This window comes from Pongo abelii, chromosome X, assembly GCF_028885655.2.
Source record: "Pongo abelii isolate AG06213 chromosome X, NHGRI_mPonAbe1-v2.0_pri, whole genome shotgun sequence".
Taxonomy (NCBI): Eukaryota; Metazoa; Chordata; class Mammalia; order Primates; family Hominidae; genus Pongo; species Pongo abelii.
Window position 1 is genome coordinate 86668834 of NC_072008.2, and position 72089 is coordinate 86740922.

Here is a 72089-nt window from a genome sequence, read left to right on the forward strand (position 1 = left end):
TCCCAGGATTTTTACAATTTTAGGTTTTACATTTAAGTCTTCAATCCATCTTGCATTGATTGTTGTATGTGGTGTAAGGTAGGGGTCTAGTTTCAATCTTCTGCCTATGGCTAGCCAATTATCCCAGCACCATTTATTGAATGGGGAGTCGTTTGCTCTTACAATTTTTCACACTTAGAATAAATATTAAAAGTATCCTATGAAAAGTCAATAAAAGGCTTAACCTGAGCAGGCAAGCTGTTTTCTGACTTCATCTTTAGCATTCATTAGACACAATGCAAAAACTTTTGGATGATCCCCCCCAAAATCACATACTTAATACCCTTAAAACATATAAGACAAGGAATGTACCTAATTATAATGGATTTGATCCAAAATGGTGCAAGACTTGTTAAAGAAGCATAATGGAAGAGAAATAAAACTATGCGCTGTTTTTCTACGAGTAAAGCAGTGTTGTCTTCCTTTAGGAAGAAGTGACTAGCGCAGAAGAGAAAGAAAAGGACGTTGGAGTCTCATGTGTGGAAAGAACAACTAATTATAGGAATAGTTCCTCAGTTGGAAAGGACAGAAAAACAGTTCTGAGGAACAGGTACAGAAGCCAGAAAGAAGGCTTCTCTGAGAGAATTTTACAAAGTAATCAAGAAAATAATGATAAAGTTCTGAATAATTATTTTAGATTTCCTGCTCTCTATTTAAACTTAGACTGGCTTGGACCAGTTAGCTTTTTAAGGTTTCTTTTTCAGCTCTATTATTATCAGGGAAGGCAGAAGAGAAAAAAGAACATCAGATGTGAGGTCAGATTAATCAGGCTCACATTATAGATTGCCTATTATCAGAGCTTTTGGGAGTCACTGCCTTATCTGTAAAATCAGGTTACTACTTTTGCTACTTATACCTCAAAGGAATATTGTGAAAATTATATATGCATATATATTGATAAATATATACTCTGCATATAAAAAATATATAATATATATAATATATATACTCTGCATATATATATATATATATATGTATATATAAAATGTGTTTGGATGTGCTTTGTAAACCAACAGTAGTCTGTACAAATGTTAAAATATTATTCATGCAGTGTTTTTTAACTTTCTTTCCCTCCTGCAATTTCCAAAGGTTCTTAAGTTTCTTGTAACTCATTCTAGAGATTGAAGTAAATATAACAATAGTAATGATAGTAACAATAATGTAACATCTATTGAGTGCTTATTATGTGTCAAGCAACATTTGTAGGTGATTTACCAGAAATAACTAATTTAGTCCATATGATGGAAAATTATATTTGAGGTTACAATTTTCTTTGTACACCAGAAAACAGATTCTAGGTTGTTGTCTTAGTCTTCTGGGGCTGCTATAATAAAATAACATAGATGGAAGGCTTAAACAACAGACACGTATTTTCTCACAGTTGTGGGGGCGAGAAGTCCAAGATCAAGGTGGGAGATTCCGTTCATAGTAAGCCCTCTTCCTAGCTTTCAGACTACCACCTTCTCATTGTATCTTCATGTGGTGGAGAGAGCTCTGGTCACCTTCTCTTCTTATAAGGACACTAATCACATCATGAGGACCCTACCCACCTGACCTCATCTAACTCTAATTACCTCCCAAAAGTTCTGCTTCTGAATATATCATATTATTGGGTATAATTATAACATATAAATTTGGGGGAGATACACTCAGTCCTTAACAGTTGGAAATGAAGATGTTAGATTATGCTGTAGTACTGACTAACTTCCAGAGATGTTGTTACTGAAGATACCCCCAAATGTGCTAATCTTCATCAAGCATCCTATTTTCTCATGAGAGTCTCCTATCTTCCAGAGTGTTTAGGCAAACACTCCTACCATAATAGTTCTTTGACTTCTAGTCCATTGATACCTCTGACTTTTTCCTTTATGGTAGCCTCCTTCTATTTTCACTTTCCTTCCCGTCTATTTCAGATTTCATGAACTATATATTTCAATAACTATCTTGACAAACAGGCACTACTTGTGAAAATGTGGTCTGTTGTATTCACTTTCTCCTAAATTCCTTTATAACCCACAGCTTTTGTGTAAGCCAGGGAAAGATAATGGTGCTTGATCTGTGTTTAATGTGTGTCTTAGCCTCTACACTATGCCTGTCTTGTTTCCTGTTACAACTTCCAGGCCTAGAATGGTGTCTGTTACATATTTATCAAAGGAATAAATAAATTAATCATACCAGAATTAGGACCAGCTTCTAGGCATTCGAGATAGATTTTGGATCATTAAAAAAATATTCTAACGATTAGAACAGTCCAAAATAGAATGGGCTGCATTGTGAATTCTGAATTTCTATGTCACTGAAGATATTCAGGGAGGGCGTAGGTACAGTTCAGGAGAGTGCATGAGACCAGGTGTTTTATGAAGTCTTATCCAATCCTGGATTCTGTTATCTGGAAATAAAACTTGCATAAGGGACTGGAAGTTCATTCATGAAAGAAGAAAATATGAGTAGTTTTTGATTACACATTTAAATTTGATAGTAAAGTTTTAAAATTTGTTCTACTATATTAATAGAATTTACGCAGGAATTCTGACTTTCATAAGCCATTTATTCAAGTGTTCCAAAAGTCATTATTTTTCTATAACCAAACTTCATTTCAACCTTGAGTTTTGAGTCCACCTAGTGGCTGAAATTTGCTATTAATCAATTCTGGGTAAGCTCAAGTAACTTTAAGTTTTCTCAGTTATTTTAGGGCTCAAATTCAGTCTAACGAGAGCTTGTCCTCACCTCATCCTCTTTCCCCAGTGTGGCATAAACATTTCCAGCTGCTCAAATAGTATCATGGCATATGCAAGGAGGCACTTAGTCATTAATGTCTGTCCATACTGGCATCCGCTAAAGCGTGGAAATCCATCTCTCTTTAGCTAATGTTTCCCCTATGTTAGAACCTGCTGAGATGGCTTCAATTACATATTTTATTTGCCCAAACTACACTTAACCTAATCCCCCACCCTCTGCAGTATTTACTTCTCAAAATCAAAATCAAAACCCGTCAGGATTTCTCTCTTTTTCCCATCCCTCCCTCTCCCATCCCCTCTCTTGTTGTACTTCATCATTTTTTTGGTAGTGTGAGAAAATATAACTACCCCTTTATCATGCTGTGCCATGTGAAGTTCCCTCCATCCCTGTTAACATGTTGATGCAGGGAAGCAACTGTCTTCCAGGATTCTAAGTCTAAAGAAGGATGCATGCACCCTCATTTTTCAGATATTCTGTTCTCAGAGCCCTTTCTAAGAAACCATAGCTGGAATAAGACTGTATTATTGTCTGTGATGCTTCACCTCCCTAGTCTAGTCTATGAACCACATAGGTGGAAATATGCTTCTTATGCCAGCTTCTATTATTCTCAACATTTTTTATTGAGACAGGGTCTCACTCTGTTGCCCAGGCTGGAGTGCAGTGGCACGGGGTGATCACGGCTCACTGCAGCCTCAACCTCCCTGGCACAGGTGATTCTCTCACCTCAGCCTCCCGCGTAGCTGGGACTACAGGCATGTATCACCACATTGGGTTAATTAAAAAAAAAATTTTTTGTAGACAGGGGTTTTCACCATGTTGCCCAGGCTGGTCTGTAACTCTTGGGCTCAAGGGATCCTCCCTCCTCTGCCCCTCAAAGTGCTGGGATTATAGGCATGAGCCACTGGGCACAGCCAAGACTATTATTTATAGTATAATTTTGGCTACTGATGCCCAGAGTATTTTTTAATAACATTTATAATTCACGTACCATGAATTACATGTTTCACTTTAAAATGTACAATGTTTGTTTGTACATTTTTGTTTCATTTGTTTTTAGTATGGTCACAAAGTTGTGCAATCATCACCACTATCTAATTTCAGAACATTTTTGTTACCCCAAAAATAAACTCCATGCTCATTAACAGTCAGTTCCTATTACTCTCTCCTCCAAGTTCTTGGCAACTACTAATCTACTTTCTGTTTCTGTGAATTTGTCTTTCCTGGACACTTCATATAAATTGAATCATGAAATAAATGGCCATTTGTGACTGGCTTTTTTCATGTAGTATAATGCTTTCAAGTTTCATCCATATTGTAGCATGTTATAAGTACTTCATTCTTTCTATGGCTGAAAAATACTTCGTTGTGTGAATATACAATATTTTGTTTACCCTTGTATCGGTTGATGAGCATTTTGATTTTTAACAGTTTTTTTGTTATTATAAATAGTGTAGTTATGAACATCTGTGTAAAAGTTTTTGTGTAGGTATATATTTTCATTTATCTTGGTTATATATATAAAAGTGGAAATGCTGGGTTCTATGGTAACTGCTATCTTTAACTTTTTGAGGAAATGCCAAATTGGCATTTGTGTTTAATGTGTGTTTTCCCAGATTTCCACCATATTTCGTTCCAATCAACAATGTTTGAGCATTCTAATTTTTCTACTTTATCATCATTTGTTATTGTCCATTTTTTAATCATAGCCATTCTAGTCAGTCTGAAGTGGTATCTCATGGTATTTTGATTTGCATTTCCCTGATGTCTAATGATGTGGAGCATTTTTTCATGTGTTTGTTAGCCTTCTGTATATCTTTCCTAGAAAAATATCTAAAATTTTTTTTCTTACTTATAAATTGATTTTTTTTGCCTTTTTGGGGTTGAGTACTAATAGTTCTTCACATATTCTGGATACTATACCTTTATCAGTTATATAATTTCTAAATATTTTCTCCCATTCTATGGATTATATTTTCACTGTCTTGATCATGTTCTTTTACACACAAAATTATTTAATTTTGAAGTTCAATGTATATATTTTTTCTTTGGTTACTTGTGCTTTGTCATGTCTAACAAGGCTTTGCCAAATCCGATATAACAAAGTTTGCACTTATGTTTTCTTCTGAGTGTTTTATCATTTTAGTGCCTATATTTAGGTCTATGATTCATTTTGAGTAAATTTTTGTTTATGGTATGAAGTAGGAGTCCAACTTCCTTATTTTGCATGAGAATATCTAGTTGTTAGGGTACTATTTGCTGAAAAGACTATTCTTTCCCCATTAAATTGTCCTGGCACCCTTGTCGAAAATCAATGTACCCTAAATATGAAGGCTTTATTCTTATATTCTTAATTCCATTTCATTGAGCTATATGTTTCTCTTTATGCCAGTACCATACAGTCTTGATTGCTTTAGTTTAGTAGCAACCTTTTAAAATCATAAAGTATAAGTCTTTTAACTTTTTCTTCTTTTCCAAGATTGTTTTGTCTTTTTTCAGTGTTGATTAATAAATTTTTATTAGAACACAGCCATGTCTATTTCTTTACATATTGTCTATGGCTGCCTTCATGCTCCAAAGACAGAGTTGGGTAGTTGAAATGGAGACCATGTAACTTACAAAACTAAAGGTACTTACTCTCTAGTCCATTACAAACATAATTTGCTGGCTTCTGTTCTACAAATATATTTCTTCCAAGGCTATAGATTATATAGTTTCTAAGTGTTACAAACTTATTATATTACAGTTCTGTAAGTTAGAGATCTGACACAAGTCTCACTGGGCCAAAATCAAGGTGGTAGCTGGACTGCGTTCCTTCTGGAGGCTCTAAGAGATAATTTATTTTGTCTTTTCAAGCTTCTAGAGCTGCCACATTCCTTGTCTCATGGCGCCATCCTCCATTTTCTTTTTTTCTTTTTAATTTTTTAAAATGTACCATCATTACCATTTTAAATATACAGTTCAGTGGCAATAAATACATTTATGTCCTTTTTTGTTCCCTCCTATTCCACTCCCCTCTCCTCTTCTGGCCTCTGGTAATCAATCGTCCACTTGCTACCTCCATGAGATAAACTTTTTTAGTTCCTATATATGAGTGGGAACATGCAATATTTATCTTTCTGTGCTTGCCTTACTTCACATAACATAATGGCCTCCAGTTCCATCAACGTTGCTGCAAATGACAGGATTTTATTCTTTTTTTTACGACTGAATAATATTGCATTGTTTATGTATCACGTTTTCTTTATCCATTCATCCACTGATGGGCACTTAGGTTAATTCCATATTTTGGGTATTGTGAATATTGCTGTTTTGACTATTCTGAGTCCTGTGCACTTCCATATAAATTTAAGGATCATCTGGTCAATTTCTACCAAAAAAATGCTATCCAGGATTTTGATATGGATTGCTTTTCAATTTGGGAGTATTGGCATGTTAAAAACATTAAGCTTTCTAATCCATGAGTGAGCTATTGTGTTTTTCTTTATTTAGGTCTTTTAAAATTTCTTCCAACAATGTTTTGTTATTTTCAGAAAATAAGTCTTGAAATTCTTCCATTAAATTAATTCTTATTCTTTTATTTTTTATAATATTATAAATAGAATCTCTTTGTTAATTTTACTTCCAGATTATTCACTGCTAATGTAGAGAAACACAATTTTTTTTTCAATATTGGTCTTGTATTCTGCAATCTTGTTGAAATTCAATCTTGTTCAAATTGTTTGATTGTTTTAATTATTATTTGGTGGATTCCTTAGGATTTTCTACTTACAACAAACTGTCATCTACAAATAGAGGTAGTTTTACTTCTTATTTACATGCTGTATTACTTTATTTTTTTTTTCTTAGTCAAATTGTCCTGGCTCAAATATACCTGTTTGTTGGCATATGGTATATTGCATTTCCTTATCATCTTTTCTATTTTTATAGGTTCAGTAACAATGTTCCCCTTTTATTCCTAATGTTAGTAGTTTGCATCTTTCCTTTTTTTCTCTGTCCATGTTGATAAAGTTTGGCCATATTTCTTGATTTTTTCAATGAACAAACATTTGAGTTTGTTGATTTTTCTCTGTTGTTTTTATTCTCTATTTCATTTATTTATATACTAATATTTATTACTTCCTCCTTCTCTTGGTTTGTGTTTAGATTGTTTTTCTATTTTTAATTCTTAAGGTGAAAGGTTAAGGTATTTGTTTGAGATCTTTATTGTTTTTGGAATATTAAAATGAAGCCTTTCCTTTAAGCTTTAGATTTCACTGTATCTTAGTGTTTTGGTGTGTTGTGTTTTCATTTATATCAATCTACAGATATTTTCAAACTCATTTTGGGGCTCCTTCTTTAATCCATTGGCTATTTAGGAGTGTGCCATTTAATTTCTACATATTTGTGAATTTAAAAATATTCTCCTGATATTTATTTCTAGTTTTTTGACCCCAACCCTCCTCTCACCCTCCACCCTCCAGTAGGTCCTGATGTGTATTGTTCCCTTTTTTGTGTCCATGTGTACTCAATGTTTAGCTCTCACTTACAAGTGAGAATATACAGTATTTGGTTTTCCGTTCCTGCGTTAATTCTCTTAGGATAATAGCCTCCAGCTCTATCCATGTTGCTGCAATAAACACAATATCATTGCTTTTTATAGCTATGTAGTATTCCATGGTGTATATATACCACATTTTCTTCATCCAGTTTACCATTCATAGGCATCTAGGTTGATTTAATGTCTCTGTTACTATGAATAGTGTTGCAATAACCATATGTGTGCATGTGTGTCTTTTTTTTTTTTTTTTTGAGACGGAGTCACTCTGTCGCTCAGGCTGCAGTACAGTGGCGTGATCTCGGCTCACTGCAAGCTCTGCCTCCCGGGTTCACGCCATTCTCCTGCCTCAGCCTCCCCGAGTAGCTGGGACTACAGGCGCCCGCCATCATGCCCAGCTAATTTTCTGTATTTTTAGTAGAGACGGAGTTTCACCGTGTTAGCCAGGATGGTCTCAATCTCCTGACCTTGTGATCCGCCCGCCTCAGCCTCCCAAAGTGCTGGGATTACAGGCGTGAGCCACCGCGCCTGGCCACATGTTTGTCTTTATGGTAGAATAATTTATGCCCTTTTGGGTATATACCCAATAATGGAATTTCTGGGTCAAATGGTAGTTCTGTTTTAAATTCTTGGAGAAATTTCCAACCTGCTTTCCACAGTGGCTGAACTAATTTACATTTCCTCCAGAAGTGTGCAAGCATTCTCTTTTCTCTGCAACCTCACCAGCATACGTTATTTTTTGACTTTTTGATAATAGCCATTGTGATTGGCATAGGATGGTATCTCGTTGCAGTTTTGATATGCATTTCTCTAATGATTACTGATGTTGAACATTTTTTCATATGCTTCTTGGCCGCATGTATGTCTTCTTTTGAAGTGTCTGTTATGTTCTTAGTACACTTTTTAGTGGAGTGGCATTTTTTGTTGTTGTTAATTTGTTTAAGTTCCTTATGGATTCTGGATATTAGAACTTTCTCAGATGCATAGTTTGCAAAATTTTTCCCCATTTGGTAGGTTGTCTGTTTATTCTGTTGATGGTTTCTTTTGCTGTTTAGTTTAATTAGGTCTCTGTTTTTATTGCGATTGCCTTTGCCATCTTCATCATGATATCTTTGTCAGGCCCTATGTCTAGAATGGTGTTTCCTAGGTTTTTGTCAAGGGTTTTTATACTTTTAGGTTTTACATTTAAATCTTTAATCCATCTTGAGTTGATTTTTGTATATGGAGTAAGGAACCTAGTTTCAATCTTCTGCTGCCAGTTATTTCAGCACCATTTATTGAATTAAAGTCTTTTCCTCATTGCTTGTTTTTGTTGACTTTGTCAAAGACCAGATGGTTGTAGGTGTGCTGTTTTATTTCTGGGGTTTCTCTTCTGTTCCATTGGTATATGTGTCTGTTTTTTTTTTTTTTTTTTTCACCACTACTATGTTGTTTTGGTTATTGTAGACTTTTAGTATAGTTTGAAGTCTTATAATGTGATGCCTCAACATTTGTTCTTTTTGTATGGGATTGTTTTGACTATTTAGGCTCTTTTTTAGTTTCATATTAAAGTAGTTTTTTTCTAATTCTGTGAAGAGTTTCATTGGTAGTTTGAGAGGGATAGCATTGAATGTGTAAATTGCTTTGGACAGTATGACAATTTTAGTAATATTGATACTTCTTATCCATGATCATGGAATGTTTTTATTTGTGTCATCTCTGATTTCTTTCAACAGTGCTTTGGGATTCTCATTTTAAAGATCTTTCTCCTCCCTGATTAGCTGTATTCTTAGGTATTTTATTCTTTTTTTGATGCCTACTGTGAATGAAATTGTGTTCTTGATTTGACACTCAGCTTGCATGTTCTTGTATAAAAATTGTAGTCAATTTTGTACATTGATTTTTATCCTGAAACTTTGCTGCAATTGTTTATCACATCAAGGAGCATTTGGGCAGAGGCTAAGAGGTTTTCTAGGTACAGAATCATATCATCTGAAATCCATAGATATTTTGACTTCCTTTCTTCCTATTTGGATGCCTTTTATTTCTATCTCTTGCCTTATTGCTCTGAATAAGACTTCCAGTACCTTGTTGAATAGCAGTGCTGAGAGAGGGCATCCTTTTCCGTTCCAGTTTTCCAGGGGAACGTTTTCAGCTTTTGCCTGTTTAGTATGATACTGCTCCGAGATTGTCATAGACGGCTCCTATTATTTTGATGTATGTACCTTCAGTGCCTGGTTTGTTGAGGGTTTTTTTTTTTTTTAACATGAAGGGATATTTAATTTTATTGAAGGCTTTTCTTCATCTTTTGAGATAATTTTTTTTAGTTCTGTCTATGTCATGGATTATATTTATTGATTTTTGTGCATTGAATTGACCTTGCATCTCAGGGATGAAACTTACTTGATCAAGGTGGATTAGCTTTGTGACGTGCTGTTGGATTTGGTTTGCTAGTATTTTGTTGAGGATTTTTGCAACTGTGTTCATCCAGGATATTGCCATGAAGTTGTGTGTGTGTGTGTGCGTGTGTGTGTGTGTGTGTGTGTGTGTGTGTGTGTCTGCCAGATTTTGGTATCAGAATGATGCTGGCCTCATAGAATGAGTTAGGAGTCCCTCCTCAATTTTTTGGAAGAGTACCAATAAGAATGGTACCAACTCTTGTTTATACATTTGGTAGAATCTGGCTGTGAATCTCTCTGGTCTTGGGCTTTTTTTTTCTGATTGTAGGCTTTTTATTACTGTTTTGATTTTGGAACTCATTTTTGATCTGTTTGTGTGTCCAATTTCTTTCTAGTTCAATCTTGGGAGGTTGTATGTTTACAGAAATTCATCCATTTCTTTCAAGTTTTCTAGTTTGTGTGCACACAGGTATTTGGAAGTCTCTTAGGGTTTATTTATTTGTATTTCTGTGGGATCAGTGGTAATATTCCCTTTGCCATTTCTGACTGTGTTTATTTGGGTTTTCTCTCTCTTTATTAGTCTAGCCAATGGTCTATTAATTCTATTTATTCTTGCAAATAACCAACTTCTAGTTTTCTTGACCTTTTGTATGTTTTTATGTCTCAGTTTCATGCAGTTCAGCTCTGATTTTAGTTATTTTTTGTCTTCTGCTCTCTGAGGTTGTTTTGCTCTTGTTTTTCTAGTTCTTCTGCTTGTATTGCTAGATTGTTAATTTGAGATCTTTCTACTTTATTGATATAGGCATATAGCACTGTAAAGTTTCCTCTTTACTCTGCTTTAGCTGTTTCCCAGGAGTTTTAGTCATGAAATCTTTGCCCATGCCTTTGTCCTGAATGGTATTGCCTAGGTTTTCTTCTAGGATTTTTGTGGTTTTAGGTCTTATGTTTAAATCTTTAATCCATCTTTAGTTAATTTTTGTATAAGGGGTAAGGAAGGGGTCCAGTTTCAGTTTTCTGCATATGGCTAGCCAGTTTTCCCAACACCATTTATTAAATAAAGAATCCTTTCTCCATTGCTTGTTTTTATCAGGTTTGTCAAAGATCAGATGGTTGTAGATGTGTGGTGTTATTTCTGAGCCCTCTGTTCTGTTCCATTGGTCTATATATCTGTTTTGGTACGAGTACCATGCTGTTTTGGTTACTGTAGCTTTGTAGTATAGTTTGAAGTCAGGTAGCATGATGCCTCCAGCTTTGTTCTTTTTGCCTAAGATAGTCTTGGGTATACGGGCTCTTTTGTGGTTCCATATGAAATTTAAAGTAGTGTTTTCTAATTCTGTGAAGAAAGTTAATGGTAGCTTCATGGGAATAACATTGAATCTATATATTAATTTTCCCGCTATTGCCATGTTCATGATATTGATTCTTCCTATCCACAAGCATGGAATGCTTTTCCATTTGTTTGTGTCTTATTTCCTTGAGCAGTGGTTTGTAGTCCTCCTTGAATAGGTCCTTCACATCCCTTGTAAGTTGTATTCCTAGGTATTTTATTCTCTTTGTAGTAATCGTGAATGGGAGTTCACTCATGATTTGGCTCTCTGATTGTCTGTTATTGGTGTATAGGGATGCTTGTGATTTTTGCACATTGATTTTGTACCCTGAGACTTTGCTGAAATTGCTTATCAGCTTAAGGAGATTTTGGGCTGAGATGATGGGGTTTTCTAAATATACAATCATGTCATCTGCAAACAGGGACAATTTGACTTCCTCTCTTCCTATTTAACATGCTTTATTTCCTTCTCTTGCCTGATTGCCCTGGCCAAAACTTCCAATGCTATGTTGAATAGGAGTGGTGAGAGAGGGCATCCTTGTCTTGTGCTGGTTTTCAAAGGGAATGCTTCTACCTTTTGCCCATTCAGTGTGATATTGGATGTGAGTTTGTCATAAATAGCTATTATTTTGAGATATGTTCCATCAATCCCTAGTTTATTGAGTGTTTTTAGCATGAAGCGGTGTTGAATTTTATTGAAGGCCTTTTCTGCATCTATTGAGATGATCCTGTGGTTTTTGTCATTGGTTCTGTTTATGCGATGGATTACGTTTATTGATTTGCATGTGTTGAACCAGCCTTGCATCCCAGGGATGAAGCCGACTTGATCGTGGTGGATAAGCTTTTTAACATGCCTCTGGATTCGGTTTGCCAGTATTTTATAGAGGATTTTCGCATCGATGTTCATCAGGGATATTGGCCTGAAATTTTCTTGTTTTGTTGTGTCTCTGCCAGGTTTTGGTATCAGGATAATGCTGGCCTCATAAAACGAGTTAGGGAGGAATCCCTCTTTTTCTATTGTACCAGCTCCTCTTTGTATCTCTGGTAGAATTTGGCTGTGAATCCATTTGGTCCTGATCTTTTTTTGGTTGGTTGGCTATTAATTATTGCCTCAATTTCAGAACTTGTTATTGGTCTATTTAGGGATTCGACTCCTTCCTGGTTTAGTCTTAAGAGGGTGTATGTGTCCAGGAATTTATCCATTTCTTCTATATTTTCTTATTTGTGTAAAGGTGTTTATAGTATTCTCTGATGGTAGTTTGTATTTCTGTGGGATCAGTGGTGATATATCGTTTATCATTTTCTTATTGTGTCTATTCAATTCTTCTCTCTTTTGTTCTTTATTAGTCTGGCTAGCGGTCTATATATTTTGTTTATCTAAGTATTTCATTTTTGGGTACTAGTATAAATGTTATTTTAAAATTCAGATTCCACTTGTTCTTTCCTAGTATATAAGAAAGCATTTTTTTTTCATAAATTTACCTTGTATTTTGTATCCTTGCTAAAGTTACTTTTTAGTTTTAGGAGTTTTGTTGTTGTTTTTGTAAGTTCCTTTATATTTTTTACAGAGACAATTACGTCATATAAGAACAAAGACTTCCAAATCTCTCTACTGTTTATTTCCTTTTAAAAAATCTTGTTGCATTAGCTTGTATTTCCAGTATAATGTTGAAAAGGAGTAGTGAGAGGGTACATCCTTGCTTTGTTCCTGATATTATTAGAAAAGTTTCTAGTTTGTTATCAATGAACTATGATGTTATTTGCAGGATATTTGTAGATATTCTTTATCGATTTGAAGCTCCCCCTTATTTCTAGTTTGCTGAGGGTTTTATTAAATAATGACTGGGTTTTGGATTTTGTCAAATCTTTTTTATACATTTATTGGTATAATCGTGATTTTTTTCTCTAATCTGTTGATGTGACAAATTACATTGTTTTTCAAATATTGAACTAGCCTTGCAAACCAGAAAAAAAATCTCAGTTGGTTGTGGTGTATAAGTATTTTTATATGCTCTTAGCTATTATTTGCTAATATTTTATTGAGAATTGGTATTAGGTATTTTGCAAGACATGCTGGTCTGCAGTTTTTGTTTTGTTTTTGTTTTTGTAACGTCTTTGTCCAGTTTTAGTATTGGTAATCCTGGCCTCATTGAACAAATTAAGAAAAATCCTCTCTCCTTCTATCTTCTGGAAAAGATTATAGAAAATTGATATAAGTTCTTCCTTAAATGTTTGGTGGAGTTCGCTAGTGAACCCATCTGTGTCTGAAGCATTCTATTTCATAAGGTTATTAACTATTGATTCAATTTCTTTAATAGTTCTAAATCTATTCATACAATCTATTCTTGTGCCAGTTTTGATGGATTGTGACTCTTGAAAAATTTGTTCATTACATATAGCTTATCAGTTTTGCAGAAATAGTTTCTAATATTTCATTATTATCCTTTTAATGTCCATGTGATCCATAGTGATGACCTCTCTTGCATTTATAATATGAGTTATTTGTGTCTTTTCTCTTTTTTCCTTACGTCAGCTATAGACTTGTCGATTTTTTGGATCTTTTGAAAGACTCGGCTTTTGGTTTTTTTGATTTCACTATTGATTTTCTGTTTTTAATTTCATTGATTTCTACTCTTTTATTTTGTTTTCTGTTGCTTACGTTGGATTTAATTTTCTTTTTTTTTTTTGTTTCCTACAGTGGAAACTTAGAAGACTGATTTTAGATACTTCTTTTTTTTTATAATACATGCATTTAATGCAATAAATTTCCCTCGTAGTGCTGCTTTCATTACATCTCACAAATTTTGATACGTTCTATTTTCATATCCGTTTAATAGAAAATATTTTTACATTTCTCTTGAGATTTCTTCCTTGATCCATGTGCTATTTAAAATTCTATTGTTTAGCTAGGCATTGTGGTGCATGCCTGTAATCCCAGCTGCTACTGGAGAGGTTGAGGCAGCATGACCACATGAGCCCAGGAGGTCAAGGCTGGAGTGAGCTATGATTGTGCCAATGCTCTCTAACCTGGGTGACAGAGCAAGATCCCATCTCTCTAAAAAAAATAGCATGTTTTTAATCTCTAAGTATTTTGGGAGTATGGGTTTATAAACATTGCATTATGATTTAAGAGATGAATTTTATCTATTTTAATAATATAGCTCTTGTCATAAATATCTCTGATTCAATCCTGATCTCTTTTTGGGAAACATTTGAGTAAATTTTGACTTCTGTTTGGCCCACCTCTATGCATGTGTAGAAGTACGCTCATATGCCTGAAGAAATAGCATATATAAGGAGAGCCTAGGCCCTGTGTTGAGCCAGGAGGGGTGTATGATGGTATGAATTTGCAAATACAGTTATGGGCTTGCAATAAATATCACATCACTTAGTTAAAACAATCAAATTAAAGTTGATTCTGAGGCTCCTTCCTAACAAAACAATTTTAGTCACTGGGTGTTGCATGTGTATGTACACACGTACGTGTGTGTGTGTGTGTGCGAGAGAGAGAGAGAGAGAGAGAAAGAGAGAGAGCGTATACGAGGACCTTTTCCCTCCTTTAGAATCTCACAAATATCGTAGGTTGTATATGGTTCCTGGAAATCTTGTCCTTTGTTCATCATAAATGCTATTGAAGTGTTCATTGTCTGAATCGATATGGTACCTTGAAGACCTGCTGTATTTCCATCCAAATTTAGCATGAGTGTTTGCCAAGTTTGGAAGCTGTTGTGGCTAAGATTCAGCTTCCCTAGGTGTTTTCACTCGATTATATCCTTACTCCTACCAGATCATGCCATTTTTCCAAGGCACTCAGAGAAAACAGGGCATAGGTCCAAAACAGGGCATAGGTCCTCTGCTACTTGTGGAAATCCAATTGATAATCTCCTTTCTGGTTTTGGGACATTCCATTCTCATTCGCTGCCCTTGCTTCTGTCTCCTCAAAATCATACATCCTATTATTTGTTTCCAAGCCAAATCACCTCAGGTTTCTGGAAAAAAAAAAAAAACTAAGAAAGTTTAATTGTCTGAAAGCAACTTCTTTTTTCAGTACTGAATTTCATCCCTCCCCGATACAAGAAGGAACAAGGAAAGGAAAAAATGCAGTCAGAACAAAATACATATGTTTTATTCTGGATTGCCTTGAAAGCTAAGCCTTATTCAAAAGCTTTGCATGCACATAGTTTGTTTGCAAAGTTGTCTCAGATAGTGGTAGTGAAGAACCAGGGAGATTGAAACATGACAGAAGAAAAATTCATTATCATTATGCAGGATCATGTTTGCTGCTGCTATGGATAACTGATGTTCAGTCTGGATGGACTCTTGTGAGGAGACATATAAAATGCACCTCAGAATGGTTTGCCTAAAGGATATTGTCTGGCCATTGACCTCTGATCTGTATTTAGTTGCGGATTGGGCTATTGGGTGTTAAACCTTAGTCATTTTCCTACTGAGCATGTGTGAATGCAGAGTGAGATTCCATAGTCATTCCATGATGTGGTGTCAGAGAAGCCCTGAAACAGAAACTGAGTAATATGTAGGACAACTGGATATGAGGTGCTGTCAGCATGAAGTGAGACTGAAACTCACATAGTGCTATTAGGCACTGTATGACTCGAATCAGATATGAGGGCAAGACAATGTGAGGAAGTGCTCAAGATGACTTTTATAGAGTCTGCCCTTTGCACCACTCACAATCTCTTATTTCCTCCATTACATTTTTAATGAAGTAGCTAACTGCCTTCTCTACCAAATACGATACATGAAGGCAATTAATGGAACATGCTATTGTCCCTGCTGTTGCAACTGGTCTAAAGTCTATATTGATATTCATTGTCTCACTCTTCTACCTGCAGTTTATTTTTCCCTCACTCTCAGCCATCACTGTAGTTATTACAGGTTGCTTGTCTGGTGGGATGACCAAAAATTTCAGCCTAAAGGGCTTTGGGCCCTTGGTTGACTTGCTTTTGCCAGGCTGTGATATCTGTATTTGTTCATTTATCATTATCATGAGGCATGAATGTACAAAGAAATACCCCAGTACCCTTGGGTTCTAAAAATTTCTCTCTACCTCAATCATGTAACAGTAAACCTAGCTCCACAAGGTGATTTGGGTCAGTTTTCCCCAGTAATATTAACTGTTTTTTTTCTGCTTTCTGGTGCCTTTCTTAAAAAATCCAAAAGAACTAGGTGGCGGAGTGTTGTAGCTTCATGTTCAATGGCATCCTTCCACTCTCCTTTTGTAGAAGCATTCTTCTCCATTGAAAGCAAAGTCTCAAATCTGGCAGCGTCTAAGGGTTTAGGGATGAATAACCAAAGTCTACAAGTGTTGGAGAGAGGTGGCAATCCCATTGTTGCCTGGAACAGTTTATTTCAGCTACTGCGGACACAGAATCATATCAACTATTGGTTTAATGAATACACTACATACTGGAGCATCATGGTCCAACCTTTTAGAGTGAGTTCCCAAATACAACCTACACTGGGTCTCTGCTAAGCCATTCAACTAAGCTGGCTGATTTCAGATTATATGATACGTGGTAGAACTAGTAACCCTGGATGTAAGAGGGCTAATTTAATTCACCTGCAACAAAGTGGCTGGATGGTACTATACATATCAAGGGCTCAGTGTCAGTCTCTGTTGCTAGCAGATTGGGCATTCAGCATAGAGGTAGCTATATCAACCTTTGTGAGGGGAAACTCATGCCTAGCTTTTATTTCTGCTACCATAGACACTTTATTCAATGTACCATTAAAAAAGCACTGGGGTAGCTTAGGTGAGAGGCTGGCTGATATCCATAGGATAAATTATCCTATTCTCTTAGATGTTGAGGAGCTCCTTAACATTAATGTTTGTCACAAACTTCATCCTTCACCCATTCCATAGGTTATCCCTGTACCACTACTCTAGACCCCCTTGTCTCCAATTTCAGTCTTGCTATTTCTAGATTTCAAACCATCTAGTGAATACATTTAACACCACCCAGACATCTACGGCTATCCATACTTCTGGCCATTTCTTGTTCTAGGCTGTATCCGTTAGCTGTTTCTACAAAATAAATCACCTCGAAACCCAGTTGCTTAAAGCAGTAAACTTGTATTTTCATTAATAACCCAAAAAAAATGTCAGCTAGTTAGTTCTGTTTTCCTGGATCAGTGTTGGTTTATTTCAACCAAGCTTGTTCAGGCACCTGCAGTCAACTGGTGGAACAGCTGGGAGATGGCTGGTCTAGGAGGGCCTTACTTATGTGTCTGGTAGTTTGTTGCCTGTTGCCTAGGGCAGTTGGGGCCACATGGCAATTATCATCCAGAAGACTATCTCAGACTTCTTCACATGGTGATATCAGGGTTCTGAAAGACAGAAGAGAAGCTTATTGAGTACTAGGCCCAGAATTGGTACTTATGCTGAGTTGAATGAGTCAAACAAATCGCCACGCCCACCCATTGTCAAGGAGTGGGGAAATAGACACTATTTTTTAATGGGAGGAGTTGAAAAGTCAGAAACAACAGGGTAAATAATTTCAGTTATTATTGCAATTAATTAACTATACACTAAGTTTATAACCAGATGTACTAGTTAAAACAACCTCCCTACTTTTGTCCTTTAGAGACATCCATGTATAAGTCATGCAGAGGCAGTAGCAGGCTACTTTTGGTTTACAATACGTATTGAGTATTGAGCTTACCAAACTGTGAACCAGGCCCTGGAATAGTTCCCCTATTTTCTGACAGCTGCTCATGGAGAACCCCATATAAGGAAGACACTTCAGTGCAACAGAGGACGGTGACATACAGTTTGGGCTATCTGCTTGCACAACTTACTTGAGACCTTGAAAACAGTCTATTTTATAATGGATTGCTGTTGACTTGGTAGATCTGATAATAACCAGCTCATGATCTAGTGGCATAGTCACTTGATGTCCCTTAGTTATGTGCTCAGTTTCTATTAGGGTCTGCTTTTCCAACAAGCAGTGCTCTGCTACAGAAAGTAAGACCTTGCTTTCTGAGATCTGTGCTATGACTGTTCAATTGAGATTAACTAGAGAATCCACATAACATCCTCATCCACTACAGATGCCTCTAAAACCATCAAATCTACTAGGTCATATAGACTGGGCAACAGGACAGCTTTCACCTGATTCTTTTAAAGAGCCTTTTGTGATGTAAGGCATAAAATTAAGTCCCAATATTATATACTTCTTTGATATCTGAAACCAGAAGGACATCAAAAGGCCTAACTGCAAAATTTTTTTCCCTATTCTGTCACTGCAGATAACATCTAGAAAGACCACCCTCCTTAACAAAGGGACTAGGCACAGTTCTTGCTTATCCCAGAGTAGCAGGTTTCAGTTCTCTGTCAAATTATTCAAACAAATCAATGCCAACCCCTCATAGAACCAGGAGCCACCTCACCTTCTTTACACTACGAAGCCTGACTTCCACAGCCCCTCTTGTTCACTCTGTTCCCAAGTGCAATCCCAACATTGCCCTGAGTCATGTGTAGTGTTCTTTTCCTTTGGGCTATGAGTACATGTGACTAATAAATTTCCATTGATCTCATCTGTCTAGTGTTGTGTATCTGGTCATGCCCAAAGCCCTAGGGTCTTCCCTAAAAAATGGGCTAATAGGAGGCAATTAGACCACCCTCTCTTACTGCTCAGAACCCCAATCAAAACAATGCTTTTTGAAACTTATGATAAATGAGAAGAACAGTTTTTCCAACTGTGGCATATTATAAACTACAGCATTCAATGAGGACTACCAGTTGCTGTATTGATTTCTTATTGGGTCTTCGACAAAGCAAATAACATAAAATGGGGAAAGGACACCCTATTCAACAAATGGTGCTGGGATAATTGGCAAGCCACATGTAGAAGAATGAAACTGGATTCTCATCTCTCACATCATAAAAAAATCAGCTCAAGATGGATCAAAGACAAATCTAAGACCTGAAACTGTAAAGATTCTAGAGGATAACATTGGAAAAACCCTTCTAAACATTGGCTTCGGGAAAGACTTCATGACCAAGAACCCAAAAGCAAATGCAGCAAAAACAAAGATAAATAGATAGGACTTAATTAAACTAAAAAGCTTCTGCACCGCAAACGAAATAATCAGCAAAGTTGGCAGACTACCCACATATTGGGAAAAAATCATCATAACCTATATATTCAACAAAGAACTAATATCCAGAATCTACAAAGAACACAAATCAGCAAGAAAAAACAAACAAACAATCCCATCAGAGCTTTTTAAATGATATATTTTAAGCAGCTTCTTTCTTTTGAGCACCCTGGGCTTTCAAATGACTTGACAATATGACGTTTGTTGCCATGTCTGTGTTGAATCCTGAAAGAATAAAACATAGGGAAAACAATATTGTCAAATCTAGTTGCTTCCCCTGAAAATCTTGAGAAGCTTAACTTTCTTATAAGCGTAGCATCTTTTATTTTGGATTATGATTATGAGTATCCTTTGGGGCTATAATCTAATAACTTTGTTTCTTTTGACTACAGAAGGTAGCGAAAAGATATCTTCCCTCATTTTTGGACTAGATCGGGTGCATTCAGGGTGGTATGGCCATAGACCTCCCCTCATTTTCTATGGATATAAGTTAAAAGATCCATTAAATGGCTTAGTTTTTATTCAGACCATCTTTACCTTAAGCTTTAGGTGTATTTCAGTTATTTAAAAGTTGTGTTAATATCCTTTCTAAAAACATACATCTATATAAATTTTATATTTATGTGTTAAAATCTGTCTTACATAAAGTATAATTATTTTGAATGTAGTTGAAGAGAAAGAACACAAACATCATTTTAAGTATTTGAAAGAACTTTTCTAAGACATTTTATTCATTGGAGAATTAATTAGATTGAAAACACTAGATAAAAAATTGAGCATTGACATTTAGGTCACCTAAATGACCAAAGCAGATAGACTCTAATGAAGATATTTGAACATATAATTAAAATGGATAAAATAATTTAGCCAACAGTCAATTCATAGACTGAAGAAATTAAATAAATTTGTAAAATTAAAATTTTATCTTTTTGTGATGGAAATAGAAAACCTCCTCCAAAACTTTTTGAACTTGTTATTTTATCTGTTAAATGTCGATAATAATACCTATTTCAAAGTATGATTGTGAGCAATAAAATGAAATAATGTATTAACTGAATGCAATTTAAATATGAAAAGTAATTTGTAGTCACTCTGTAGTTATGTATTGATTGAATCACCATGTTAAGCATGACACAAAAGTATATTGTAGCTGTATTGCTTCGGGAAAAATTTCTCTTCCATTTTGTTCTGTTGTCCAATAACTTGAAAGATGAGGGAGGAAACATTTGTATTCCTTCAAGCATGGATCACTTTTTTAGAAATGATCTGTGTAGGCATCATTTTCTACTTGAAGGATTATTGGCTGTCAGAATGGTCAGTGTCATCAGTGATTTTGTGGTGTCTGTGGAGGCAGGGAAGGTAAGGAAGCAACCTCACTGTGTGAAAAAGAATTAAAACTCTATTAGGAGAACTGTGAGACTGAACAGTGTTTTCAGCCTAAAACCATAAAGCCTTCAGTCTTAATGATGGCTGCTTTTAACAGTGATATATTGCATTCACCATAAAACTCATTTTGTTCCTTTTCAATAATGCATTGTTTCTGAAGTCAGTAAGTGCACATTTACAGATATTTCATCAATAAACTGTATTATATTAAATTGTCTTCTACTTCAGACATTTTTTGGTTTAAAAAATCCACCCATCAGCATCATTAAATGCTAAATATAAAATTTATGTATAAAACACTAAATAAATTTTTATTATAATAAAAATTACATTATATCTTCCCATTATAAGTTAATAGCTCTATGTGATTTTTGAGATTAATATCCAAAGCTGGACTTTTATTTAAAAACTTGAAAATATGTTTATTATTATTATTACATTTTGTTATCTTTTTTAAAGCTTGACGTATATGAATTTGCTTCTCCACATTTCAAATTGATCTGTATTTCATTCAGAAAGAGCACACATGAACATAAATATGGGAACAACAGACACTGTAGACTATTAGAGTGGGGAGGGAGGAAGCAGAGTGTGGGTTGAAAAACTACCTTTTGGGTACTATGCTCACTATCTGGGTGCATAAACCCATGTAAGAAACCTGCATGTCAACCCCTTGTATCTAAAACAAAAGTTGAAAATTTTAAAAAAGAGAACACTGATATTTTGCTATTGTTGCCTACCAGAATGATAGGAGAACGATATTTGTTAATTAATTTTGGCTGCTATAACACTATATGTCTGTGAAGCATAGAGATCTTTCACTTTTGGAAGGAGTTTATCTTCTATCCCATTGACACACAGATGGCTTTATTTGGCAACTGTGACCTCTGTTATCTGTAGCTTCCAGGTAAGTACCTTCTATTTACTTTGTTGCCTAGTTACATACTTTAAATACTAAACTTAAATTTCAAGTGAATTCCTACTTAAAATAAATAAAATCATAAATTATAGCTATAGTCCATATTTTGTTTTCATAGTCGATACTACTAGTTTGAAAATATTCATTAAAATATCAAACAGAATTATAGAATATCATAAAATATTATTTTCTTTGTACTTCTTATGAAATTTATTGAAGAGTAGTTGAAGTGATACTTGTACTATTTAGTCAGTAATATAAGAGCAAACAATCAAATAGGGAATCACAAAGCTGCTCCTGCTCATCAACTCCACTTTTTAAGTCAGATTTTCCAAGACCAGAATAAAATATTTTCTGCTGGATGGGTTTTTAGCAAAGCTTCTGTGACCCATTCTACTTGCTCAATTATGAAATTGTAATACCCAGAATGTCCTCAGGAAAGAACAACTGCTTTTTGCTGGGAATCATGTGAGAAGCAAGATCTGTAGCAAGAGTTGCACACAGTGGGGGCTCTACTGTCACTTTTTGAATGAATGCACAAATAACTGCTGGAATGACTAGGAGAATTTTAGATAAGACATCATGAGGTCACTTCTATAAAAGAAAGTACTTGCATTAAGCATGCTTTTATGACTCACACATAGCCTGCCCTATAGACAAGTGAATCCCTGAAGTGAGTAGATAACTTTTTTAAGTATCTTATATTTAAGAAGATAAAGTGAACTTCCCAAAGATGTGTACTGATTCAATGACAGACATGACTTTTTATCTTAAAATTTAATTGCTAATAAACTCTTTTTCTCATACGGCAATCAGTACTTGAAACTTTAATTAAAACTCAAAGTTTAGTCTTAAGGATTTTGAGAAATGTTATTGAATTCATCAAGAAACAAACATAAAACATTAACATGGCACAAAAAGCCTAATTCAATGAAGAGAAAAAGGACTTAGAAATAAGCTATGACTTTTTAAATCTTATTTGGATGTTAGGTTTTCTTTCATGCATGAACTACAGAGTTCATGCATTGCTATGACTTCTGCACAAATGGACTATAATAGCCTAATAAAAAGTGCTATGATAGGGTGAGTTGCTTCATAGTGATCCAGGCCAATGGTATTCAGATTGTGATCCATGGACCTGAGCTGTTTCATGAACCTGTGCTGGTCCATGAACTGTTGGCTAGCATAGATATTGAAAACTTTTATAGTGCTTAATAATGTTAAATATAATACATAGGACCTTGTATTTTATAGATTTTATTTTTTTCTAGTAATTTGTTCTTATTGTACTTAACAGAAACTGGTCTCTCATTACGGATAGTTTGAGAAGCATTGATTTAGGCCAAAGTCAACCTTAGAAAGTGGCTCGCTGGGTAAGAGGTGGTAGATTATACTGCAGATTTTAAGATATTGGGTTTTGTGAGTGTGAATTTCGGCTCTGATTGTTGCTAGGTGCATAATCTTAGGTAAATTATGTAATCTCTCTTTCCGATCTGTAAAATGGGCATGATAAATAATGCTTAACTGTTGCAATTGCCATGAGGATTAAACAAATTATTGTATGTAAAGTGATAGGAATAGTTCCTGCTATAAAGGATGTGCTCAATGAATACTAGCTATTATTTTTTGGGGAGAAACATCTATATGAGAAACTATGATACAGGGTAGATGTGATAAGAGTCATGCTATAGTTGCAAATAAATTTCTATGAGTGACGCAGGCTTCACAAAAAAGGAAACACTGGAGTTGATCTTTGAAGAATAAATACGATTCGAGTAAATGGAGAATGGTTGGAGGAAGCTACTTTGAGTAGTAATACTTAATATTGTACAAATAATTTGTTTTGTTATAATTTTCTAGAGGAACTGAGTAGATAATGAGTAATTTTTTGGAAAAAATTTTACTATATAAATGGCACTCAGAAAGATTTGCAATTTTATAATTCTCATTTTTCTTGAGGTAGGTGGTAGGCTCTTTACTTTTTCTAGAGATTTATTGCTGAAAAGGCACAGAAAAGAAGTTTGATTAAATTTTTTTTTTTATTGTTTTGACCTTCTTGGATTGCTAGATGGGGATTACAAAAGTCTTCAACAGTGAACCTATTAGACTAACCACATTTCTCCTTAAGGTTAAAACCAATTATTCAAGTGTAATCAAAAGGCAAAACTTTAATTGGCATCTTGCATTTCCAAACTGACTTTGGATTTTTGTAATATAAAAAGACAAAATGATACAACTGGGGAAGATGCAGTTGGTAGATGACTTAAAACACATGATTTTGAAATTCTGCTCCATGTTAGTCTTTTATTCAATAAAACCAAAGGAAAAACTTATACCTCTAGAACTGCAGGATCTCCAGCTCCCAGGATGTATCGCTCAGCCTAGTACTACTTACTAGCTATGTTTTGGGTTAAACAGATTTTGTGTGATGGTCCAGGAATGCAACCACCATTCATAACATTAAGATCTCTAAATTCTAAATAATAGTCTGTTGGAATTCCTCTAAGTAATAAAGGTATAATGTGTAGACTTCTCATATCTAATTCCTTAGAAATGTGAAGTACAACTAAGGACCAGATATGGTTTCGTGTTACAAATAAATAATCATTCATTAGTAGTTGTGTTTGTATTTTATTGATTTCTATTTTTATGCGTGTATGTATCTGTTTATGTATTGTAATCAAGCAACAACTGGATAAAGTGGATAAGGTCTGGAAATGTTGGAGTAAGAAGGTTACAGAATGTATTCCAATAAATGAAATAAGCATTGCAGAACAAATATGTTCATATTTTTGTGTTTGAGAAAATAGTTCATTATTCATTACAATTAAATGATTTGAAGTGTGATTAAGCTTAGGGCTTTTTCCTAAGTTTTTAATTTTAATTATTATGGGTACATAATGGTTGTACATATGTATAGGGTACATGTGATACTTTGATACAAGCATACAATGTGTAATTGTCAAATCAGGGTAATTGGGGTATCTATCACCTCAATCATTTATGATTTCTTTGTGTTAGGAACGTTTCAATTTTACTCTTCTGGTTATTTCAAAATATACAATAAATTATTGCTAACTACACCCACCCTCTAGAGTTTTTTTTTTCCAACTGAGGTAGAGATGAGGGAAGGTAGTATTAGGGTAGTGGTTAAAACCATCAGATTTAAAATTAAACAGATCTGGCTTTAAGTCCTAGCTCTATTACTTACTAGCAGTGTGGCCTTGAGAATATCAAATGAGATATAAAGGACTTAGCACAGTACCTGGCCAATTATGAGAGGTCAATAGTCTATTGTTATTTTGTTCACCCTTAAGACTATGTAAGCCTTGTAATCTACTAAATGCAATGAACAGAAATCATTCATTTCTGCCTTCCAGATTTTCTCTTTATTCCAGACTTCCATGGAGCTAGAGCCTATAGTGTTGCCAGCTGTGTATGTCTTACCAACTTTGAAAAAATAATTCATTTTTTTCTTATAGGTTATTCATGCTCATTGCAAACCATTCATAAAATTGGGAAAAATAAAACACATAATTTATAAATAAACACACAAAGAAAAAACCATGAGCAATATTTTGGTGAATATCTTTCCCGGTTTTTTCTTTCTATATATTGTTATAACATTTAAAAAACAGGGTAAGAAATCCATTATAAAGGAGAAAGGAAAGGCTTAGCTTCAATTCCAGAGCAGCCTGGTTCTGTTCCTTTTATGGCAATAAGGCAAAGCTTGTATTCAGGTAGAGCACCACATAACAGTGGTGTTTGACCAGTGTAAAATGGCTTGTTTATGCACAGGTCTATAAAGGCCATCCCTCTCCGAGCCTGGAAACTTTCTTTTCTCCAAACACTGAAAAACTTTGGGCTTAATTATAACTTGTCCTTTTAGGCAAACCTTATGCTTGACTAGTACATTGTTTTTTAACTTCGGTTGATTGAATTCCTCATGAATAATCTAAGAATTACAACCCAATGCAACCACTGACTTTTTGCGGCATTGGGCTTAAATGTTTTGTGATGAACTCTTTCCCCCACTCTCCCTCAGGTTATGATATGATATCAATCTGCCTAAAATTAGGTTTCAATAGTACAAAATAATATATATTTTAATATTGATCCAAAAAATTTTCATCCACAGTTTAAAATTTCACTAGTGTAAAGGCATGAAAATCTCTGTTCTTCAATATTCTCAAAAATGTGAAATGATTTAAATGTAAAGCATTTATTGCTTTAACTTGTGACTATACAGTTTGATTACCTACTGATAATAACCTGGTGTTTATTCTGTCTGTTCTTTTTATTTTTTAATTTTTAATTTTGTGGACATATGGTGTATGTATTTATGGGGTACATGCAATGTTTTGATACAGGCATAAAATGTGAAATGATCACATGGAGAATAGGGTATCCATCCCCACAAGTATTTATCCTTTGTGCTACAAACAATCCAATTACACTTTTTTGGTTATTTTAAAATGTACAATTAAGTTATTACAGTTGTGTTATCAAATAGTAGATCTTACGCATTATTTCTAACTATTTTGTATACCCATTAACCCTTCCCACATTCCCTCGATCCCCCCATTACCCTTCCCAGCCTCTGGTAACCACCTTTCTACTCTCTATGGCCAAGAGTTCAATTGTTTTGATTTTAAGATCCCACAAAAAAGTGAAAAAAAGTGAGAACATGTGATATTTGTCTTTCTTTGCCTGGCTTATTTCACTTAACATAATAATCTCCATTTTCACCCATGTTGTAGCAAATGACTGAATTTCATTCTTTTTTATGACCAAATAGTACTCCACTGTGTATATGCACCACATTTTCTTTACCCATTAATCTGTTGATGGACATTTAGGTTGCTTCTGAATCTCAGCTATTGTGAATAGTGCTGCCATAAACATGGTGGTGCAGATGTCTCCTTGATGCACTGATTTACTTTCTTTTATGCATATACCCAGTACTGGGCTTGATGGATCTTATGGCAGTCCTATTTTTAGTTCTTTGAGAAACCTACTAGTGTTCCCATTTCTCCACATCCTCACCATCATGCATTACTTTGTTGTTTTGTTAAAAATGATTTTAACTGGGATGAGATGGTATCTCCTTGTGGTTTTGATTTTCATTTCTCTGATGATTACTGATACTAAGCATATTTTCCATATGCCTGTTTGACATTTTTATGTCTTATTTTGAGAAATGTCTATTCAGATCTTTTGATCATTTTTAATAGGATTATTTGTGTATTTTTTGCTATTGAGTTGTTTGAGTTCCTTATACATCCTGGTTATCAACCCCTTGTCAGTTGAATAGTTTCCAAATATTTTCTCCTATTCTTTAGGTTGTCTCTTCACCCTGTTAATTGTTTTCTTTGCTGTGCAGAAGCTTTTTAGCTTGACATGATCCAATTTATACATTTTTGGTTTGGTCACCTGTGCTTTTGAGGTCATATTGAAGAAATCTTTGCCAAGACCAATGTTAGGAAGCATTTCTCCAATTTTTGTAAAGTAGTTTCATAGTCTCAGATCTTAGATTTAAATATTTAATCCGTTTAAATTTGATTTTTGTATATGGCAATAGGAGTATAGTTTCATTCTGCTGCATAAGGATATCTAGATTTCCCAGCACCTTTATTAAACAGAGTGTCTTTTTCCCAGTGTATATTCTTGGCATCTTTGTGGAAAATAAGTTGACTGTAAATGCATGGATTTTTTTCTGTTTCATTGGTCTATGTGTCTGGTTTTATGCCAGTACCATGCTGTTTTGGTTACTATAGCTCTGTAGTATAATTTGAAGTCAGGTAATGTGATGCCCTGGTTTTGTTTTTTGCTCAGGATTTCTCTGGCTATTGTGGGTCTTTGTGTGGTTTTATGTAAATTTTAAAATTGCATTTTCTCTTCCTGTGAAGAATGTTATTAATTTTTTATAGGTATTACTTTGAGTCTGTAGATTGCTTTGGCTAGTATGTACAGTTTAACAATATTGATTCTTCCAATTCATGTTTGCTGTTTACATATAGAAATGCTATTGATTTTCCTTTATTTTAGCTATACTAGAATGAGGCTAAAGAGAAACATTGTTTGCACAGGAAAATGTTGAATTATGTTTTAAATTCAATATAAATTAATATTTTGTTTTGTAATATATTTTTTGCATTTCTTCATTGTAAAGGAATAATTCATTTATATGTTTTGATAAATTTTAACACTATTCATAACTCATAATTATGCATAATGCCATAAATACATTTTCTCCATTTTAGTGTAGTTAAAAAAACAAAGAATACTTGGTTTTGATTGGTTGTTATTATGCAGAGGAGGGGCCTTTATACGTGTAGCTGATTCAATTGGTATCTCAAAGACTCTTTGCTAAGACACGCCCTGATTCTCTCACCTTATGTTTATGTCTGGCTTCTGCCATTAGGAACCTATTTCTTGCTGAATTCTAGATAGTCCCACTGGTTGGAAGTGTCTAGGGCCACAGTGAATTCTAGTCAATTGTTTTTTCGTCTTTCCAGAAATAAAACTTTAATTTAAATAACAAACAAGTATTTATGAGTTGCTACTAAACACTTAGCATTGTTCTCATTGTTATAGGACGTATAAAAACATTTTAAAATAAGGTCCTTGCTTTCAGAGGTCTTATAATCTACTTATTGAGGAAAAGATATACATATATGAAATAATAAGTTGACAACAAAGGAGGATAGGAAGTGCTTCAGTGTATGTAACGACTAAGAGCATTTACCCGCAGTAATTACTTGATCTAGGTCAGAGTTCCTGTGGAGAAAGGAAGGTTTGATAACTGAAAGAATAGCAGGAAGCGTGTAGGTAGACAAAGAAAAGGAGACTGGCTTTATAGCTCCCTCAACATTGAAGACCTAGAGGCTGTAGCATTTTCTGCCTGCTTCTTCCTTTTGCTTTCCACAATAATTTGTTTTAAGCTTCAATGTCATTAGATACTGCAGAGCTTCTGATTCAAATTAACTACTTTAAGTGATTAGGACAACTTGTAAGCAGGTACTCATTAAATCTTCCAGAAATTTGCCATAAAGCACTTAATTTTTAAAAATCTTCTGTATATGTGGAGATTTTTTTTTTATCTACATCCACCTTCCAGGACTGTCAGCTCCTGCAAGACAGTGACAATGACTTCTGTATGTCTCTATTTTACTCAGTAACTAGCATAAAATAGACAACAAATATTTATTGAAGACATATTTTATTTATTTATTAATTCATTTATCATTAGTATTAATTGTCTTATGTGTGCCTTTTAGAGAAAAGTTAGACTGGTAAAATAGTTTGGGGGCTGGTGGGAATATTATTATTTGATAGCTTGATTAAAAATGCCTAGTAGCCCAAATTAAAGTACGAGGTGCTATCCTAAAAAAATACAGAGGTACCACTCTTTTTTCATTATGAGAGCTTGGTTATACTTCAACACATTATATAGTAATGGGTGAAAGCAAAAAAAATGATCTTTTGATGGTTGATAATGGTCTAAATAGAAAGTTCTTCTCGCTTTCTTTAACATCTTTGTTATAATATCTTTTTTAAAACTTTCACTTTTATTATTTGGTTCTTAAGTGGCTTTCCTTAAAAAAATCACGTTTATCTACTATAAAAATAGTTCTGTTAAAACAAAGCTTTGGAATTTCACAGTGAAAACACAAAGGAATACAAATGAAAAAGGTCAACCAAAGGTGAGGGTCTGATGAATAAAAATACTCTGTTGTATATGACAAGCGTAGGGCACCATCTGATAGTGGAGGGAAAAGTAACGAAAAAGGTAGGAACAGCAGGCCTCATAAAGCATATGAGAATTATTACCAAATTAGAACACAGAAAGTGCCAAATTATAAGAAGCAACGTTTAACGTGGGCAGGCTTCATTTGTTTTGTGTGGAGAGCTACAGGAACCATGTCTGATTATCACTGGGGACTGATACAGACCTTTCTGACAAGTATTCTAAATAATAGATTCTAGTTCTAGCCATTACCAAGAAAGGTGAATAGTTATAACTTAATTTCAAAGCAATTTACTATTGCACCATATAGGGTTTGTTGTATAAAGGGAAATCATAAGATATACAGACTGCATAAAATAGAACATGTGTCTATATTTCATCATAGATTTTGTTGTGTTTTAGATATTTGTTTTTTCTTATAAAGTACAAACCTAGGGGGCTTAAGCAACTCTTGTTGTTAGAAGGATATTAACAATTTATTTTTAATATGGAAAATAAACATATCTATACAGAATAATTTTTGTCTATTTTAATGAAGTGGCATTGTGTAATGGAAAGGCCATGAGCTCTGGAATCAGTCAGAGCTCAGTTCAAATCTCTGTTCTGCAACATACTAGTTGATTAATTTTGGCCCGGTTAGCATTTGCACTTCATTTATTATTGTGAGGTTATAGTGAGGATTAAATAGAATAATATAAAAGTAATTTTAATACAGTAAACATTCAAATATCAGCAATTTCAAATGTTTTATTAGGAACATGCTATATTTAATAGTTAATAAATAAAAACACATTTTAATCTTGCTTTATCCCTAAATTTTACTTGAATATCTTTTCTTTACCTGACCTTGCCACTTTGACTAGCTGTTATTTCCCTAGCTAAAAGAAATGAATTAACCATATCTCTGGTTTTGCACAATTGATATTTCATCTTCACCTCTTTTAAACCTTTTTAAGGTGACATTTCTGCAAAAGAATTAGAGAATACTTGAGCTGTGGGAGACTTAAAACCACATATACTTCATTTATCTTTTGTCTGGCAATTGTTATGAGACAGAAAATGTGCATGTCTGTACTTAAAAAAATAGAAAAATTACAATTGAATTTTAAAAACACATGCAAATTTTATTTCTAACTTGATATATATATGATATATATGATATATATATCAAGTTAGAAATACAATATATATCATATATATGAGATATCATATATATCTCATATATATATACATACTGTCAGGAAGATGTCATGTCACCTTAGATCATAAAGTGATTGAGAACAGGAATCATGTCATGAGGGGAAATCACATAGGACCATAGTGATCAGTGATTAAAAACTGCAAACAAAGAACTATCCTGTGCTGAAAAACAGCAGACAACATGTAGTATTTCAGGAATTTCAGCAGTTGCTCAATGTGAAGCTTGCTCCCTGAGGATTTTATTATTCTGTTTCTCTCAAACAATCACAAATTTACCCAAGAGAATGGATATTAGTAGTTACTGAACTGCTTTATTCTTTGTTTGTTTTACAGAAGAGAAAATAAAAAATGAAGCCTGTATGATAACAGGTGGGAAAACAAGAAATTGATGGTAATTGTCAAGTCACCAAATGCCATTTATTAGAAGAGATTATTGAACATCATTAAATAATAAGGAAATGAATTCTCTGGAGATTAATTAGCACTTGACAATTCACTTAAGGCTTTTTATGCCCACATTATTTTTTGAATATTTTAATATTTTCCAGAAACTTTAAAAAATAAAAATAAATACATAAAATTTCACTGGCCAAATAAAAACGTTATTTATGCGACACATTTATAACAGGAACTCAGATTCCTTCTTCAAAATTTGCACACAGAACTACAACTGAACGCAAAAAATCTGTAACAGATTGAGAGCAGATTGTTGACTATCACATTTTTGGAAGACTGGTTGCTTACTAGTAGACCAAGCCTATCTACTTAAAGTAGCTGAGGCTAAAATGAAAATACTGCAATTAAAAACATTTTAAAAATGTAGTCCTGGAACACTATCATCATGAAACTCTTCTAGCTTCTGGAAGAGATTCTAAACTATTTAGAGAACAAAGAAACAACATCATAGTTGCTTGACAGGAGAGGCAGTACTTTAGGACTAAACTGATAAGAGAGAAAATGCAATTTAACAGATAAAATGACATACATTGGTAACAATGCCTGACTCTGAGGGTAACAAATACTTTGAAATAATATCTTCAAAAATTGAAACAATAACCAGAAAACATCATTTTATAAACTGCTGTGAAACAAAAGCTTCTTATATTCTCCTCTTGCTTCCAAAAAGAAATAGCCATAAATGTTTCTTAAAATAGTGGGAGGTAGGTTATACTGGACTGATGCCGAATGTCAGAAAATTTATGCACCCAGCTAATAAAAGAAAACATAAAACAGCAAGTCAGTAAGAAAATGTGACTCTAACTTTCAAGAAATGGAAAAGCAAAACATCATGTTGACTGAACATGTTATACTTGAAAAACATTAAACCATCATTCACACAAATGAAATACTTTGTGTTTATTTGAATTATATAACTGTAACCACCCAATGGGTTCACCTTGCCTGCTGCCTAGACAGAGCCTATTTATCAAGACAGCGGAATCGCAATAGAGAAACAGTAATTCACGCAGAGCCGCCTGTGCGGGAGATGAGAGTTTTATTATTACTCAAATTAGTCTCTCCGAGCATTGGATCAGAGTTTTTAAGGACAACTTGGTGGGTTGGGGGAAGCCAGCAAACCAGGAGTGCTGATTGGTTAGGTAGGCGATTAAATCATGGGGAATTGATGCTGTCCTCTTGTGCTGTCAGTTCCTGGGTGGGGGCCACAAGATCAGATGAGCCAGTTAATCGATCTGGGTGATGCCAGTTGATCTATCAAGTGCAGAGTCTGTAAAATAACTCAAGCACTGATTTAGGAGCAGTTTAGGGAAGGTCAGAATCTTGTACCCTCTAGCTGTATGACCTCTAAACCATAATTTCTAACCTTATGGCTAATTTGTTAGTCCTACAAAAGCATTCTAGTTCCCAGGCAAGAAGGAGGTTTGTTTTGGAAAAGGACTGTTACCATCTTTGTTTTATACTATGAACTATAAACTAAGTTTCTCCCAAAGTTACTTCAGCTTACACGCAGGAATGAATAAGGACAGCTTAAAGTTTAGAAAGCAAGATGGAGCCAGCTAGGTTAGATCTTTTTCACTGGCTCAGTCATAATTTTGCAAAGGCAGTTTCATAAGCATGTGGGCCCTGGAGACAGCTCTTCTATTTCCTCGCCTTGTGACTTGAGCAAGTTATTTAATTTCCATGCCTTACTCATATGTAGCATGGAGGTAGTTAGAGTGTCTATTACATAAAGGTGAATCTGAGAATTAACTGAAATAAAATAGATGAAACACTTAGAAAATATACTCATCAAAAAATAAGCACTTAACAAATTTAGCCATAATTTTATATAAATATGAATATGTATATTTTTTCCTCACCAGTCGGTTAAAAAAGAACAAGGACTAAGCTTATCAAATAGCATTTTCAAATAATTGGCTGTCTCAAGTAAGTTTGCTTCTAACTGAATTCCATGGGTTTAACTGGAGTGGAGCAATCCCAGACAGCCTACAGTAACTTTAAGGAAAAATGTCAACAAGTTATTACTGATATTAAAATTTGAAGAGGAGTAATTTATTCCAAGAGACCCTTTGTGAGTCTGGGTTTAGCTAGAGCTAAAACTGGAAACTGTGTTTTTACTGATCACTGCTTTACCTTCTGCTTTGGGGTTTATGTATGGTAATTTTCTGGCCATTTTCAGGATATATTTCCAGGGTAGATTAGTTTAAGCTAAAGGTTAGCAACCTGGTTTTTATGCTCTGAGTGCCACATTACAAGATTTAAAGTTGTTTGTTTATCCTGGTTGGCTCTGGGCAAAATTGAGGATTAGACAACGCTGACTTATATCTTTAGTTGATAGCTCAGATTCCTAGTTTAACATTCTTATCCTTCTGGCTTTTAATATGAGTCATTTTCTGGGAATTTCTCATTTTTAAAGGGTTATACTAGAGGTGGAAGAATATTTGTCTTTACTGTAGCTTCTGAAATGAGTGCAGTGAGGTGAATTGCTATCACCCTTCCTCACATCTTCAGTAGAGAATAATTTAAAAATAATTCAGTGTAAGAGGTGACAAATTGTTGCTCATCCCATGTACTGTATTCTCCCCATCTGTGCCTCTTTCTGCCCACCCACCGGAAATTAGAAAAATATCTAAATGTCTGAACCCTAAATGAATAAGAGCAGGAAGAAACCCTTGTAGACCAGAAGCCATTTTGGTGGATTGAAAGGTGCACTGAAATGTTGTTAAGGGACTTTGGAAGGATTATTAGGAGGATAAAAACACAATTTTAAAAGTGTAGCAAATAGAATAAAACAGTAAAATTTCCCCGAACATGAAATATTACTTTTATTAATAATACTACAGTGCTTTAGAGGCTACAAGAATGATTTCTCCTTCTTAGCACCTACCTCTTATTGATTTGCTGCCAACAAATGATTATAATCTGTCGGTGCAACCTTATTTAAAGTGGACAGATAAAACAAAGCAGACAAGTAGTTCTCAGCCCACAAAAGGATATAAAAACTGTCATTCATTTAGAAAACTAAACATTTAATAGTCTTGAAAGTGTTATTGTATAAATCCTTGGAAAATGGCATGTTTTACATATGGAACAAAGTAAGGCACCATGAGTACCAGAATTCCGATTTAATCTTCAAGAATGTTATTGTGATCACTTTTCCTTAAAGTTAAATGCAAGTATTACTCTCACACATTCTTTTTTCTTCAGAATTATTACTTGTGCTACGAGCATGAAATGCTATGTGGAAGCTAACATTTCTCAGAAGTACCATACTAATATCAAGTACTTTGTGAAGATGTGGATCAGTATTTGTTAGTCACATTCCTATTTTCATCTTCCTTGGTGTTTCTAGCACTGGAAGTAACCATGAATGGAATTGACCTTACATTTGTTTCACTGTCATTTTTTGTCTTTTTTGAAGAGCATAGGGTATGGCAAATATTGTTGTTTGTGTAAAAATATGGCAGCTAAACTTAGGATTGCATCGGAGGCAAAAAAATTAAAATTGCAGTATACTATGTTTGCTTTACTTTTCATAGGCAGACTATGTTATATTTCCATTTACGTAGGGAGTGTGTAATAGTAAGTTTAAGAAGCAGTCTCTGGAAACTGACTACTAAATTCAAATCCTGGCTTCCCTTTTTAGCCTTATGGCTCTGAGAAAGTTACAGAATCACTCTAGGCCTTAGATTCCTCAACTGTAAAACGAGAGTGGTAATACTGTTTCGAGAGTGGTAATCTGTAAAACAGATTCTTCCGCCAGCTATTGTGAGAATTACATGCAGATAATGCAAACAGTTTAACACAGAGCCTGGTACATAGTAAGCTCAAAGTAAATGTTAGGTTTTTTGTCTGTTTGTTTTTGTTTTTTTCTACTACTGCTACTATTGCCACGGCTTCTGCTGCTGCTGCTACTGTGACTACTACTACAAATACCAAAACTATTATAGTATAATAGAACAAACATATGGATGCTCCTAGTACTACTACCAAGTGTATCCAATACCACCATTATTGCTAAAATGAGAACTGAGCGGTTCCTGTCATTCTTCTTTTTGTGAGGCTTACATCTTCCCACTTCACCCTAACTTGGAGTAAAAATTACCACTGCCTTCAACACTATTGTTTCAACTTCCCATCCTAACACATACATGTAGGCACCTTGATAATGTCTGCATGAGTGCTGTTGAAGTACTGAGTGTATCTTGGGGAATGCTGACCCCAGCAGGAAAATACATACTGTCTGTGTCTTTTCTTCAAATCCTGTCCCAGGCTGAGTGACATATGGTGCCTCCAAACCAACCCTGCGATGAGACTTTACTGTTGGCTGCAGCTAAACCCTCTTCTCAGTCCAACCCTTACATTGAAAAAATGCCATTCATAATGAGGTGATATACACATACGTAGCACCTTTTTCATCCTGAAAGCATAACAGCTTCATTGTTAGTTAAATTGAGCTGTCTTTTTAATCTCACATATGATAGACTGTATGGGAATTCAGTTCATAGTTTATAATCTTTTCTTGACATTTATATTCTATCTCCCTCCTCCTTCACAAATGAACAGAGTCACTGCAGATTTTTCCTGGGAGACTATGCAACTTACTCTAGCAATACTAAGATGCACATTAGAAAAAATGCTTAGGATTTTAAGAATGAATAATAAGGCAGTCCAGGGTATGCTTTATTATCCATTAACATGTGTTTAGGTTGGCCATTTATAGTAAAACCACAAGCTGAATGTCATACAAGTTCATAGAAGGCTGTATCTAGTTTATTCTGAGCCACTGGAAACTCTAAGCAGGGTTGTAAAATGTTCTTTTTTTCTAAATACCGTTTAAAATAAAATCGGACAAAAAAATCTACTTTGTGTCTATATGCTATTATAGCTGACAGATAAGAAAAATGCCAGGGATAATTGAGGAGGTTTCTGTATAAAATGTTGACACCTAACAAGAGCAAGCTTTCAACATAAAGGCAAAGATTTCTATAGATTTATATATAGGTTTGTGTGAAAATTTAGGAGATAAAACAGATCCTGTTGCTAATGCCATTTTATTTCTAAATGGTAATGTGTAGATATTCACTGCCTGTGGTGTAAGGAGAGAAGAGGAAGAAATACCTATCATAATATAGTCCAGGGGTGCCTGCAACTTCATAAACCTGGCGTTACAATTTAGCTTAATGCTGTGCCTAGATATGGTGGGGGGGGGCGGGGAGGGAGAGGTGAGCTGAGTACAGGCCGTACAAGGCCATGGTATTTTTTCCCTTTGGACTTGAGCCATATTAAATGATATTTTTGCAATTCTATTAAATTAGAAGGGTAGAGTCATTGGTGCATCAGAATATTCTCAATCCTTTTGGTTTGGAGACCTACATAGAATCAGCGGTAAGCAAAAATGAAAGGTCAGAATCCTGTCAATATTTGACTGGCTGAAACAAGACATACACCTAAGCTGACTAAACATAATTTGATCAAAAGTGTGATGGCTGACTTGTCTGTTTAGCCCAAATTGTAATTTGGTCCCAAATTACAATTGTCACTAGCTTTGAGTTCTGGTCATTTCAATACAGAATAAGGGTGATTGGAAACGTTATGTGTAGGCATTTGTTTGAACAACTTAAATGTTCAGAAATAGAGGAGTACTTAAAACAAACTACTAAAAATAATAATATAAACACAATAATATTTGACTTTGGAAGGTTTTGTTCCAAAGTGTTAGCAATAGTTTTCTCCAGATGGACGGGACTGTGGGTATTATGTTCTTCCATTGCATATTTGTATTTTTCTCTGAGAGAGCCCTCTGCTTTCCTCTACTTTTATAGTAACAAAAAAGGGAATTAAAAGAGCTAAGGAGACCAAATGATTTTTTTTTAAAAGGAAATGTAAAAATCTGGAATTTGGGGTGAATTTAGCTTATATTTAAGACAGTTATATCTGTTAGACTAGTTTGACTATGTTTTCATTTTCTGGCATGATGCCAAATATTTAAATTGAATTAAAATGTTTCGAAAAATAGAAAAATAGACACAAATTCTTAATCATCCACAAAGGGCTGCAGGACTATTCCTATGGCACTCCAAATGGACACATACTCAAAGAAAGAAAATACGTAATTTTACTCCACCCAAATAAAATTTTGGCTAAATTGTCTTTTGGACAGCTTACTTCAGTTCAAATTTTGTGTAAAGATTTTTATTTTCAGTCCACCTGTCAAGGGACCTTGCATGATTTTTCCGGTCTTTAAGTAAATCATGTGATAAACATTACCAATAAAATGTTCAAAACGTGATGCATATTGAAAAGAGAGAGAAAAGGAGTAGTATATACTTCAAGTAGTATATAACTCATGACTAGGAGTGAGATCTGTGGGACAATGATTTAACTGGTGCCCTTCAAATTATATTGGTACATAACCAAATACTTCTATCTGGTTAAGGCCAGATTTTGAGATCATAGAAAACTGTGAGCAATAAAAAGCTTTAACAGAGACTTGGGTCTCAGAACTCTGGACCCTGGATGGCAAGAGAAAAATCACTTTTCTTCCAAGCTTTGAAATATCTGGAAGTCTGAAAATCAACACAGGTCACATTACTTAGCTTTTAGTTCACTAGCTTGGGTCATCTTAGTGGTATTTATAAGACTGAAGAGAAATGCTACCTTTCATTTGTGGAGATTGCTTTTGCAGAATATTCCAGAGAATCCACATGAGACTAAAGAAGGGAATTGCGCCGTTTTCATTCTTTTTTTTTTTTTTTTTTGAGATGGAGTCTCGCTCTGTCACCCAGGATGGAGTGCAGTGATGCGATCTTGGCTCACTGCAACCTCCGCCTCCCAGGTTCAAGCGATTCTCCCTCCTCAGCATTTTCATTCTTTAAAAAAGCCTGATAACAGAGGCAAACTCTTCCACCTCATACTCTGAGGACTCATAGCCCTTGCCTGACTCACAGTGTAGGCTGAAGCCTCCTGCTTCCTTCAAAGGGTCTGTAGATTCCTTCAGATTTCCTGTTCTGATACTGCATTGGTTCTTTTTATTTATTATTATTATTTTTTTTTGAGACGGAGTCTAGCTCTGTCGCCCAGGCTGGAGTGCAGTGGCACAATCTCGGCTCACTGCAACCTCCGCCTCCCAGGTTCACGGGATTCTCTTGCCTCAGCTTCCTGAGTAGCTGGGATTACAGGCGTGTGCCACCACGCCCCGCTAATTTTTGTATTTTTTTTTTTTTTTTTAGTGGAGACAGGGTTCACCATGTTGGTCAGGCTGGTCTCGAACTCCTGACCTCGTGATGCACCCGCCTCGACCTCCCAAAATGCTGGGATCACAGGCGTGAGCCACCGCGCCTGGCCTGCATCGGTTCTTGAAAAAAAGTTCGAGCCAAGATGGCCGAATAGGAACAGCACTGGTCTACAGCTTCCAGTGCGAGCGACACAGAAGACGGGTGATTTCTGCATTTCCATCTGAGGTACCATGTTCATCTCACTAGGGAGTGCCAGACAGTGGGCGCAGGTCAGTGGGTGAGTGCACCGTGCGCCAGCCAAAGCAGGGGCGAGGCATTGCCTCACTCGGGAAGCGCAAGGGGTCAGGGAGTTCCCTTTCCGGGGTGACAGAAGGCACCTGGAAAATCGGGCCACTCCCACCCGAATACTGTGCTTTTCCGACGGGCTTAGGAAACGGTGCCCCAGGAGATTATAGCCCACACCTGGCTCAGAGGGTCCTACGCCCACGGAGTCTCACTGATTGCTAGCACAGCAGTCTGAGATCAAACAACAAGTCGGCAGCAAGGCTGGAGAAGGGGTGCCCGCCATTGCCCAGGCTCGCTTAGGCAAACAAAGCAGCCTGGAAGCTTGAACTGGGTGGAGCCCACCACAGCTCAAGGAGGCCTGCCTGCCTCTGTAGGCTCCACCTCTGGGGGCAGGGCACAGACAAAGAAAAAGACAGCAGTAACCTCTGCAGACTTAAATGTCCCTGTCTGACAGCTTTGAGGAGAGCAGTGGTTCTCCCAGCACGCAACTGGAGATCTGAGAACGGGCTGACTGCCTCCTCAAGTGGGTCCCTGACCCCTGACACCCGAGCAGCCTAACTGGGAGGCACCCCCCAGCGGGGGCAGACTGACACCTCACACGGCCGGCCAGGTACTCCAACAGACCTGCAGCTGAGGGTCCTGTCTGTTAGAAGGAAAACTAACAGAAAGGACATCCACACCAAAAACCCATCTGTACATCACCATCATCAAAGACCAAAAGTAGATAAAACCACAAAGATGGGGAAAAAACAGAGCAGAAAAACTGGAAACTCTAAAAAGCAGAGTACCTTTCCTCCTCCAAAGGAACGCAGTTCCTCACCAGCAACGGAACAAAGCTGGACGGAGAATGACTTTGACGAGCTGAGAGAAGAAGGCTTCAGATGATCAAATTACTCCGAGCTATGGGAGGATATTCAAACCAAAGGCAAAGAAGTTGAAAACTTTGAAAAAAATTTAGAAGAATGTATAACTAGAATAACCAATACAGAGAAGTGCTTAAAGGAGCTGATGGAGCTGAAAACCAAGGCTCGAGAACTACGTGAAGAATGCAGAAGCCTCAGGAGCCGATGCGATCAAATGGAAGAAAGGGTATCAGCAATGGAAGATGAAATGAATGAAATGAAGCGAGAAGGGAAGTTTAGAGAAAAAAGAATAAAAAGAAACGAGCAAAGCCTCCAAGAAATGTGGGACTATGTGAATAGACCAAATCAATGTCTGATTGGTGTACCTGAAAGTGATGGGGAGAATGGAAACAAGTTGGAAAACACTCTGCAGGATATTATCCAGGAGAACTTCCCCAATCTAGCAAGGCAGGCCAACATTCAGATTCAGGAAATACAGAGAACGCCACAAAGATACTCCTCGAGAAGAGCAACTCCAAGACACATAATTGTCAGATTCACCAAAGTTGAAATGAAGGAAAAAATGTTAAGGGCAGCCAGAGAGAAAGGTCGGGTTACCATCAAAGGGAAGCCCATCAGACTAACAGTGGATCTCTCAGCAGAAACCCTACAAGCCAGAAGAGAGTGGGGGCCAATATTCAACATTCTTAAAGAAAAGAATTTTCAACCCAGAATTTCATATCCTGCCAAACTAAGCTTCATAAATGAAGGAGAAATAAAATACTTTACAGACAAGCAAATGCTGAGAGATTTTGTCACCACCAGGCCTGCCCTAAAAGAGCTCCTGAAGGAAGCGCTAAACATGGAAAGGCACAACCGGTACCAGCCACTGCAAAATCATACCGAAATGTAAAGACCATCGAGACTAGGAAAAGACTGCATCAACTAACGAGCAAAATAACCAGCTAACATCATAATGACAGGATCAGATGCACACATAACAATATTAACTTCAAATGTAAATGGACTAAATGCTGCAATTAAAAGACACATACTGGCAAATTGGATAAAGAGTCAAGACCCATCAGTGTGCTGTATTCAGGAAACCCATCTCACGTGCAGAGACACACATTGGCTCAAAATAAAAGGATGGAGGAAGATCTACCAAGCAAATGGAAAACAAAAAAAGGCAGGGATTACAATCCTGGTCTCTGATAAAACAGACTTTAAACCAACAAAGATCAAAAGAGACAAAGAAGGCCATTACATAATGGTAAAGGGATTAATTCAACAAGAAGAGCTAACTATCCTAAATATATATGCACCCAATACAGGAGCACCCAGATTCATAAAGCAAGTCCTGAGTGACCTACAAACAGACTTAGACTCCCACACATTAATAATGGGAGACTTTAACACCCCATTGTCAACATTAGACAGATCAATGACACAGAAAGTCAACAAGGATACCCAGAAATTGAACTCAGCTCTGCACCAAGCAGACCTAATAGACATCTACAGAACTCTCCACCCCATATCAACAGAATATACATTTTTTTCAGCACCACACCACACCTATTCCAAAATTGACCATATACTTGGAAGTAAAGCTGTCCTCAATAAATGTAAAAGAACAGAAATTATAACAAACTATCTCTCAGATCACATTGCAATCAAGCTAGAACTCAGGATTAAGAATCTCACTCAAAACCACTCAACTATGTGGAAACTGAACAACCTGCTCCTGAATGACTACTGGGTACATAACGAAATGAAGGCAGAAATAAAGATGTTCTTTGAAACCAACGATAACCAAGACACAACATACCAGAATCTCTGGGATGCATTCAAAGCAGTGTGTACAGGGAAATTTATAGCACTAAATGCCCACAAGAGAAAGCAGGAAAGATCCAAAATTGACACCCTAACATCACAATTAAAAGAACTAGAAAAGCAAGAGCAAACACATTCAAAAGCTAGCAGAAGGCAAGAAATAACTAAAATCAGAGCAGAACTGAAGGAAATAGAGACACAAAAACCCCTTCAAAAAATTAATGAATCCAGGAACTGGTTTTTTGAAAGGATTAACAAAATTGATAGACCGCTAGCAAGGCTAATAAAGAAAAAAAGAGAGAAGAATCAAATAGATGCAATAAAAAATGATAAAGGGGATATCACCACTGATCCCACAGAAATACAAACTACCATCAGAGAATATTACAAACACCTCTACACAAATAAACTAGAAAATCTAGAAGAAATGGATAAATTCCTCAACACATACACCCTCCCAAGACTAAACCAGGAAGAAGTTGAATCTCTGAATAGACCAATAACAGGAGCTGAAATTGTGGCAATAATCAATAGCTTACCAACCAAAAAAGGTCCAGGACCAGATGGGTTCACAGCCGAATTCTACCAGAGGTACAAGGAGGAGCTGGTACCATTCCTTCTGAAACTATTCCAATCAATAGAAAAAGAGGGAATCCTCCCTAACTCATTTTATGAGGCCAGCATCATCCTGATACCAAAGCCTGGCAGAGACACAACCAAAAAAGAGAATTTTAGACCAATATCCTTGATGAACATTGATGAAAAAATCCTCAATAAAATACTGGCAAACAGAATCCAGCAGCACATCAAAAAGCTTATCCACCATGATCAAGTGGGCTTCATCCCTGGGATGCAAGGCTGGTTCAATATACGCAAATCAATAAATGTAATCCAGCATATAAACAGAACCAAAGACAAAAACCACATGATTATCTCAATAGATGCAGAAAAGGCCTTTGACAAAATTCAACAACCCTTCATGCTAAAAACTCTCAATAAATTAGGTATTGATGGGACGTATCTCAAAATAATAAGAGCTATTTATGACAAACCCACAGCCAATATCATACTGAATGGGCAAAAACTGGAAGCATTCCCTTTGAAAACTGGCACAAGACAGGGATGCCCTCTCTCACCACTTCTATTCAACATAGTGTTGGAAGTTCTGGCCAGGGCAATTAGGCAAGAGAAGGAAATCAAGGGTATTCAATTAGGAAAAGAGGAAGTCAAATTGTCCCTGTTTGCAGATGACATGATAGTATATCTAGAAAACCCCATTGTCTCAGCCCAAAATCTCCTTAAGCTGATAAGCAACTTCAGCAAAGTCTCAGGATACAAAATCAATGATGTACAAAAATCACAAGCATTCTTATACATCAATAACAGACAAACAGAGAGCCAAATCATGAGTGAACTCCCATTCACAATTGCTTCAAAGAGAATAAAATACCTAGGGATCCAACTTACAAGGGATGTGAAGGACCTCTTCAAGGAGAACTACAAACCACTGCTCAAGGAAATAAAAGAGGATACAAACAAATGGAAGAACATTCCATGCTCATGGGTAGGAAGAATCAATATCATGAAAATGGCCATCCTTCCCAAGGTAATTTACAGATTCAATGCCATCCCCATCAAGTTACCAATGACTTTCTTCACAGAATTGGAAAAAACTACTTTAAAGTTCATATGGAACCAAAAAAGAGCACGCATCTCCAAGTCAATCCTAAGCCAAAAGAACAAAGCTGGAGGCATCACGCTACCTGACTTCAAACTATACTACAAGGCTACAGTAACCAAAACAGCATGGTACTGGTACCAAAACAGAGATATAGGTCAATGGAACAGAACAGAGCCCTCAGAAATAATGCCACATATCTACAACTATCTGATCTTTGACAAACCTGACAAAAACAAGCAATGGGGAAAGGATTCCCTATTTAATAAATGGTGCTGGGAAAACTGGCTAGCCATATGTAGAAAGCTGAAACTGGATCCCTTCCTTATACCTTATACAAAAATCAATTCAAGATGGATTAACGACTTAAATGTTAGACCTAAAACCATAAAAACCCTAGAAGAAAACCTAGGCAATACCATTCAGGACATAGGCATGGGCAAGGACTTCATGTCTAAAACACCAAAAGCAATGGCAACAAAAGCCAAAATTGACAAATGGGATCTAATTAAACTAAAGAGCTTCTGCACAGCAAAGGAAACTACCATCAGAGTGAACAGGCAACCTACAAAATGGAGAAAATTTTCAGAACCTACTCATCTGACAAAGGGCTAATATCCAGAATCTACAATGAACTCAAACAAATTTACAAGAAAAAAACAAAGAACCCCATCAAAAAGTGGGCGAAGGACATGAACAGACACTTCTCAAAAGAAGACATTTATGCAGCCAAAAAACACATGAAAAAATGCTCACCATCACTGGCCATCAGAGAAATGCAAATAAAAACCAAAATGAGATACCATCCGACACCAGTTAGAATGGCAATCATTAAAAAGTCAGGAAGCAACAGGTGCTGGAGAGGATGTGGAGAAATAGGAACACTTTTACACTGTTGGTGGGACTGTAAACTAGTTCAACCCTTGTGGAAATCAGTGTGGCGATTCCTCAGGGATCTAGAACTAGAAATACCATTTGACCCAGCCATCCCATTACTGGGTATATACCCAAAGGACTATAAATCATGCTGCTATAAAGACACATGCACACATATGTTTATTGCGGCATTATTCACAATAGCAAAGACTTGGAACCAACCCAAATGTCCAACAATGATAGACTGGATTAAGAAAATGTGGCACATATACACCATGGAATACTATGCAGCCATAAAAAATGATGAGTTCATGTCCTTTGTAGGGACATGGATGAAACTGGAAATCATCATTCTCAGTAAACTATCGCAAGAACAAAAAACCAAACACCGCATATTCTCACTCATAAGTGGGAATTGAACAATGAGAACACATGGACACAGGAAGGAGAACATCACACTTCGGGGACTGTTGTGGGGTGGGGGGAGGGGGGAGGGATAGCATTGGGAGATATACCTAATGCTAGATGACGAGTTGGTGGGTGCAGCGCACCAGCATGGCACATGTATACATACGTAACTTACCTGCACGTTGCGCACATGTACCATAGAGCCTAAAGTATAAAAATAATAATAATAATAATAATAATAAAAGAAAAAAAAAAGAAAAAAAGTTCACAATGTGAATCTTTACACACTATTTTTTCCTTCCAAGTGGGAAAGGTTTGCTAGCAATGCCTCTAATACCCATCTTGGGGATTAAAAAAAAAAAAAAAAAAAAAAAAAAAAAGGGAAAAAAATGAGAACAATAAGAAGCAAAACTGAAAACACCACTAAAAATCACAGCTATTTAAAGAAAACTCCTTGAAGGTAATTTTATGAATAAACTTTTAAAGGTTTAATTGGTTTAGGTTTTTAAATTATCAGAAATCCTTAGAATTACAATCTAGTGTAATACTAATTTATTACAACACATTTATAATGCTTTTCCTTCTGCTGATTAATCACTAAGATCCTCTTCTTATTGGAAAATGTAGGCATTCTTGTGCTGACTTTCTTAATTAACAAATGTGATGTGAATTCAATCACCAGAAAGGATCCATTTATTATAGCCTATAGGGTACTGGGGGTAGCAATTTGCTTCTCCCTTGTTTTCCTGCTACCAGAGTTTTCCAGAAAGAAGCTCTTCATTGCAGCAAACATAGTCGTAATCCTCTTTACTGTTTTTTTTTTGTTTGTTTTAACAGATAAAGAAACTATTAAATAGTGAAATTTGAAATCTTCCACTTAGATGGAAACAAATAGGCCAACATTCTTTTTCAAGACCTTGAGATGGAGGTAGCTTAGTTTTAAGAGAGACAATCATAGTATCTGAAATAGCTTCTGCCATAACTCAAACTGGACATTTACAAAAGCTGAGATAGGATTTCCTTTCAAATCAATAGGAGACTAGGAGGAGGTGCCATTTACTCAAGTGGTTGACACCAATAGCTTCACAATAAATACTACATTTTAGCTACTTGAAAAGTAAGGTTGGGATTGGGGGCAGAAGGGGATATAAATAAAATGCTTTTGGATTTTAATTGTAAGCCATTTATTCTCTTGGATTATTTCTTTGGCCTGTGCATGTTAACACTTGTCTTGAATTGTCAGATCCCTGCACCTCAGTTCTGTAAAGCTAGTTGACAGAATCTTGGAAAAAATATCTAAAGATGTTGGGTAACTGAATGAGATGATATTTGATATTTTGGCTGTAAATTTTAACTAGAATAATGGTGGATATTTGTGTGTGTGTGTGTGTGTGTGTGTGTGTGTGTGTGTGTGTGTGTGTGGTAGGGTAAGGCAAGTCAGGAGATATAAGTCTGGCAGACTTCCCTTAAAGCAAAATAATTATGTCTCTAAATTGGATAATTTTTAGCTACTTTATTTTTTATTTTTTTTTCTGTTAATGATTCTGATTAAGATTCAACATATATTTTTATTTCTTTTTAAAATGAGTGAATTATATTAAACCAGCCCAACATCAATTTTTTTAAGTAAACATTAACTGACTTCACTTTAATGTATGTCATTAAATTCAAAGTCAGTTTGAAGTAATACCTTACTTTAACTTACAATTCTCACGTCTTTTAAATTTTTATTGTCTCTGATGATAATTTATCAATAACACTCGTATCTTCTTCAATTGTATATATTGTCCAAGTATTCAAGTGCATTTTACTCCTAGAAACTTCATTATTTCACATTTAGATTTCTCCAATTGTTTCACATGATGCTGTTATCCATTATAAGAGTTTGATCAGGCAGTCTAGGTGGGGCTTAGATGTTTCGGGTAGGTGGTGTGGGAGTTTTTGGATGATTTCAGTCGAAGACAAATTGTACAAAAGAACCTCTTGTGTCATTCCAACACCATCTAGTGGTTAAAATATTTGCAGAAATTTTTGTTTTGTTTAAGACTGAAGACACACTGGCGAAAGGGTACAATGTTGTATTCTATTTATTGGAGATTGATTACCACGATGTGCTTCAGGCGGATGAGTGCCTGACCCAGCATCAGTAGAACATGTCTTTCAAATTGTATGTGTGTGTGTGTGTGTGTGTGTGTGATTCTGAAACTTAATCTTCTGAATTATTTTCTGTGATATAGCAGAGATCACTTTGTAATAATTTAGCCATTCCTGGTTCCCTCGGTTCTTCCTAAGGAAGAAAGAGGACTGGAGTTGAAATCGGAAGACCTGGATTTTAATCACAACTTTATTCCTAACTATCTTTCTAACCTACATATGTCAACAATTATTCAGGGTCCTTATTTGTAGAAAAAGCATACAGACCTGTATTTCAGAGTTGTTTTGTTATAAAGATTAAACAATAATATAAATTTTAAAGCACTTTATATCTATATGATATTATTGTTACTGTTATTGTGAGTGAGTGCACTCAAGGAATTTATCTTCACGTTATCTTGACTTCTTTTCTACTTAACTACAGTCTAAATTCTGCCCTCACTGTTCCACCAAAATTATCTTTGCTGAAGTATCTACTGTCTTTCATATTGACAAATTAAGACACTTTCCTTTGGGGTCTTTTGGAGTTCCACAGAATTTTAAGATTGACTTTTTTGTATCTCTGTAAAAAATACCATATGTATTTTGCTAGGTTTTGCATTCAATCCATAGATTGCTTTGGGGTAGTATGGGTGTTATAACATTTTTAATACTTCAAATCTATGAACACAGAAAATTTTTTTCACTGATTTATGTATTCTTTTATTTCTTTAATCAATGTTATGTAGTTTTAAGTCTCAGATAATATATAACCTCTTCAGAGAAGCTTTCCCAGACCATTATATGTAAGTAAATTTCCACCTGCTTGTTTTTCTGTATCACTCTACCCTAGGTTGTTTATTTCCGTCATAGCATGTATCACTCCATCTCTCTCTCCTTGTCTCTCAATTATTCTTTACCTATTTTCTTCTCCATTTGTGTGATGTCTGTCTCTTGAATATAGGCCATACACATGGCTTATTCACCACTATATACTCAGTGTCTAATACAGTGTCTAGCTTCTATAAAATGTGTAATGAACATCTGTGAAATAAGCAAATAAATAATTAAATATTTAATATGATTAATATGCAACAAGGATATAAATTGTGGACATATACAATAGTAGAGCCACAAAATACATATATATGTGTGTGTATATATTATACATATTATACGTAACATGTTATGTATAATATGTAGATATACATTAAACTGTGGCTTTAATGTATACTTCATTTAACTAGATATGCTAGTTACCACATAGATTTGTTCATATGGAATAAAATTTTGTGTCTTGACACCATTTTACATCATTAAATGGACAGTGTATAATAGTACCAAAGGCATAAAGGGAATTGTATGAGATGTCACTGAGTCTTGTTGGTTTGACATCTTTGTGTTTAGAAGCATTAATTTTGACCTATCCCTCGTAGACTGAGTGAAATGAATTAAGGGAAGTAAAGATGGAAAGTAAAGTGAATTGGTTTAAAAATGGAAATAAGGAGTCAGCCTTTTAAAAGACCAGGTCATTAGCAGACCTCCTTGCACTGGGAAGCTTTTTGCCCATGATAAGCATGGTTAAAAGGATGTGCTTCTATCACATGAAGGAATTGTATGATAATTTTTCAAATGTCAGAATGAATTTAGCAAAATCTCACAACTCAAATGTCACCTAAAAAGCAAGAATTATACAAAATTACTCATGGAAACCAAGTGAATAGGATGATCCCCTGACTGGGCAATTCAAATGCATTTACAAAAAATTGCATAGTTCCAAATTGGAAAGAAAGCTCTTGGGGCAAGATGCTCTTTTGGTGCATTTAAGAAAAAAAAAAAAAATGGAGCCACAGTAAAACATTTCTGTCATTTCAGAGAATTGAAGAGCTGATTACGGGCTAGGGCACCCTTAGTTTCTTTTTAAATTGCAAACTTAACAATGAAAGTTATTAACTGCTTCCTTCCACGTTTCTGAAACAAACTGAAAATAGCAACTTTATAAGGATGCATTTTCTAAATGCTTTGAAAGCAGTTGGTTTTGTTGTCTATTTGCAGACTTTTTTTTCATGTAACACCTCAGGTTTTTTACCTAGGCTGATAGATTTCCTCCTTAAAGCCCTTGTTCCCACATGTAAAGCCTAGGACAAATTTCAACTCCTTCAATTAATTTTAATTCAATCATACTTTGATTTAGAAACCCAAAACAAAACGATATTTTGGACAATTTATAATTTTCCATTTTCTCTCTCCCTTCCTTTTCTCTCTTAAGCCCTTTCTTACTTTCTCTTCTCTCTGTCTACAGAAGATGAAGCAGCAAACATCATTTACCACTCATCCTTGCTGATAGTTTATTTAATGGTATTGTTAAGTATGCATTTAAAGTCTGCACAACTTGTATTCCACTTACTATATAGCTACCTGAGTACACTCATGTATCCCTAAAATTAGGTATTAAATGAATTCAGACTATGTAGTCAGTTAATCTCTTTAATTAAGGATTTAAGAATAAATATAAATTACGTTGGGACTCTCAAAATCTCATACAATGGTAGTCAAATTTCTTTAATGGTGAATTATGTTATACATAGAATGTATCACCCCTATCCTTCTCCTTGCTTTGAATTGAGAGCCTCTTCCCAAAGGAAAAGTCAGAGTCTGTGGATCAAGTCCAGTAGAAATAGCAGTTGTTTGGTAGACAGGAGCTGTTTGTACAACTTTTTCTCTGTCTCTTCTGATCTTATAAGGATAAGTGTAATTCAAATGAGCCTTTGAAACTGTGAACTAAGAGCCAGATTAGAAGATAAGTTTTACCTAGACTACGTAATTGCATGACACTGTGCTAAGATGCTTTCACATCTATTATTTCACTTTATTATTATGTTACTTAACATTGATGTATTCTATAAATACTTATTGAGCAACAACTATTTTCTGAGTAGCATGCATAGTGCTTGAAATATAGAAGTAGACAGAATAAACACTGACTTTGGCTTCTATAAGCTTATGACCTAATCAGTATAATTATTATAAAAATGTTAAATGTAAGACTTCTGATACTTTGAATTTATCTCCTATCATTATTATTTTTTTTTGTTTGTTTTGTTTTTTGTTTTTTTTTTCTTTTTTTTATTATTATTATTATACTTTAGGCTCTATGGTACATGTGCGCAACGTGCAGGTAAGTTACATATGTATACATGTGCCATGCTGGTGCGCTGCACCCACTCCTATCATTATTAATAGCAGACTAGGCAATATGCTCATTTTTGTAGATAATCAGGGAATTGGATAACCACATTTAAAAATATAGTAAAGGTGCCTCTCAGCACAAAAATTTGAGAAGACAATTTAAAATGCTATCCTCTCCCATTCCCAGAGAACACTAAAAATATAAAATATAGGATTTCTCCATATGTTAAGATGTTTTATTTTGACTTTGACTACTTTAGGAACATTTTTTGAATTTCACATATCATCTCATTTTTGGGTAGCTGTTATGATATAGTAGAAGAGCATGGATTTAGAATTAGGCAATCTGAACTTGAGTCATAATTCTGTAAAACTTACTTCATTGGCATTAGAAAATTTCTTGTTTTTGGTTTTCTGATCCTCAGAATGAGGGGTGTTTAACGTTGTTTTGTGTTAGCACTGAGACTAGGTAATTTATAGACAATAGAAGTTTTTATTCGGCTTATAATTCTGATGACAGGGAAGTCCAATAGCATGGCACTGGCATCCGGTGAGGGCCTTTAGGCTGCATAATCTCATGGCAGAAGGCAGAAAAGAAAGTAAGAGTGAGAGAGACAGAGAGGTTCAAACTCAATTTTACAAAACTTCACTCTTATGATAGCAAATCCACTCCCACAATAATAACATTAGTCCATTCATAAGGGCAGAGCCCTCATGACCTAATTACCTCTTAATGGTTCTACCTCTTAATATCATCACAATGGCAAATAAGTTTCAACATAACTTTTGGAGGAGACATTGAGACCATAGCAAGGGGCTTCTTAATAGGGTCAATATTGGCTTTTTGGGCAGGACAATTCTTTGTTGTTTAGCATTCCTGACCCCTGCCCACATTTAGTGGGCAGTAGTAGGTGCCATTGTGACAACACAAAAATGCCTCCCACCTAGTATTGCTCTCAGCAGCATTTCACATGAATCAGCCTCCTACCTTCTAGAAATATTATCTTTATTTGACAACCCACTTTCTTATTTTCCTCTTACCTCTCTGCTTCCTCTTTTGCTGTCTCTTTTGAAAGCTTATTCTCATTACTATATCACTGAATGTTGGAGTTCCTCAAGAATTAGCTCTAGATCCTTTCCTCTTTTCAATTTTTCCTCCCCCTGAAGACCTCACCCATATCCATACACAACTGTATTTACTGACTGTACACATATGACTTACAAATATATATCCCCAGGCCAAATATCTCCTCTGAGTTCTAGCATATATAGATAACCATTTCTTTGACATACTCACTTGTATATACCATAGGCATCTTACAGTTTTTATTTCTGAAAATGAACTTTTGATTTTCCCTGCCAACTTGGTTCCTACCCTGAGTCTACCTCAGCTAGGTTAGTTTTACCACCTCCTACTCATTTGCTCAAATATGAAATCTTAGCATCATCTTTATACCTCTATCTCTGTCACACTTCCTTCCTCTATGTCAATTTCATCACTAAGTCAATTTCTTCTGTATCTCCTCTGCCATTATTGAGGCCCAATGTGTCACCATCTCTTACCTGGGATACTAAAATGGCCTTCTAAATATTTTTTCTCATATTCATTATGGCTTATTTTCAACGCATTTTAAAAACACTGCAGCTAGGGTGATCTTTTTGAAACAAATCTGATCAAGCCATTTCAGTTTTATTTTTCTGTATATTTCTGTTGGAGATAGTTGAATTTATTCGTCCACATGTCATTAAGAAGACAACAACTAAAAACAAAGGCTGAAATAATTTATTTAATTTCTTTACTGTTTACTAAGCATTAGTCTTAGTAAAAAGTAAATAAAAAAATAACATGACCTGTTAAGCTTTGTGCAGTCTAACCAGCCTATCTCTTCAGTTCTGTTAATAATATAATCCACACATACTCTACAACCTAGCCACAAAGGGATTTTAGTTGCTCTAATGTGTCATGCCTTCTCCTACCATAAAGCCTTACCAATCCTACTCCATCAGCCTAAAATGGTTTATTCCCCCTCATGTACTTAATGTCACTCATCCTTCAGATCTTAGCTCAAGTGTCACTTCCTTAGAGAAAACTTTACTTAAACTTCAATTTAAAATATATTGCTTTCTCACAAAATTGCTTTATTTCCTTCAGAACACTTTTCTCGGTTTGTATTTATTTGCTCATTAATGTAATTATTTCACCAATAGCTACCTCCCCGAGACATTACACCACACTGTAAGACTTATAAGCCTAGGGACCCATTTGACTTTAGTCCCCCATTGTAACCCCAGTGCCTAATATAGAATCTGGCAAATAATACATGTTCAATACATCTTGTGCCAAAACTTAATGAATGGCTATTAATATTGAATGTTTGCTTCTTTTGTCATCCTCCTTAAGACAAATTTAAAGTAACATACCAATAGGAATGTAATCCCATTTTGATATATAATGAATAATAAGGACAAAATGATGTGCCTGAGTAAATTGGAAGACATTAAAATGAAAATCTGTTACAGCACTTTGGCTCTGTGATTTAATTACTTCTGTTTTGAAACATAGTGGTAGACTTTTATTATAGATTTTATGTGACCTAGTGTTTTCATTTTATATATATGTTTTTTTTCCCACTTAATCTGTGTGAGAAAAAAAATCACAGCACTTTCCTTTGGCATTAGTTTATGCTGAACAATCCCTTTGAATTTTAAGATAATTTTCATGGGTAGCGACTATCTGAGATGGGTGATGTGGGTGGTAAAGGAATTTACCAATACAGTTGTAGGTAAAGAAAGGGAGATTTATTAGAGAAAGTAGGAAAATATGTTGCAAGAAAGCAATGGGAAGACCATAAAGAAAGGAGCTGACTGCAAAGAAACAAAAGCTTGCTGGAGATTTTATAGAATGGTACTTGTGCCAGAGAGGGCTACATGCAGTAATGATAACGCCAAGGTGACAGTGAACTAACTTGCATTTTTCTATCAGCCAAGGTGTCTGGTGATAGCTGGGTGCAGAAAAATTGTGAATTAATTGTGCAGGAGGGCTGTGTGTCCTGGACCATGAAGAAAACCAGACTTATAGCTGATCTACTTTCTCTTTTTTCTGTCCTCTGCTCCCACCAGCCTGACTCCTTTTCCCTTATTAGGACTTCACAATAATTCTCTAAGTTCCATTCTGATCATTTCCAGATTAAAACACACAATACACACACACACACACACACAGACGCCCCCCACACCAGGGACATATTTAAGTACTAATTTAGTAAGAATGAGATGTGGTTTTTTGCTTTGTCATTTTGTATGGAATGACCGCCCATCCTCTCGTTCACTTACAAGATGTGAGAAGAAGAAGAGAGACCTCTCCAACTGTTAGTGAACACATTCTCATTAGGGTAAGCTGTCTGTATATTATGTAGGTGATCTCATTGACTAGAACTAATCCTTACCTGTTTGGTCGTACTATACTTGGGTTTTTCTCCTAATAAAAGGAGGCATAACTATGCAACTTCCAATAGGTATTTGTTATTTTGCATCCATCTGCAATTTGAAAAATTGAGAAACAAGTTTAGATCGTGAGGGAGTAAGAACACCAAGAATCTGTATTCTAGCCTTTGCTCTATTACTATACAGCTTCCCATATTATCTTGGGGAAAACTTTTTAACTTTTTTGTGGCTTTGATTTCCTAATCAGTAAATTAAAATGGTTGTTTACATGATCTCCAAGGGCCTATCTAGGTTGAACAGTCATGAATTATGAATGTTTTCACTTCAAATTTTTATTACAAGTACTTTTGGTTTCTTTACTAATTCATAATTCTAGGTTACATTATTTCAGTAAGTAAGTTTATTTTCCATTTGCTATTATAAAGCAATTGCTTATAAACTGACCTATGTGGCCAATATGTAATTGGAAATTTTTTCTTGGGATATTTTAGTTCTTGGTGGAGCTTTTAATACCATCTCAATCATTGAGGATTTATAAAGATTTCAACAGTTAAATTACAAAATATGCTCTTTGAAATAGGGTTTCAGAAGTACCCAGAATTGAAAGGAAAATGCCTTCTTTCTACATTAGAAGCAAGGAGGGGCCATAGAAATTTGAAAGTAAAATATTTATATCAGTTATTTTATCTTTTTATATAAATATAATTTTAAAAGTTGATTATAATGTGTGGACTATTATTGAATATAACAACAAAATGTTAAACATAACCTATTAAGAGTGATTTTGACCCACTGATATTGAAAAAAGTTGGGTATTTTAATCAAAGAATAGATGAGCACTCAAAGACTATTTTGCTTCTAACATCATTTTGGCACAGTCCATAATTTTCTGGGACACATTTTCAGTGCATATACTGGCTTTCTACTTGTAAAACATGTAAGTTTTAGTAATAATAATTTGTCTAAGACTGCGTACATATAAGCATGGCTAATGCAACTCTTTATATCCTTTTCCTCAAATATTAATATTTGATTGCTCCAGTTGTAAAAAGTAATCTGTTGTTTTTGTTATAATTGAATGACATCTTTAGGTCAATTAGAGGGAAATTCAGTTTTACTGCCTTATTGCTGCCATATGAAAACTGACTTTAATGACTGCATAATATATATAACATAATGCATATATATAAATTATAGGAAATGATTTATTGAACAAATTTTTAGAACCAAATCAAACTTTATTTTTTCCAACATATTATTTTTTAAAATATCAAGCCTATAGAATTTCAAAAACAAGCTGGGCACTGTGGCTCATGCTTGTAATTCCAGCACTTTGGGAGGCTGAGGTGAATGGATTACTTGAGGCCAGGAATTCGAGTCCAGCCTGACCAACATGGCAAAACCCTTCTCTGCTAAAATACAGAAATTAGCCTGGCGTGGTGGTGCATGCCTGTAACACCAGCTACTTGGGAGGCTGAAGCAGGAGAGTCGCTTGAACCTGGGAGGTGGAGGTTGCAGTGAGCCAAGATCGCATCACTGCACTCCAGCCTGGGTAACAGAGCGAGAGTCTTGCATATATGTACATATTATTGTCATTTGCTGAATTATTTGAGACAGGATTGCAGATATCCTGACTATTCACCCCTTAATATTTCTTAATCCATTAGTATTTTCTAATAAAAAAGGCCATTCTAGTACATAATCACAATCTATCAAATGCACAAAGGTTAAATTGATAAAATGGTGTTAGCTAACATATTTTCATATTTTAAATTTTGCCAAATGTCCCCCAATTTTTAGTAGTATTTTTCTCCTGATCCATGATCATGCAGTACATCCCGTTGTCATATTTTTAAATTACCTTTAATATAAAACTATTTTCCAGTTTTCATTGCCTTTTATGACACTGGCATTTTTGAAGAGTGCATGCAAGTTGTTTTGGAGAAAATAACTCAAGTTGGATTTATTGATTGTTTCTTCATGAGTAGATAAGTTATGCATCTTTTGTGATGTTATAACACATTAAAGTTTTAATGTTAATATTTGAAGCCCTTTGTCAATTTTTCCCTTTTCCCCACCCTTGGCCCATATCTATCCAACCTTCTTTTGCATAAATCTCTTATAAATTCCTTATTTTTTCCCATACATTTTACTCATGCTCTTCATATTACACAAAATGACTTATTTTTACCATACATAACCCCATTTCATCAGGGCCAGCCTCACAGTGCACATTTTAATATTAGCCTTCTCTTACTCTACCTTTTCCTGCTTCTTTGCTAAATTTGCCTTTTCTTGTTGCACTTGTACATGTGCACATGCCAAGTTTGAACTTGGTCTGTATCTATTTTTTGTCTTGCCTCTCCAGTTTGGTTCAAAGACAGAGAGCATGCCGTTTAATTGTTTTGTTTCTTCCAGGGTACCAAGCCCAGATTTTCAGTAGATGAATAAATCCATCACATGATTCTGATTAATATGTACATTTGTAATTTTATATTTATTTATTTACTTTTGAGACAGGGTCTGTTGCCCAGGCTGGAGTGCAGTGGTGCTATCACTAGTCACTGCAGCCTCAAACTCTTTGGCTCATGCAATCCTCCCACCTCAGACTCCGCTGTAGCTGAGACTACAGGCTTGCACCACCATTCTCAGCTAATTTTGTGAAAATTTTTTGTAGACACAGGGTCTCATCATGTTGCCCAGGCTGGTCTCGAACTCCTGGGTTCAAGCCATCCTCCTGTCTCAGCCTTCCAAAGTGCTGGGATTATAGAAGTAAGCCACCATGCCAAGCCATTTTCAATTTTAAATAGAGCATTTCAAATGCTTATACTAGAGATGCTGCCAATATCCTTATATACAGATGTAGATGCCTCTTTTGCGCCTACCCTGAAAAAAGCTTAAGATTAAAAAATAAGCAAGTCAGATGGAATCAACAATATTGAAGATGCCTTCGATTGATCTTTTTATTTTACAGTAATTGACCAAGTTCCTCATATATGCTATATATTTAGACACATGTTTTGTTCTGTTGCAGTTCTTTGATCATTTGCTGGCTGGGATAGAAGATATATCAGGACACTGGGGACAATATTACTGAAAAGACAAGTGAGGATTTGCCAAAAGTATACCTGTGTATATGTATAGAAAAAAATGAGTCTGTTTATTTTTCTGTATGTTTCTGTTGGCAATAGTTGAGCTTTATTCGTCCACATGACATTAAAAAGATGACAGCTAAAAACAAAGGCAGAAATCTTTCTTTTTCTTTCCCTCACCAGGAGAGACATGATTGATATAAAATCCAGACTCTAAAACTAAAACAGCGTGCCATAAAATTTCTGCCCGTCCCTTTCTCTTGAGAATATTATGCACAAATACAGAGAAAGGGGGCTTACATCAAATCATATTGCTATCCTCTGTAAACCTTCTAATATTTTGCCACTTAAAAATATCCAAACTTTTACGTTGGTTTACAAAGCACTGCACCAACTGGCTATTACGCTTTCTTGCCTCATCTCATACTATTCTCCCTGTCATTTACTACACTTCAGCCATATTGTCATTCTGTCTGTTTCTTCAACACATTGAATACAGCCCATTTCTACCTTAAAGCCTTTGCATAATGTTCTCTTTGCCTGGGATGTTCTACATGATCCTTTAATGCCCAGAATTTTCTTGTCATTCAAGTTTTAGTTTAATTTTGTCTCCTCAGAGAGTTTTCCCCTCACTACTCAATCATTCTCTATATTAGTGGACTGTAATTCTCTGAAGAACACAGAACTCTGATATTTTAATACTTATCTTGTTTATTAAATAATATTTTTTATTTTTAACTTAAAAAAATTATAAAAATATATTGTTATTTTTACTGTATGTTTCTCTCCTACTAAAATATAAACTGCATGAAGTTAGAGATCTTGTTTATCTTGTTAAATTACAGAGCAGGTACTTAATAAATATTTTTGAATGAATAAATGAGTGACAATGAATTATAAAAAGGGCATTTTTGTGTGCTGATACTAAATTCAGTCCTGTATTTAAATTCAAATGTTTAATTTATATTAAATTATAATTTATTTCTAAGTGCCCTGATAGCAATGCATATCAAAATCTGCTGCTTCTGTCTACATTCCTGACAGGAACTGTATAAAATAAAAGATCTGGTTTTAGCAGCAAACACGAGGAACAAGTGCTAGGCTTGATAATTTGCAGGCATCCTTTCATGTCACCTTCTAGGAGAGGTGTCTTACAAGGTGAATTATAAGGTCAGAAAACCGAGAGAAATTAAGGTAATTGTCTTTTCCAAAGCAATTTTATTGTAAACTCTGATAAATAAAGAATAGATTCCTCTACCCTAATTATAAATGCAAATAATCTAACAAAATAGACCTTTTCCAAGTGTGTGATTTTGATGCATATTTTTCATTATAAGGAAAGTATACACATCAAGAATGGGAGTATCTATAAGCATTGTTTTGTCTTTCTTAAGTCAAACAGCAAAATGATTTTTAAAAATTTATCATAGAGATTTTGGGCTAATGACTTCACTTTCTGTTTGAGTATGTTCCATGGAGTTTTATATGGTAAGACTTTTATTTGTGGTATAGCCACACAACCTTTGAAAACTTCATTGTTGTACAAATTTGGCTTATATCCTTTCCTTCCTCTTCCCCTTGCTCTCATTTTTCTACATAAATATGCTCCTCCCTTAAAATATAACCTCTATTAAGCCCTATAAATTTCTAGGTCCAGTGTTTTTTTTCCTCCACAGGTACAAATTGCTATTGTAAAGTTCTACACTGTTTTTTCATTTTTGTTAATGTGTGTGTGTGTGTGTGTGTGTGTTTTTCTTCTGAGCCTAATGCTGTCACCTATTATCTTCCTAGCATATTTCAGGTTGACAGCTTGAGCTTAGAGTCTAAAAGTCATCAGATCTTTAGAGTATCAGAATATACCTTTTAATATGTAAAAATTTACAAAAGAAGTAAACCTCAATAAAGTCTTTTATATTACAGAGCATTCTTTTTTTTAAAAAAAAGAAAATATAAGTTATGGGTCATAAATCTATATTTAGTTGAACATTTTCACTCAAGTGTTACGAAGCTGTGCATTAACATGATTTCTCTTTAATTTTTTTTGAGTTTATTGTGTAGTTTTAATTCAGGTTCCTTAAGGAAACCTTTAACAAAGGTATGCCATTTTCCCCCTATTCTTTGAACGTAACTGTATGAAGTGCTCTCTTCTTTCATAGCTTTCTCTGAAATGTAGACCCTGCTTGGCCAATATTTCTGTCTTTGGTGCAAAGGTTTCTTCTCCATGGTCTGCTTTCTCTTCATCTGATTGGCTCTAGTGGGATAAACATAAATATTTAATTTCTTCTTAAGCACGTGTTTGAAATTAAATTGGAATTTACTATGTGTATTTTCTCTCCCCACCGTAGATTAAATTTCAACGAAGTAAATTAGGAATAGGCAGCCTATGAACCAGGTCTGGGACCATCTGACTAGAATGTAAAAGTTCTAAAGATGGCAGTCAGTTGGTGGAATTTGTATTTTATTTGCTTCTTGAACAGATTGGAGTATTTCATCAGCAGATATCTGCAGATTTTGCTCTGATAATATGACCATCCCACATCAAACATCAAAGGAGCACTGTGCTTGTTTGTGAAAAGCTTGAGAGAAAACATGCCATTGAGTTGGCAGTAGCAGGCCAGTTATTACACACACCATCTAGTACATCTTTCCTGTAAGTGTGTGTGTGTGTGTGTGCATGTATGTGTTGTTTCAATCTGTCTAAAGAAGTATCACAGAAACATTGAAGAATAAAGTCCATTCTCTTTAAAAGGTAGTTTTCTTTCCCTTGCATTATCTCTTCGAAAAACGTAAAAGAACTAAAATATAACTGAAGTTATTTGTGTGAGTGCCACAGGCTGCATTGTTTAATATGGAATAGTGAACAGAGCTTAATGAAATAAATTTTGTCTATGAAACTATTAGCTTCTAAAAGTTTTTAAAATGTTATCTCTCAGAAAGTACATGTTTGCATTTTTATTTTCTTTAAAGACTCATGTTAAGTGCAATAATTTATCATTGGCTATTTATTGTTTATCAGGAACTGAATTTAGTGTTAAAAGGTATTTAGTTGGTTTTTGCTGGAGAGACTCAATAGAGAAAATAAATATAAGTTGGGGGTTTGCTGGCTGTAAGTCTGTAAACAATTGTTAAAAGAGAGTAGAGAGATCTTGAAAAGGGAACACATAAAAAGGAAAAACTAATAAAGGAAGAAAATAATATTGTTATAAATAATTATTTACTATGTATTGTGTTTGAGTAGGAATTTTGTGTTTATCTGCATCATGAGTTTTTTTGGGGGAGGTTCCTTTTGATTAAATTTTACAGAATTTTAAATAAATTATTCAAGCTTTGCTTATTTTAACTGGTATGAAATAACTGTAGTTGCATATTTCACCCAGGACAAAAGAATTAACTACAGTAACTGGTTATCTTTGTCAATCATTCAGTCCTTGATTTGACAGGAATACATTTCATCGATAGATTGCTCATTTCTCTTGTTCAACATCCAGGAATCCAGGCCTAAAAGTTTAATTTTTCTTTAATAGTTTGTAATTGGCTAGAATATCATAGTCCTTAAAGTCATGCAGATATGTGCAGTATATATAGATATGAAACTATATCTGTGGTACATTGTTGGGTGGGATAAGTAGCTTGAATAATAGAACATATAGCCTTATCATTTTTGTAGAAAATATAATTTCAATACCTGTATCGGCATCTGTGCATAGAAAATTCTGGCAACACATACACCAAGAGTTAATTGCAGTTTTATCTAGGTGATAAGATTATTTGACTTTTATATTATTCTTCATAGTTTTCTATATCTTTAGTAGCATATATGTGTTAATTTCATAGCCAGAAAAAATTATGAAGGCATTTAGAAAATGAAAGAATTGAAAGTAAAACAGATTGTAAGTTTAAAATGAACAAATGAACAAAATATATCCCAAATACAAGATTGGGCATCTTTTGAAAGTTATAATTGATTGAATGTAAGAGATGCCTTTTCAAGAATAGGTTGTCAAATAAACTCTGAAGTAGGATATCAAAATATATTATACAAATTTAAAGTGATTTTTAATTATAATAGAACTATTTTTTAATTGTTGGGTTTTGACTTGCCTCTTAAAAGTGAACTGCCCCTGAATTACTGAAGTGTTCTGCTATTAATTGTCTCAGCTGAATCTCCTGCATTGGGGTGGGGGTGGGGCTAGCTATAGAGAAGAAAAGATAGGTGGATAATGTTTATAGGCTGTCTACTGTAAATCCTTGAATTGATTAGTCTGTGGATGTATTTAGTAAGGGTATCATCATTGATATATTTTATTTTTCCATCCAAACATATCCAATTAAAATGCAATGCAAAGCTCAATATGAATTTGATGTATTTGAGAAGTATATATAGTAAACCTTTTTAATTCAAGACTGTGAATGTGAATTTCCTTTTTTCTAAATTACACACATTGGCTCTCATTGTTGTCTGAAATGACAATATTATTTTCTTTTTATAATAATATAAATCTGGCATTAATATTAGAAGAAATATATTATTTAATATTTGATATGCCTTTATTAATAATAATATCTTTCAAAATTTGCATGGGGAATTAAGCATTAGTTGCATGGTTATCATAAAAATATTGTTGTAAGTATATAGAAGAAAGGTCAATTCAATTAGAATTGCATGGTAGCACACTTAAGAAAAATCTCAAAGATCATTTGAAATACCAGTATGAAACAACATAAATCTGATGCCTGGTCTCAGTTTTCATAGTTAGCTTGTTTGCCATTTTCCTTACACAATGAGTAAGTGATTTAAGTTAAATTTCAATAGTCATCCCTTCTATATCCTTATTAAAGCTCTTTTTTGGAATATATTATCAACACTATACATACTTTTTTGATTGTATACAGAGTATGCAGTGGTATGGATTCACAAATAGAATTGCCCTCTGCAATATTTTTGCTTAGATATCCACTGGCCTGTATATACAAGTAAAATATTGAGATAACTGAGTTTTTAAGTAGAAATTTCCGGAATGTGTATATTACCTTAAAGCTCTGCTTTTCAGTGTGCCTTTCCACACTCCTCACCTGATGCACCCACTTCACTTTTCAAAGCATCTTGGGAATGGATTTCTTTATTGATACTTTAGCCTTCATGTATGTGTTTTTTAAGTTTGTATATTTATGTATTGAACACCTATAAAGAGTTCAGATATTTTATTTGCAGCCACAGCCATGAAACAACCATCCCCAGTATCTCCAAATCAAGACCTTATGGATAATGTTCAAGTAATATTGACCACAAACCTTTATAAAATCAGAAGAGTGGTTTGATTTTTTTCAGTATATGTCACTTTATTAGTCACATAAATGGAATAAATTTAGTTACTTTTCTTTATACACTTCCAAACAAACCTTGGCTCCTACATATGTCAAAGGAATATCAGTAGGGTATAGGAAATGATGAATCAATGTTTAATTCACATTCAGACTTGCTACACATAGGAAAGTGCTTTAACAATTTCCATTTAACTGCCAGTGCAGTGTCTTACACGATGCCCAAAGGTCTTGAAAAACGGTGGCATTTTCTTAAGTATGCATTTTTCTATGGTAAGCTCTATTCTATTTAGCATATTACAAAATTGACTGTTTTAGATGTTAAATTATATTTGTGTTACTAGAGAGCTGCCAAATTCCAAATTTTAAATATTTAGACTATGATAAAATATACCTAATAAATATAGATTGAACAATATGTAATATTTCTTTGATAATTCAGAAATCTGTAAATTCTTATGCACATCAGGACCCTATTATTGTTTCTTCTTCACAGAAAAAAAAAATCTTGTCTGCGAGTAGGTGCACTTACATTTCTAAATTAAAAGGTTTTATGTTAGAAATAGATGGATTTAAACATATAGTTTTTAGGTGATTGCTGTCAAGACAATTTTTGTGCATTTTGTAACTCTAGGTGCATTTTTGTGCATTTTGTAACTCTAGGTATTAATAAATATAATGGAAGTGGCATTTAACATAAATGTCAAAGAACACTGTTTGGTAGTGTGCTGGATAACAGAGGTACTGTGCAATGAAGAGGCTTAGAAAGGCTTAGAGAGTAGAGTTCAATAGATTTGAAAAGCATTTCGAGCTCATGAAAGAAAACCTGGAACATAATTACAGTAATAGATGCTTAACAATAATAAATGACTGTTATTTTAATGATTTGTACATAATTGAAATTACTTCCTCAAATTGGTGTAACAATGTAATATCTTTATTCCCTAAGTTTCTTACTTATAAATACTACTTCTTGCAGTAGGGTGTGAAGTAATTATAATGTACAAAGTATAAAGAAATATGTCTATATTCTGCACTGTCAGACCATTTTAAAATAATTGTGTATAGTTTTGTTTTATAAACTTAAATAATACGTGAGTTAGGGGAAGGCAGGGTCCAGAGGGAGAAACAGAGAAATAAATTATCCAAGAGAGGTAAAATAGGTCCTATGGCATCGCTATAGTCTCTATTCCATGTGAATAATATAGTCTCTATTCCATTCCTCTTTCTGGAAACTTCACCTTTAAATTGTCTGAGGATACAAGATGATTTCTGAAGACTACATCTAGCTTGGAATTCTATGTACTACAAGTGGTAATTTCAATAGTTTTCTCCTCTTTTTAAAGTGGAGCCTGAGACTACAGATTAATAAAAGCCATTAACCTTTATTAGACATTTATTATGGTCATGCACTATGCTAACACTTCACTTGGGTTATTTGTTATACGTCATAGTGCCTCTATGAAGTCAATACTTTCATTAAATGTCATTATTTTCATTAAAATGCTAAGAAAATTGAGGTTTAGAAAGGTTATACAACTTTTTCAAGGTTGTACAGTTAGCAAGCAGGAAAGCCAGAATTTATACCTAGGTAACCTGAATCCACAGACGTTATATTATGGCTTGCAAATTAATTCTCAACCAAGTTATTTTTCTACAGTTGAAATATTTCCATAGGCATATTATAGGTACTAGGCAATATGGCTTTCTATATTCTAAATAGGCTCATTAACTCAATGATTTATTAAAATTATTTTATTTTATTATTATTATACTTTAAGTTTTAGGGTACATGTGCACAATGTGCAGGTTAGTTACATATGTATACATGTGCCATGCTGATGTGCTGCACCCATTAACTCGTCATTTAGCATTAGGTATATCTCCTAATGCTATCCCTCTCCCCTCCCCCGACCCCACAACAGTCCCCAGAGTGTGATGTTCCCCTTCCTGTGTCCATGTGTTCTCATTGTTCAATTCCCATCTACGAGTGAGAATATGCGGTTTTCAAACATAAAAGAACAGAATATATTGTAATGAATCTTTACATATCTATCACCTAGGTTAAAAATTATCAACGCTTTGCAATTTTAGCTTCATCTATTCCCCATCCACACTTACTTTTTCTCCTGGAGTAATTAGAAAGCAGATTCCAAACATATTATTTCACCCAAAAATACTTCAGTGTGTTAACAGAAAAAAGATAACCATAATTTTATTACATCCCCAAATTAACTATAATTCATTAACATCATCCAGTAAGCAGTACATGTTCAGTTTCTTCATTGTGTCTCAAAAAGTATAGTTTTACATTTGCTTTGTTTGAAGCAGAACTCAATAAAGTCACATATTTGTGTTAGGTTGAGATATCATTTCTAATCTCTAATAGGTTCACTTTACCCCTTTAAGAAGCCACATATTTGTTAAAGAATATGGATAATTTGTCCTGTAGAATTTCCCAGTCTCTAAATTTAGCTGATTGTATCCTTGTGGTGTAATTTAACATGCTCCTTTAATTTCCCAGTTTATGTTGTCAATATATTTTTAGGTTTAATTAGTTTCAATTTTACTTATTTTAGCGAGAGTCCTTCATAGGTAGTGCTGTTTACTTCACATAGTGTCAAATCAGAGGAAATGTAATTTCCTAAAATTGATCATAGTTGCCAGCCTCGTACACTCATAATAAAGTTCCTCCAGCAACTGTGATGACTGTTGCCCAGGTCTTTTATTTTGCTAGAGGTTGCAAAATGGTCATTTTGTAATTGTTATCAATCTGTCTGAATTTATTAGATTTAATTCTATGAAGAACTACTCATCAACTATTTGATAACCTTGAGGCTGTTTCCTCACAAAAAAAGGCAGGATACATGCTTTATTTATTCACCTTATTTATACATTTTGGAGTGATGAGTTGGAGTACTGGCAACCTCCAAAGGTGACTAGTGGGTTATAAGTATCTTTATTAATGACTAGATTTTTATATTTGAAGTATTTTTATATTTGATGTCTATTTAATGTGTTGCAGTTTTCAATATATTGATGCTCAAATAGCCCCATCTTTGCCCAGTGAGTGCCAGTCAAAATCGGCCTCTTTGTGTTTTTAACATTACCTCAGAAGTCCTAGATACCTTGCCAGCTGTCTGATATAATAAGGTGTACACAGATTATCTTACATGTTCCTTATTCAGACTTTAAAACAGCCATTTCTCCAAGGTTCTGTTTTCACTTGTTGGAAAATGTCATTTACAGATCATAATCTGAACATTGTCACCACTAGTATGACATTACTTCTAAAGGTTTTTAGTAGACAGATCTAGGAAATTATACATAGGTGACACACACAGAGAGGAAAAAAATTCCTGAGATCATATAGGTATTTCCAATTAATGTAAAATATTTCAGGAATTATATCTAGTTGTTTGATTTTATATTTGTATCTCTACAATATGATATTTTGAAGTTAAAGGTGAATAGTGTTACTTTCAATAAGACAACTAAATGCAATTTAATATTTCTTTATAATGTTTCAGTCTTTGTGATATATCCATTAGATACACACAATGAAACACTGTTTTCAAGTCACTTGAGATAATTTTTTTCTGCTGGTTATGTCCTTGACTTGATAAATACTTAGGATTTTTTCAGTTTGTTTTTTAAAGCAAATTTATTAAAGTATAAATGACATACAATAAACCGCACATAAAGTGTACAATTTAATAAGATTTGACATACAGATACATTCAAGTAACTACAGCACAATTAAGAAAATGAACACACCCTCCACTCCCTGAAATTTCATTGATCCCCTTTGTAATCCTTTCCTTTTGCTCCTCTCCATCCACCCTATCCAATGGCAACAAAATGATTTGACTTCTGTCACTGTGCAATTCTACTTGTCATATAATTCTATGTAAAGGAAGTCACATTGTATATATCCTTTTATTGCCTGGCTTCTTTCACTCAGAATAATTGTTTTGAGATTCATTCACATTGTAGAATATGTGGATAGTTCATTTTTATGGTTACAATATTTTATTATATGTGTACACCGCAATTCACTTATTCGTTCATCTATTTGTGGACATTTGAGTTGTCTCCAGTTGTTAGCTATTACAAATAAAACTGGTATAACATTAGAGTACAAGTATTTGTATGGATACAAACATTTATTTCTCTTTGATAAATATCTCAGAGTGGAATTATATGGTAGGTATATGTTTAAGTTATTAAGAAACTGCTGAACTGTTTCTCAAAGTGATTGTACCATATAACATTCCCACCAACTGTGTATTAAGCTTCCAGATATTCTGTATCCTTGCCAGTGCTTGGTATCGTCAGTTCTTCAAAATTCTAACTCTTTTGATAGATGTTGAGTGATATCTCACTGTTGATTGAATTTGCATTTTCCTAATGACTAAAGAAATTGAGTATCTTTTGTTTTTTTAACTTTTTTCTTTTTCTGCTTATACTTTAGGTTCTGGAGGTACATGTGTAAGTTTGTTAGGTAGGTAAACTGCATGTTGCTAAGGCTTGATGTAGTGAGCATAGTACCCTGTAAGTAGCCTTCCAACCCAAGCCCCCTTCCCCACCTCCACTTTCAAGCAGTCCCCAGTGTCTAGTTTTCCCATTTTTGTGTCCACATGTATCCAGTGTTTAGCTCCCACTTATAATTGACAGCATGCAGTGTTTGTTTTTCTCTTCCTACATTAGTTTGCTTAGGATAATGGCTTCTAGCTCAATCTATCTTCCTGCAAAGGACATAATGGTGTTTCTATTATGGCTGCATAGTATGCCACGATGTATATGTACTACATCTTCTTTATCCAATCCACTGTTGATGGACATTTTGGCCAATTCCATGTCTTTAATATTGTGAATAGTGCTGCTATAAACATATGAATGCATGCATCTTTTTGGTAGAATGATGTATTTTCCTATGGGTATGTACCCAGTAATGGAATTCCTAGGAATGGCAGCTCTGTTTTAAGTTCTTTGAGAAATCTCCACACTGCTTTCCACAGTTACTGAATTAATTTACATTCACACAAGGAGTGCATAAGCGCTTCCTTTTCTCCACAGCCTTGAAAGCATCTGTTGTTCTTTGACTTTTTAGTAATAGCCATTCTGACTGGTCGGTGGTAGTATTTCACTGTGGTTTTGATGTTCATTTATCTAGAGATTAGCAATAATAAGCATTTTTTGAGTATTGGTTGGCTCCTTGTGTGTCACCTTTTGAGAAGTGTTGTTCGTGTCTTCTGCTCATTTTTTAACGGTGTGATTTGATTTTTGTTTTTTGAATTCTTTAAGTTTCTTGTAGATTCTATTAGATCTTTGTCAGGTGCGTAGTTTGTGAACATTTTCTCCCATTCTGTACGTTGTCTGCTTACTCAATTAATAGTTTCTTTTGCTGTGCAAAGCTCTTTAATTAGGTCCCATTTTAATTTTTGTTTTTGTAGCAATTGTTTTCAGGGACTTAGTCATAATTTCTTTGCTATGGCCAATGTCCAGAGAATGGTATTTTCTACTTTTTCTTCTAGGGTTTTTAACATTGAAGATCTTAAATTTAAATCTTTAATTCATCTTGAGTTGATTTTTGTATACGGTGAAAGGAAGAGATCCAGCTTCAATCTTCTGCATATGGCTAGCTAGATATACCTGCACCATTTATTGAATAGAAAGTCCGCTCCCCATTGTTTTTTATTGTTACCTTTGTTGAAGATCATGTGGTTGTAGGTGTGCGGCTTCATTTCTGGGTTCTCTGTTCTATTCCACTGGTCTATGTGTCTGTTTTTGTACCAGTGTTATGCTGTTTGGGTTGCTACAGACTTGTAGTATAGTTTGAAGTCGGGTAGTGTGATGCCTCTGGCTTTGTTCTTAATACTTAGGTTTGCTTTGGTGATTCAGACTCTTTTTTGGTTCCATAATAAATTTTAGAATTTTTTTTCCAATTCTGTGAAAAATGACCTTGGTAGATTGATTGGAAAGGCATTAAATCTTTAAATTGTTTTGCACAGTATGGCCATTTTACCAATATTGATTTTTCCTCTCCATGAGCGTGGAATGTTTTTCCATTTGTTTGTGTTGTCTTTGATTTCTTTCACCACTGTTTTGTAATTATTGTTATAGAGGTCTTTCATCCTCTTGGTAAGCTATATTCCTAGGTATTTTATTCTTTTTGTGACTATCATAAATATGATTTAATTGTTGATTTGCCTCTTAGCATGCAAGCTATTGGTAGAAACTGCTGATTTTTGTACATTAATTATTAGAACTAGAAGCCTTCTGGTGGAGTCTGTGAAGTTTTTAGCTATAGAATTATATTGTTTGTGAAGACCGATAGTTTGACTTCCTCTCTTCCTATTAGGATGCTTTTTATTTCTTTATCTTGCTTGATTGCTCTGACTGAGATTTCTAGTACTATGTTGAATATGGGAAGTGAAAGTGGGCATCCTTGTCTTGTTCCAGTTCTCAAGGGGAATACTTTCAGCTTTTGAGTATTAAGTATGATGTTGGTCGTGGGTTTGTAATAGATGCCTCTTATTACTTTAAAGTATGTTTCTTCATAGCCTAATTTGTTGAGGGTTTTGAAACATTAAAGGATGTTGAATTTCATTAAAAGCCTTTTTTGTTTCTATTGAGTTGATCATGAGCTCTTGTTCTTAATTCTGTTTTGTGATGAATCAAATTTATTGATTTGCATATATTCAAACAAACTTGCATCCCAATAATTAAACGTACTTGACTGTGGTGAATTAACTTTTTGATGTGCTGCTGGATTCAGTTTTCTAGTATTTTGTTGAGGGTATTTGCATGTATGTTAACCAGGGATATTGGCCTTAGGTTTTCTGTTTTGGTTGTGCCTTTGCTAGTTTTCTTTTTTTAAATCAAAATGATACTGATGTTATAAAATGTGTTAGGGAGAAGTCCCCCCTTCTTGATTTTTTTAAAAATAATTTTACTAGGATTTGTACTAGCTCTTCTTTGTATGTCTGGAAGAATTTGGATTTTCTGTCTATGTTTCTTTATTAATCTAGCTAGCAGTTTATGAATCTTGGTTAATCATTTGAAACACCAGCTTTTGGTTTTGTTAATCTTTTGTATTGATTTCTGCATCTCAATTTCATTTAGTTCAGATCTGATTTTGATGATCTCTTTTTTTCTTTAGTTTTAGGGTTGTTTTGTTTTTATTTTTCTAGTTCCTGTAGGTGTGAAATTACATTGTTAATTTGAGATTGTGATTCTCTGATTTATAATTCAAATTAGTCTTTGGTCCATTCGACCTAGACGTTTTCTCCTTATATAAATTAAGTAGGAATGAAGTAGGCTTCCTAACAGTTTCACTTCCAGGAACACCGTGATTAATTAGCCAATTTCAGAGCTCTACAAAAATGAGACTATTCTTTTTGCTGCTTTGCCTTTGCTGTCCATTACGGTAGCTATGCCCACCTTGCCTTTGATGGTTGAGTGTCATCACTTGGCCCCTGCCACCTTGAGATCCAATTACTCACGTTGTATTTAAATTTTTTTGTTGAATGACTGCAGTTCCCACTGTTAGATATGATATAAGAGAAGAGCAATTACAGGGCTCTTCAAAGATGCAGGTGCTGCCCTTACAAATCTATTTTGCAGAGCATTGGTCAAGGGTATATTTTTTGGACCCTCCCAGCTGGGATGAGTAGGTCTAAAGTGACTAATCCATTCCAGTATCCCATTCTTCCTAAGCCTTTAGATCCCTTCCTCTACATTAAACTTAAGGAGATCAGGCATTTCCAGCTTGCTCACAGTGGGACATCATTTAATGCATATTTCAGATAACCAAGTAAATAAACGATTAGAACCTTTTTTAAGTTCTCAAGCTGCAACATTAAAAGCAGAGTCCCTACTTATTGGTCCCAAATCAATAAATTCAGCCTGATCCAACTCTGTGTTTCTTCCACCAGTATCCCATGCCCTTAATATCCATTCATATTCCTGTTCTCCAAATTTCTGTTTATATAAATTACAGAACTCAAAAAGGTCTTTTAGAGTGTAGTGCGCCTCCTCATGCGTCACACTCTCAACCTCACCTCTAGGGGCCTGCTGGGACTTTAGTCTAGTTATAAATGTAGAAGCAAAAAGGGATGTTGAGATGGTTCCCCAGGAGAATCAACATTATTTTTCTTGGCAACTGCCACAGGGGAGGCCATCACTGTTACCGCAGGCAGCAGCACAGGATTTATCTCCTCAGACGAAGGAAGGCTGATGGCAGCATGGGTCAGGGAGGGGATGTTGCCACTACTGGTGATGGGTAAGCTGTTCCTTATGGCAAAAAACATTCATCAGAGTTTAAAAAGTCAGGGTCCCCACCTTCACCCGGGTCCTCCCACACATCCTCATTCCAAGTTGCAGGGTCCCATTCTTTTCCAATCAATGCCCTCACTTTAACAGTAGACACCTGGCAAGGCTGTGCATGGATCTTTCATTGCAGTTCAGCCACTCACACGATAAGAAGTTGAGTCTGTTTTTCCACAGTTGTAGCTCTTTCTCTACAGGAGATAAGACTCTCACTCAGGGCAATCTTAGCATATTAGAGGCTAAGTATCTGCTTTTGAAGACGAGAGACAGAATCCCTGAGTTCATTATTTTCTTTCATCACTTTGTCCACTGAACTTAGAAGCAACCAACCAGCTTCATTATGCTCCTTGGTTCTCTACATATGGTCAAATGTATTATGTATAGAGTCACTAAACTCCTTGCCTTTCATGAGCAGCGAATCAGGAGTGTCAAATGCATTTATTTTGCATAACTCTCTAAACAGTTCAGACCAAAAACTGTCAGTGTCCTTCATGCTAAAAGAAGTAGAGTCCTTAGCATTTTTGGATCTAATCATATTAAGCAGCCAACTCCAGAAACTCCAAAACCAACAAAAGAACTCCATCCTTAATATTCTGTTCCTCTAGAACCATGCCTGATACCAAAATCTCTATTAGTTAGGGTTCTCTAGAGAGACAGAACACACACACACACACACACACACACACACACACACACACACACGGTAGTTTATTAAGTATTAACTTTTGTGATCACAACGTCTCACAGGAGGCTGTCTACAAGCTTGAGGAGTAAGGAGAGCCAGTCTGAGTCTCAAAACTGAAGAACCTGGAGTCTGATGTTCGAGGGCAGGAAGCATCCAGCATGGGAGAAAGATGTAGGCTGGAAGGCTAGGCCAGTCTCCCCTTTCACGTTTTTCTGCCTGCTTTATATTTGCTGGCTGCTGATTAGATTGTACCCACCAGATGCAGGGTGGGTCTGCCTTCCCCAGCCCACTGACTCAAATATTAATCTCCTTTGGCAACACCCTCACAGACACACCCAGAATTAATACTTTGTATCCTTCAATCCAATCAAGTTGACACTCACTATTAACCATCACACAAGGATTGCATTGAATCTGTACATTTCTTTGGATAATTGCCATCTTAACAGCATTAAGTCTTCCTACCAATTAACATGGGATGGTTTTCCATTTATTTAGGTCTTTTAAAACATATTTCAACAATATTTTATAGATCAGTGTACAAATACTTCAACTCCTTGATTACATTTAGTCCTAGGCATTTTATTATTTTAATTGCTATTGAAAATATATTCACTCTTTAAATTTTCTGTCCAGATGATTTATTGCTTGTGTGTAGAAACATAGCTGTAACATAGTGCCTTGTAACTTTATTAAATGTGCTTAAGTCCTAGTAGCTTCTTTTGTGGATCCATCAAGATTTTCTATACATTGTATGTCATCTGTGACCAGAGATTATTTTCATTCTGCCTTTCTAATTTGAATGCCTTTGTTTATATTTCTTGCCTAATTGCTCTGATTAGAACGTTCAGTACAATTTTGAACAGTAGTGATGAAAATAGGCAGCCTTGTCTTGTTCTTTACCTTAGGAGAAAAGCTTTCAGTTTTCCCCATCGGCTATGATATTAGCTGTAGATTTTTCTTAAATGCTCTTTATCAAGTTGAGAAAGTTTTCTGAGTGTTTTTACCATGAGAAAAACTGTTTCATTTTGTCAAAATCTTTTTATGCATCAATTGACATTATTATTTACAGTTTTCCTTTCTTCTACTATTGTGGTGTATTATATTGATTGATTTTCTTATGTTGACCTAAGCTTGCACTTCTGAAATAAGTCCCGCTTAGTTATAATATATAATACTTTTAATGTATTCTTGGATTTTGTTTTCTAGTTTTTGTTGAGGATTTTGACATCTGTGTTTATAGGAGTTATTGTTCTGTAGTTTTTTTTTTCTCCTGATTTCTGTGTCTAGGTTTGGTATTAGGGTGATGCTGGCCTCACAGAATCAGTTAGCAAGTGTTTTCTCATCTTCCGTTTTTTGGAAGAGTTTGAAATGATTGACTTTAAATGTTCTTTAAGTGTTTGTAAAATTCACCAATGAAGCCATGTGGCCTTGGACTCTTCTTTGATGAGAGATTTTTGATTATTGATTCATTCTCTTTACTTGTAAATTTGTGTAAATTTTCCATTTCTTCTTGAGTCAGTTTTGGTAATTTTGTGTTTCTAGGAACTTTCCGTTTCATTTAGGTTATCCAAATTTTGAAGTATACTTACTCATATTATTTTCTCATAATCATTTTTTATTCTGTAAGGTTGTTAGTAACATCCACTTTTTAAATAGTTTCAATATTTATTTTAGATTCAGGGGGTACTTGTGAAGATTGTTTTATTGGGTATATTGCATGATGCCATGGTTCAGTTTATGAATGATCTCATCAACCAGGTAGTGAGCACAGTACCCAACAGGGAGTTTTTCAACCCTTGCATCTTTCCTTCTCTTCCTGCTCAGTAGTCTTCACTGTCTGATGTTCCCATCTTTGTGTTCATGAGTACCCAATGC